Source organism: Eufriesea mexicana, unplaced genomic scaffold (assembly GCF_001483705.2).
Source record: "Eufriesea mexicana isolate 0111107269 unplaced genomic scaffold, ASM148370v2 scaffold745, whole genome shotgun sequence".
NCBI classification, from domain to species: Eukaryota; Metazoa; Arthropoda; class Insecta; order Hymenoptera; family Apidae; genus Eufriesea; species Eufriesea mexicana.
The window spans coordinates 243,097-315,185 of NW_016908908.1; the positions used below are offsets into that span (position 1 = coordinate 243,097).

The 72,089-nt window shown below is 28.6% G+C and overlaps 1 protein-coding gene across 1 annotated transcript; it reads right to left on the bottom strand.

The window, feature by feature from the left end:
- Window positions 1-749: 749 nt before the first annotated feature.
- Window positions 750-39,480, bottom strand: LOC108546669 (uncharacterized). The gene is made up of 3 exons (XM_017898879.1): window positions 39,411-39,480; window positions 24,873-25,054; window positions 750-1,619 (listed from the first exon to the last, which is right to left on the bottom strand). Exons 1-3 carry the CDS (start codon window positions 39,478-39,480, stop codon window positions 750-752), a joined length of 1,122 nt encoding a protein of 373 aa, XP_017754368.1.
- Window positions 39,481-72,089: the final 32,609 nt, after the last annotated feature.

A 72,089-nucleotide genomic window follows, 5' to 3' on the forward strand; every position in this document is an offset into this window, starting at 1 on the left:
ATGCAGTAATTTATAATTATTTATCGTTAAAGGAACGTCGTTAATTTTTACCCTAATTGCATTGTTCATCCACAAAAATTATATGAATCTTTTCCAAAGCCATGTCACGTTTACTTATATGCAATGATTAAAATTCGAAATATTTTATCCTTAATTGGACAAAAAAATTATCACATTTTTGTGTATTATTACATTCATGACTACCCTTTTTCTCTTTTTATTTCACTTCGTATATTTTACCAAATTCCCATTTTCGTGATACTTTTTTAACATAATACAATATTTTCTTTCAACTCAAAACCTTTGGTCAAATTTCATTCAGTTACACCCCAGACTATGGTAGCCATAATTTCTCCGTATAATTATTTAGCAGAACAATTAAGCAACGAATCACATTTTTCACAAATTTAAAAACAAATAAAATCTTTCCGAACAATGCATATTTAATTTACATCTCATCTTCATAAAACTGCAAAAGTGAACTGAACTTATGCATTCTCGTGGAATCAATTGTACCATAATACGTACAACACAACTACACTTGCATCGTACATATAAATAAAAATATCAACCACGAGAGACGAGACTTACGTTCAAAGTAAATACTTGATTCGTTACATACGTATATGAAAAATCCAGAGGAACATCAATCGCACGGTGTGTCAAACATAACTCAAACAAGACTATCCTCCTGACAACCATGGCAACTCCGATGCTTCTTCCTCGATAAGCCACCTAACTTCGTCGAGTTACACGCAGGTAGCCTTGTACCCGAAGACAGGATCCGGGGTCTTGCTGCAAGACGGTTGATCCAGCTGATAATTGGGGTACTTCTTCTCTTTGGGTACACACTTGGCAAATATCTCCTGTCTTCCAGTCTCCACCTCAAACTCCTCGATCGACTCGTCTTTCTCTATCTTTTCGATATTACTACTGCTCAAACGTCGCTCCATTTGACCAGCTCTCGCCGTTTCCTCGTCCTTCTCCAAGAAATTGCACATACTGACACGTCTCTCCCTTAACAGAGACTTGCCAAGAGAGAAGTTAGGCCTGGCCAGAACGTCCATCCTGTCGAAATGGTAGGTACTACCGATACGATCTCTTTGCAGTGGTCTGGCTAACACATCCATCCTGTCGAAGTGGCATATGCTCCCACCACGATCTCTTTGCAGAGGCCTGGCGAGGACCTCCATCCTGTCGAACTGGCAGATGCTCATCCCGCGGTCCCTTTGCCAGGACTTTGGAGAAGCATCGAATTGACAGATGCTCATCCCTCTGTCCCGAAAGATCGGCTTCTCTGGTCTGTCCAACTGGCAGACACTGGTTCTTCGTTCGCGTTGCAGCAGCTTGGTGGACTCGCCAGCTGGCTTCAGGCTTCTCAGAGCGTCTTGCTCGCTGGGCGGGTCCACCGGGTTGTTCTCTGATAGTACCAGGAATTGGAGGTCAAATGCGCTTTTCGTTCGACGAGGTGTACCCTGACCACCTGGCAGCAAGGATGCGCTAGAGCCAATGAACACGCTGTTCTGCCTTGGCCGCATTTGACCCGGGACGCAGCTCAGTTCGTGCCCAGCTGGGTAGTCCCCGCAGAGAATATTGCATTTAGAGAACGTGCGCCGGTTCTGCGAACAAACGAACCAATCATTTGCGAGTCAGTTTCGTTCACTATAGCAGTGGAGAATTTTCGTACGGTTCAACGAGTCCCGCGAGAACTGGCTAATTCGTTTAGCGGAAAGTCGCGAGGAATAAATGGTGAGTGAAGGGACGAAATGCGGTTTTGGTTTGGAGAAGAGGTCTAATTGTTCGAAGCATTTAGAAATGAAGAGGGTCACGTCGTTTTGGCATTTGTACAGGGTGTCTTACGAATACTGTGTATCTGCAATATCTTCGTGATTGTAAATGTTGTAATTAAATCTAAACAGTAAAGTAAACTCTACATCCTAGGGATGTGAGGGATGATCCCTTCCTTTGTGTTTTGTCTTTTGTCTCCTGTATTCTGGAGACGTCCTGTGACCTGCGTGGCCCTAAACAGGCCAGTTCTAACCGTTCGCTCGTTCAATAATGATCTACTAGGTTGGTAACTAAGTGATTGCGGATTTTGTCAATAGATGCCTTTTGCACATTGTTTTGTTTTGTCAACGTGTTCAAGGCTCCTAACTTATATTGTTTTCTTGCTGTTTGGACTTCAGCCTTTAATTTAATTGAAAAATTGTATCGATTAGTTATTTAGTTTCGTTTTTATCCCAATTTCAAAATGGAAAAACGAGACACGCATTTCGGATATATTTTATTGTTTTATTTCCGGAAAGGCAAGAACACATCGCAAGCACGCAAGAAGTTACGTGCCGTAAATGGGAATGAAGCCTTGAAAGAAAGACAATGTCAAAATTGGTTTGCCAAATTTCAATCTGGTGATTTTTCACTGAAAAATGCGCAACAATCTGGCCGTCCAGTTGAAGTTGATGAGACCCATATCAAGGCCATTATCGATTCAGATCGTCATAGCACAACGCGTGAGATTGCAGAGAAGCTCAATGTATCGCATACGTGCATTAAATAAAAAATTAAAACAACTTGGCTATGTCAAGAAACTCGATCAGCTTAAGGAAATTCATTTGACGCAACGCATTAGCATCTGCGATTCGCTTCTGAAACGCAACGCGATTGATCGATTTCTGAAACGACTGATAACTGGAGACGAAAAGTGGATAGTTTATAACTACGTTAATCGGAAAACATCGTGGATGGTGCAAGATGAACCAGCCCAGACGACACCAAAATCTGAGATTCGCTAAAAAATTTAGTATTTTCCTTCTTATTTAAAATCCGCAATCACTTAGTTACCAACCTAATATACAGTTTTTCCACCGTTTCCACTGACTGCTATTCCTTTACGTTATAAACTCTCTAACAGTAAACAGTACGTGAATAAAAATAACTTATAAAAGTTGGGTGATTTATCTAGATCGTAGAGATCTCTTTTTTAATGAAAAGACCAATTTTATTTTGTTACAATAGAATAGGACTTTTTTAAATTCTCTAATTTCTATAAATAACTGTTTGGAATAATGAACACCATATTTCAGGTGAACAGAAATTATGGGACATCTTTGTATGTGAACAATAGGATGCTTTTCCTTCTATATAGTAGTACCTACATTAGAGTTTGCATTTAATGGTAGGAGAGATGGGTCGATTCTAGTTCTTACCAAACATATCGAAATATTGGAGTATATTCCAGAGTTCGTTATCGCTAATTCAATCGCATAAAATGTTTCCTCAACACTAGAACTACCGATCTTTAATAGCTACCTAACTATAACGTGCACAGATTATAGCAATTTCAGCGATACGATGAATATGAGTGAATATATTGATTACAGTTCTTTCTTAATATGAGTTGATACCAATTTTATTCTTAAAGCAGGTATATGTGTTCGGTGATTGCAAAAAGGAAAATTCTGGGACCAGTCATTTTGATTGGGTTGGTAGCTCTAGTATTAACCCTTTGCAATCGAGGGGTGACCTTTAGTCACGATTTTATAAAATTTGGAAGATCGATATTAATTACTATATCAATTTTAATGTAATGTAACAGTGTGCGAGGTATCGAAATCAAATAATTCTACATTTCTATTAGTATACAATTCTTTATTTACTGCTCAAAAAGGTATTGTCAGTTTTTAGCAGAGAATCTTTGAATTTCTACTCTTCTCTAATCAAAAAATCGTCGAGTGCAAAGGCTTAATATAACTAGCCATTATCGTATATAATTGGTCAGATAATGCAACAATTGGAATCAGTATTAGAGGAGACCCTTGTCAACTGACTTGTCTCCTAGTCTGATCTCCAGGGTAGAAGATCACTAAGCAAACTTAAAATCTCGTTTACTTTATCTTTTCTGATAAAGTGGATGTTGGAACTACTCAAACAACTTTTGATGCTATAGGATTATTCCAGAACATAGGATTCGTTGCGGTGATTATCGAATCTGACGAGTAACTCTAAGCTTCAACTTTCATGGGAAAGTTAGACTAAAGAAGTTGAGGTAAATATTGTATCTTATAGAATGTTACAGATTTTTGTACAAACTTCACTGTCATGTTTTATAATCGAATATGAAAAAGATTAATAAATATTCTATTCAAATGTTAGAATAAAAATATACGGCAATAAATAATTGGAGAATAATAGTGAAATATCAATTTTTATTATAGATGGCATTAAAGATGAAATTAGGAAAAATAAATTCTCTTCTTGCGTATTATAGCATTTATTTACTTCTATTGAATAGTTTATTAAATGTTTACCTATCCTGTTAATGATTACATTGTCGAAAAAATTGTAACTTTTCCTCTAAACTATAGTATTCATTAGATAATTCTTGTAGAGTTTACTTTCCCGGAAACGAATTCGTAATCGAAATTCCTCCATCATTCATAGTTTATGAAAAATATGAATTTTCCTAAAAAGGTACAATTTTGGGCTAAAATGAAGTATTACATAAAAAGTAAGAACGTTAGGAGATTCATTCCTGTCTTAAAAATTAGGTAAGAGTATTCCGAATTTATTAATATCCATAATTATAATTATTTGTGCTTCTGGACAATTTTAATTGGTCATCAAAGTTTAAAGATAAGCCTCCGAGCGTACTTTCTACACGTATTCTTGCATTTTTACAGAAAATTCTATATATTACACGAGTTTGCTATACAATAGCGTATTCTATAGACTTTTTTCAAGAAGAAACGGTGGAACAGAATTGTTGAAACAGTTTTCAATTCGATTAGATAAAGAAAACATTCGTCAGTGACGTGTATATGGGGTTTTACCACCACACAGCCATTGCTCGCTTCTCTAGGCTCCACAGTGCCGTAGCTACGAGTAATCCGAATACCAAATAACATAAAACTACGAAAGAAAAAAGTAAAATTTTGCTATAAGCATTCGGGAAAAGTGGCAAAGTTGAAAAAGAACTTTGAAAATTCATAATAAATATCAAATATCATAAACTTGGTGCGTAGCTCTTTACTTGCTACCGTTTCCAAAAAATAATTTTTTGGAAAACAATATCAATTATCAGGTCTTGCTATGCTAAAGTGGTTTATAGGATAGAAACCTACTGTCTTCTGTAATAAAGATACTCCTGTCTAACACGGAACAAAAGCTACTAACAGTATAGTGTTTCATAAAAGAGAATTCAGATCGGTATAATAAATTTTAATACTCTACGTCCGCAACGCTAACATTTTTCATTTCATTTCAAAATTTCAAAAGACTCTAGTGTCTCTATGTTCCCATATAAATTGGGATTCGAGAAAAATATAGAAAATGCGGACTAATAAAAATTGGTATGAAAGTCTCGATAGGAGCGAGAAACTAACGAGTTTGCGATTCGTCCTCGACACAAGTCTAGTCACTGATAACCTGAACACGACATACTCGAGAACAAAGTTCTCCATTTTAGAAAAACTCACATTTTTTGGAAACTGAAAGTGATAGGGCAATTTCGATTATATATTCGTTTTCAGGAACTACCCAATCGATATTACAGATTAAAATTCCTATTAAACAGTGTTATAGATCTGTTCTTTCGAATAATAGATTAATAGCATAGTTCAGAATAGGACTAGTTCGTGTCGATAATAAGAAATTTAAGAATAAAATTCCATTCAACCAAAAGAATTAAAATCTCCAGAATTTTAATCGAATGGGTGGATTAAAAGATGGCAGTATAATTTATTTAACTTGTATATCTTTGTTAATTTGGTATATATAGGGTGGATGCGTTGGTTTTCGATATATGGGCTCACATACTCATGTGAGCTACTCGAGCGTTACAATAACTGTAGCTGTTCGGCTTAGGTTATGTTACTTTCTCTGAAGAAGGAAATACATCTCGTCGCGATCTAGTGGCGCCATATTTACACTGAATGTGTATTTAGCAATTTTCAATGTGTATCTTATCGAAAGTCTCTTCCCTTTTATCTTAACCCTATATCGACTTAAATAATGCCTCCAAGAATTATTTGAAATATTTATATTTTTATTCGCGTGAAATACAATCTTCAAACTTAACAAACTCTACTTTTATACCATAGAAAATATACAGCAAATAATTATATAATAAATATTTCCTTTCGTCGTAAATTGATACAAGATTTAGTAGATTTTTATTGATTTCTACCTATATCAAACTACCACGAAAGTGATTTGAGATTTATGGATATAATCTCTGATACACACGAAACCTAGATTTTAACACGTGACAAACGTAGGCCTGTTTTACATAACGATATTTATATCTACAAACGTGAAAGGGGCTGGTATCTGTACATAGGTATCTGATAAATGTGAAATATCGACGAAACGGTATATTCTCACATAGCTCTTCTGATTTCCGCGATGCATTTCACTGAAATCGTAGTTTCGTATATTAATAGATGGAACGTGCTCCTGATTGAAGAAAAAGAAATGTATTAAGAATTGAATTTCTGGTTATGCGAATTGTATTTTTTTTTTATCTAAAAATGATTGTATATTGCACAAAAGAATATTTTTGATAAATATTTAACAAGATAAATCCTTTGAATGAAATAAAATTCGTTACTCATATGAATAATAATGGCAATTTTATGTTTTTCCATTTATTTATAAATCATTTATATTAATTTGATATTATACAATTGTATATATGAAAGAGTTTTAAATATGGTTATGTGGAAAAACTATACGTGGTCATGGAATAAAGTTTCCTGTATACATGACCAATAAAAATATCACATGCTGTAATTGTGTAATTAATATATTGATACATTGATATATAATATAATTAATTAACGCTGGGTATTTAGATATTTAGTATTTCAGATATTTTTATTTTTATTTAGAAGTCCAAATTTATGAAAAATTAGGAATTAGTATACGCGTTTTTAATATATTATATATTAATTATTCTCTAACTTTTAATTAACGTAATTATTTAATTCACGTAAATATATACAGCTGTAACCTAATAAATTAAAAATTTATTTTTAAATAAATTTTTATTTTTGAGACAGAATAATTTTACATAAAATTTAGAACGGAATTTTAGTAAAATCCCCGCCAATGTTATTCAACGTAATTTGAATAAAATTAATCTGCGATACACGCAAATATGTATTTATAACCTAACTAGAAAATTCTGTGCAGAAAATTCCGGTACAAAAAGCACCTCAGAAATTTTATTTCGATAATCTAATCACAATTTGCAAGATTCAGCCCAAATGAAGCATGTATTTCAAGAACAGTATCAGCTACATGGGACGATATTACATAATTCAAAAGATTTGGGAATACATGTAGAGACCTAACCTCTCAGGCAGCTCACTATAACACACTACGTACGAAGGAATAAAATGAACAGTCGAGAATTTACTAATAATAAAATTATAAAAATTATTCAATTACAGGAACTGAAATTATGATACGAAAAATATTTGTATACATATACATATATATACATTATCTAGTACATTTGTATTATGCAGAAATGTAGTCAAATGTCACGTGAAACGTGATGTGAATATAGGAGCGAAAGAAACGAAGATGCACGGACAAGATGAAACCAGAGAGGAACTTGATAAAGAAATGCAAGGAAACTCGACCAAGTATTATCCTGGAAAAATTTTTACATCTTAGATACAGTAGTGAAAAAGAATAACGACGAAATTTGTTATACAGGGTGGTACAAGAACAAGGGTCAAGATTTAATGATCTATAACAATGGTTATCAATCTTTTCTCTCATTTACGATACAATTGATATTAAGTGAAAGTTAGATCATATACCACTTATTAGATAGTAACATTTCTATTCACTGTAACATTTTCCAGTTTTAATGAGTATCATCTAGATAAGTGACTGATATCCCGTATCAGTGAACTAAAGCTAGAGAGAAAAATTTTTGTAGACGACAGAGTCAAACGATGTTATTTGCACTTTACCAGATCGAATCAATTAAAAGTCAATGATGCTAATTATTCATTATTCAGCTCGTCAACTACTGGCATGAGCTAGTTAGGGGTAGATCGCATGTACATTATGCAGAATGAACCACTGTTCGAACTGTGCATGCAAGCCTTGGGCTGCAGTCAGTAATACTTAACGTGCCCAACTGTACATAATTTGAAAATTTGACATAATTTGTTCCGGTTCGAGTATTACAAATATTCAACATATGTATATATGTATGTATATACTGTAATGTCTACTTTAGTGTCAAATTAGTTCTTGTAACAATTTATCTTCTGTTAAATAATAATAAATGATAGGATTAATGATTTTCAATGAGAACATAATGTTTTGTCATAAGTGGTACATATTATATTTAACTGATTTTTTAATAGCTATATACATTTTATCATGCTATGTGTAACAAAAGTTATGTACATATTTATATATCTATGTCTTTTAATTTTCATTTTATTTATTTATCATTGAACTATTATATTACGATATTATGTTATTGCATTCGTATCGAATAATCTATTTATAGCAATTATTCATTTGCAACTTTTTAATCACAATAAGAGATTATAATCAATTCGAATTTCTCTTTTCTAAGGAAATTAAATTTTGGTTAGAGGTTATGTTATATTTCGTTATGTTTTGTTTGTACTTCAAGCTATTTAAATCCTGTTCTTAAGCACCACAAATACTTCAACGTGGTATATATCTCCTGTTATTTGTACTTTACTATCTTTTTTATTCGTATTTTTATTTATACTTTTACTATCATTTTCCATCTTCCAAAGTATTTTTCATTTCGATTCGAGGAATATCATACATAACCTATTCGATATTATTACATGTAAGGCATTCATGCGCATAATGCTCACTTCATACTACCGTGACAAGAGGATACACCGTTCAGATAAGAGAAGCTTTGAATAGTGGAATATTCGAATAATAAAAGGTTTGTATCGCATTTTAAGTATTATATTCAGGAATATCGATATTGTAAACAGACAGGTTGGGAATACATCGAATTTAAATAAGAGAATTGATTTGAAAGAACTTTAATATTAAATTGTATAATATAACACTCCCTATCGATAAAAATTGTCTGGTAAGACTTTTCAGCTATTTAAAAAAGTAAATTGATTTATTATCTAACCAATAAACTCTTCGGTTACAACATGACATCAGTTTGATACCTAATTTCTACAGGATTTGTCTTCAAAATCATGTTCCAATAATAAATGTTACGTCATATTTTGATTTTACTATAAAATATTGTATTTACCGATATTTGAACACCAAATTTAAATAAAAAATAGATCAAGCCTTAAAATAGGACAATCTTTTGTCTCGCGTATTTGTACAAATCTTGAAATGTTTATGCTGCCAATATATAACATACTTTAGATACTGCATCAAATTTGTTAACGTTTCAGAGACAAGACTTGCACCATCTTGGAAATTTGGCAACGATAAATTTGGCTGATGAAATATAAAAGTCTCGTATAAAGTGATCCTTTTAATACGAGGAAGCTGCAAGACAATTTTTCTTGAAAAGACATAAGAGAGAAAAATTTCGTTATATACTTATAACCAACGTAATAATATACCAGCATTTTACATTAATTAATTTTTATATAAATATATGTATCGATTTCTAAATGTCAATTTGAATAATTTAAAAAATGAATTTTGCTACTTTTACCACTTTGCAAAAATAATTTTACATTGTTATAAACTAAATGAATGCCATGGAAAATAAGTGATTCAATTATTATTAATAAATGACTATTCTCATAAGTATTATGTTATATGTCGTTGAATTGTTTTCCTATTTTATTGTTATATGTGCAATATTATTTCAAAAATTTTAATTTCATTTACATATTTTATTTGCTGAAAGTAGCAAATGTAGACATTCGAATATTTTCGTTGCTGAATATATGTATGATTTATGAATAGATATTTATTGTCACCTAACGGGCCCATATCACTTTTATACGACCTATTAGGTTATGGTATAGACCGATTGACAGATCATACATTATGTATATACAAAGATGGCGTCCCTCCTGCGGCGGTTTTGTGGCGCTACTGACTTCGATCCTCTGGTTTGAGGTTATTCTATACAGAAATGGAAGGAAAACACATTTAACAATTTTTCTAAAACAAATTTTTGCATTTTTTGTCGAAAATACTGACTTTTGTACCTAAGTTAGTTACATATAATTTACTCTTCTTAGTAAGTAACGATAAATTAATAAAGATTTGAAAGTTACTTTTGGAGCACCCTTTATAAACACTATTAGACATGGAAAAATTTCATTTGAAATAAAAATAAAAATAACTATTCGAAACAATTTATTTTAGATTCCTATTTTCCATCCCGTCATTTTTAAATAAAAATACTTTTATTCCATTTCAGATAAAACAATCTCAAATAATGAGTTATTCCGTTATTCTTTCATTTCAAATTAGTAAAAAGAAAAAAAAATAAGCCTAAAAATAGTAATCAATAGAAAAATTTTATTTCAAAAAATTTTTACGACAATTTGCTTCGACCAAAACTAAAATAATTTTTAATTATTCATTCAAATACAATTGTACGAATTATAAATTCTGAATTATAAGTTATATCGAATTATAAACAATTATTTAATATTTTTACGAACTGCGATATTAATACATTTAGTAAAATATTTAATTATTTTACATAAATTCAATAATGTAATCCATCATTTTGTATATTATTATAGATTTTACTTTAACATGATTCTGTGCAAAATTAAATCCAATTATAATAATGCTTTCTATTGTTAAGCTCATATTTTGGAAATACCTCGATGAAATTTTCTTCGAAACAGTTTTGTTGTAATTTTAATACTATTTCAGTTCTCATATCGTAAATACCAAACGAGTGCTTTCACAACCTATCTCTGACTTTAGGCTTGACTTGCTCTAGCTGTAATGGAACTAGAACTTCTTTTCGAATCGGAACGATGAAATGTAAATTATTGAAATTCAGTTTGGACAGAAGGCCCGCTTGATACGACCGAGGAAATTTCCAGATTATACGCCCTATTCGTGTCCCGTGAAGCTTGCATGGTATATTACTCCTGTAGGCAAGTGCCATAAAGTGAGTTACGTAGCATATATCCTCTTTTCAGCTGAATGCTACGTCCAAATGATACCGTAGTTGATGCTCAAGATTTGTCAGCAATTTCTCTTCGCTTTTTTGTCGCTACTTTATACCATGGTGTACGAGATACTGTCGATTTATGTGAAAGCATTTCTGCTGTTTTCGCGTTGCATTATATTTTTAAATCTACAACTTAATCCCAGATCTGTCAGCCCAGTGAAAATTACTAATTTCATCTTTGGGTTTACCAAAACTGCAGAGGTAAAGGTAATATTAACTTTTATTGAGATAAAAACAATTTCTTTTGTAATATCTGTTTTCATTTTTATAATTATAATTTATAATTCGACACTAGAATTATTAAGTTAGACAAAGTGAATAGTTTCAGACTTTTTATTTTTGTAATAACTGAAAATATGCTGAAAATACAAATTAATGTTAACTTTTATTAAGATAAAAACATAATCTTCTATCCAAAATTTTCTTACTTTCGTTTTTATTATTAAATTAGGTTGTCAGATTAACAATGGAAAATGAACAACTAAATTTTGTATAAAAATTAGTGTGAAATAAAATCATGGTTTGAACTCAAAGTAGAACACGAAGCAACAAAGTGTATATTTATTTCAATAATTATAATATAAATAAAATAGTAGTATTTTGAGTTTCTATGAAAGAGAACTAATTATAATAACAGTTTGACAAATTCTTTTGAGATGGATCACAACAGTTGTAGAATTTGTAGAAATGCTAGTTGCAAGTCAGATAATAGTCAATAATCGCTTAAAAAAGAACATTGAGTGGACTAAAATGCTTGATAAATGGATTTTCAATGAACCGACTGAAAGAAAGCATCATCGTCGATGTGATTTACGCTGCACTCTTTTTAAGTAATGAAAGTGATCCATTTCTTCGTTCAATTTTGACGTACGATGAGAAATGGATCATGGTCAGCACAATGGTCAAACCACAATGGAACCTGGTAGCACTTCCCTAAACCAAAGCTGTCCCAACAAAAAGATTATGGTGACAGTTTGGTAAATAGGAGTAGGTGTCATCAGTAATGAATTCATTGTGAAGATAGATAAAGACAGTAGAAAAATATTGTCACAAAATGAAAAAAATATACCAAAACATTAAAAATTAAAACACTGAAATTAAATGATAAAAATTGATCAAACAAATTTTGTGAATTTGGTAAAGTATTCCAATATTATTTACATTAGAACCATAATAGACAAAAATAGGAAATTAAAACAAGAAATTAAACACTGAAAAATTGAAAAATAAAAATTAAACATTGTTTTTATTTAAATATTAAACAATTGATGTTGATGAATTGAAATAATCAGATTGGTATAGTGACAATTATTGATATCCAGATACCAGAATAAAGTAAAAATCTGCAGTTAATTATGAATAAAGAAAATTGTGAAAAATAAAATTCATAAATAAAGAAAAATATTGTTACAGAAGGTTGGCAAACTTATGCTTAAAATTACGAATTTTTGAAAAGTAAAAATCTGTAATTAGTTATAAATAAATGTAATTGTAAAAAATAAAATTTATAAATAAAGAAAAATATTGTTACAGTAGGTTGGCAAACATGCCTAAAATTACAAATTTTTGAAATTCAGTATATCGTGATATAAATTGTTGTACACCGTAAATTGTTATTTTTTAATTTCGTCGCATCATTAGTTTTACTCGAGTTTGTTGATGACAATGAATTCGAGACGCACTGAGGTCAACGCAAAATTAATTAAAGTAAGCCTATTGGAAGTACGCTCGAATGAACTTGACAAGAGTATTTAATTTTAACTTACCCTTTCACTCAACATTTCCTAGTAAATTATATAATTATATAATTCCTATAATTTTCACTATTATGTATTAAAAAAAAGTTTGTGAGTATTCTCAAAAACACGAATAAGAACATAAAATCCTCGTGTAAAAAGTCTTAAAGTTTCCTTGAAAAAAGTTTTTTTAAAAAATCATTCTTTTTGACCTGAATTTATAGAAGACCAATTTAAGACCACTTTTGAGAATATATTTCAGAAAAATAAATATTTTTCTTATTTATCCACATTTTGAGAATATTTGCCATTTTTGAGGTTGGTCAAATCTCATAAACAGGCGAGGCAAAGCAAATTTGTCCATAATTATATACTAAAAAGTAATGTCTCGTTTCATTTCTTCACTTTCATGGCGAAAAATGAAAAAAGTAAACACTGGCTATCTTTATCCCCATATTCATAACCTATCAATCCTACATATGCAGAATACGAGTAATAGGTTTCGCGCACATTGGATTTGTGAGGTTATGGTCGCAGCGAGGTTGCGAGGTTATGGCCGTGTTTAACCTGTGACGGTGATCTCGTTAGTGTGCGTCGAAGGACAGAAAATCATACCGTTGCGACCGTCTCTTTATGTCCAATGCAGACAAGTGAGTTTCGTCGTATGACACGATACAGACATTTCTCATCGGCTATTACCCGCTCGTCGAATGGGTGGCAATGCTCGCGAATGTTTTAGCGACACGTACAGGGCTCGTGGCAATTAATTTTCATCCAAGTGTGCGAGTGATCATGGCTGGTACACCCGCTTGTCTGCCTCTTCTCGTACAATTTGATGAATCGCTGAAACGTGCAAGAAATGAATCTAAACGCGTCGAGGATGGAGCACAACACACAAGTTCTTACACGAATCTTGATAGAAACTCCGCGAGAACTGTCGATATTCGACGAATTGTTCCTTGCAGCCACTCGAATCACATCTGAGAGTTCTATCAGTGACAAATGAAACGAAATTTTTCGACATTCACAGAAAACTAACTCTGATAGGTAATTAGTCCTTAAAAATTTTTGGTTAGAAATTATAGCACTCGACATCCTGATAAATGTTGATAAATTTTGAGATCAGAAAATCTAATATTGGCTAGAGTCAAATACAAGATAGAAATATTGAACGAAAAAATGTCATTTACATCCATTTTTCGGGGTCCTTAAGGCGAAGTCATTTTTATAGTTACTTTATATTAAGATGAATAATGTGGTTTTGTAGATGGATTTTGAAAAGATTTGGTTCCAAACTGGTGTCATGCTGTAAGCAAATTATTTACTGGATACATCGTAGATCGATTTACTTCTTTAGGTATTTTTATAGATTTGATAAAATCGATAAAATATTTGATATTATTTATAATATTATAAAATAGAATATTAAGGTATTTCAAAGTTATATTGTAGAATCTGATATTAAACACTTCCAATTGTTTTGCTTACTATGTTACTGTATTATGGTACTGCAATTACGCTAACAACTGATATAATTATTGGACATTATTTTGTAACTGAGCATTGTTAGGATTTGGTATCAAATTGCTATCATTTTGTACCAAATTATTTATAGGTTATAATGATTTGTAGATCGTAAATATTACCGAAAGGAATATATTGATAAAAAGGGACTTGAAAAAGTAAATTTATGTATGTATGTGATTACTGATAAGAACATGGTTTCTTATTTACTACGTTTTCGTTCATTTCAATGCCAGTAGAGGCGCTACGTGTCGCGCATGCTACACAAAGCACGTTTACATAGTATCGAAAAACGCATCCATCATGAATATTTCGAATTTCTTGGCAACTGGGTTATCTCCTGAGAAATGAAAACATCAATCGAGATGTACAGGTACAAGGTGTTTCTGTAGTTGTAGTAAAAATGAAAAAGTAAGCAGTTCTTTATTTAAAAGTATGTAGAAACAGAAGAAGAATATTTTTGCATTATATATAATAATATAAGGCACCGTTTAAAAAAAATATATTTTTAAAAATCGAGTAAAATAAATTCAAAATCTACAATATATTTTTGTTGAATCATTGTATATTGGTATGTTACAGAAAGTTAATAATTAAGAATGAAAAATAGATAATGAGCACAAATTTATTTATAAAATCAGGATAAATAATATTCCTTTTTTGTAAGTGCGGTCAGATAAAATTAGTAGATAAATTTATAATAAAAATTTAAAAATTACTATTTTATTGCAACAAAAAGAGTACCATAGATCATGGAGAGGATTTTACTTATGATCAACTGTCTTTACCCTAAGATATCAAGATTGAAGAAATGTAAAAGATTGAGCGATGCTATGAAAGGAAAGCATTGAGATTGGAAGCTAGAAAAGACGTTACTCTTTTAGGTGATAACATTGGTCGATTGTTCGATTTTAAAACCTTAACTTTCCCAAACATTTTTGCAATCCTTGAACTCGATTCTCTAAACTTCAAACATTGATCTAAGTACTAAATATTGAACATAAGTATAATATTAAATGCTAAATATCAAATATAATATTAAATATAATTATTAAATATTAAATACTAAATATAACAAAAGATACTAACCCAAATACAGTTAAAGCAACATTTTTTTTTAGGAATTAATAACTAATTTAATATGTATAAAATGTAATTGATTTGAGAAATTAAGAAATTAATTAATTTAAATAATAATCAAACGTTCTTATTAAACAAGCGATATATTGTAATAAATTATTAATAGAGATTAATAGTAAATAGGTATTCGTAAAATTTGTTAAAAATGCAAATATTTGATTCCTCGGTTAATCTCATTTTATGTCGCAATTCGCTTAATTTTACTTTGAAAAATCACCTAAACCACTTATAAGTTAAAAACTAATATTCCAAGGATGTAAATTATATTTTATATGCAAAAATAGTTATACTTATGCAAAATATTGTACATATTGTTAACGCAATTTACGAAGAACATAAAGTTTGCAATAAACAATTTAATAACTATCATAAACGATACATGAATCTTTGAAAAATCGGTAAAAGTTTTGAATTTCCGTTTGACTCTCAGCAAGATTCCCGCCGTCTATATAAGACCAACGCGGTTCCAGCAGCAGGTTATTTGTTCCTTTATCTTCGTAACGTGGACATCGATAATTTAACAGTTTTAATTAATTTAAACTAATTTGAAGTAAACAAACACTTTAAATAATTAAATTTAAAATTAAATAAACATTTTCTACGGTTTATTGATTATTTATTGTGTAATTATTCGTTAAATAATTTTTTTCATTAATTACTATTTTAAAGATAAATTTATTAATTATTATATTAAGTATTCATTCATTTTTCATTCATTATTTTTAAAAAATATATATATTAATTATTTTATTATTCTATTAAATTTTAATTAACGTTTCATTAATTATTTTTTTAAATAAATTTATTAATTATTTCATTATTTCATTAGTTTCTCATTAATTACTTTCTTAATCATTTCATTCATAACTTAATCGTTATTTAATTAAGTAGTTATATAATTATGTAGTTTTAAATACTTTTCTAAACTATTATGTGTAATAATTGTTAATAAACATGGACTATGTTCATAAAATTTAAATTATAACTTCAAATCTACCAATTTTTCATTCATATCAATTGTGAAAATTTTTTCAAAAATCTAATAAATCCTAACGACTTACTCGTTCGTGCACACGATTTCTCGCGTGTCTATTTACTCGACATCGGCGAATATAAGTACATTTGCGTATCTACGATTTCGCGAGTGTCTTCAAGAAGCATCAAGTGATGCGATAATCAATGTTCACACTGAAGCCAAAGTTAGAGAAGAACCTCCGCAACGCCGATGTCAGGACGAGATCAACATCAATCCTAAGCTACTCTGATACGGGTGTCTACGGTCGGTGAGTCGCATGCTTTATGGTTCCTCCGGTCACCCATCATGTCGTTGGATAAATGGTCCGAAACGACACGGACGACTGGGTTGTAACGTATTATTGTACAGCGAGCATAGCGACCACGTGTGTTAAGGTACTAATGGACAGTAACACTCGGGAAAAATATATTTCTATTGTACATTTATTAGCTCAGGCTAGGTCTTGCTTGTACATCGCGTATCACGATGTTATTTAGCTTAAGGTTATTCTGTTTTTAACAACATTACTAATTCAACTGCAGAATTGTGTCTTCTGAACTAGCTATTTATGTTGTGGCCCTAGGACCACACGTTCCAGGTTAAGTGGAGAACTATGTTATATCCTTATTGCCAGCGTCCCTTGATTTGTATACACTTGTCGTTACCTAGCCATCACTTGGGTAAATCTTAGCAAGGACCAATATGTCACCCTTAAGACGATAGGCACAAGGACAAAATTATTTAAACATCCACCACCACAGGAAGACGTCGAAGCTATCACGCACCTCCAATATTATTCACAATCAATAGGAAGACACACACCCACTACTTACATTTCACACCAACCAATCAGTAGACACACGAAACTTGGAAAACCACCGAGACAGCAGTCACGTGGGAGTTCTCCTAAAAATCTCACGAAAACAGAACAAGGATCATGACCAGACTATCAGCCAAGACCCACAACGATCGACTCAGCGTGAGAGACAGTAGCAAATCGGAACTCCGTAGTTCAACCCTAACTACTATGCGTGGCTGAAAAGAAGTCATCCGAGAAACTTATAGGACCGAATCCCCACTAACCCAACCATTCTAACGTCATGGCAGAAGTAGAGTAAAGCGCTTCCCTTATTGGTAAAACTGATCCCTTCCTATTAACCCGGTCATAGAACACCATGTGACAAAGAAAGCAAACGAAGCAACGAGACAAAGTGAGACAGACGCAACAAATAGACGCAACAGCGTAGACTCATCCCAAAAGCATATTAACTTCAGATTCTTCTGCTGAACACATGATTATTTGCAATTACTAATTACTAATTAGCATCTTGAGTAACTTTTCATTGCATTACGCAGCAAACGTGCTGTACTATACACATATCTTTTATATTTATGTTGTATCGTATGATTTTATTAAACGGTTATCTAGTACGATGCAATTACATAATTAATTTATCATAAAAAGTACATCTTAAATTTTAAATCAATTTTCATAAATGATGTTAATTATTATTACTTTTGTACTCCTTTACCTTATAAATATTCTGAGCTATTGTCATCTGATTCCTTATCCGACTCGCTGCTTTGCATTTCCAATCCTAGGTCTTCAATTGCGTCTTCTATTATTCGAGTGTAAGAATTTTGTGGATATCCTACGCCTATGTTAACGTATCACGTTACCGAACTTGGAAGTAGTAGTTTTGGGAGTATCATAGAAGAGTGGGTATTACTAGTGGAATACCCTTCTTGCCTCGCAGCCGAACGAGATGACTTCTTTTCAGCCACGCATAATAGGTATAGCTCTATTAATTTAGAGTAGGCTGCATCCCAGCAATATTGTCGCATCTGCGTAAACGGGCCTTACAACCCCGCGAAACTCCCACCATGTGGGTTGCAGTGTTCGGGACGCAACAACTTAGATTTCGTATTATTGAAATAATGGAAAACTATTGTAGAGGTAGATTTTGGGTAATGGTATATATATTTATTTAATAATAAATTGACAGTGATAGAGTATGTGAGTAACGATAAAGATACGAATTATTATGAGTTATCACAATGTTCAATCTACACTTCTGTAGCAACTCTCCTATTACAACTCACAACTAGCAACAACAATATCTCTAGCAACTAACTTCGATAACTCTCAACTCGACAACAACCCTCGAATCCACAACTTCGATATTGACAACTCTTTAATCGACAACTCTCTCTGACTTAGCAACTCTTTACTGGACAACTCTTCTCTAACTCAGAAAATCCTTGTTCTTTTATATTCTTCTTCCCACCATGCACACCCTGCACGCGTTTTCCAATGCCTCCCCAACATGACCAATATGGTCGTACTAAGGGCCTGACGAATCGCCCAGGGTTCTTCCGACTGACCTGGCCTTTGAACCCTCGGTGACTTTCGTAAAGCTACGTGTACATGCAGTGGAAAACTTGGGATACTACACTATATATATAGGGATATTGTTCTGATCAGCAATATACGGAATAAAAAGGATGTTGTTGATTCCAATGTATATAGCACTCGCGCTCTTCCAATTACCCGACTCTTTTTCAAACTTCTTGTATATGCTCACCAACAGGACTGTCTCAAGACAGCCCTTGCACCCTCATTTAAACCTTGCACTCCATCTTCTTTCATACTCAAGCTTTCTTCCTTAACCACGCATTTCCCATAGCCTCGCTCTCGAGGTGGGCCACGCACCCTAAACATTCAGGCACCTTTCGCTCTTCACTTGCATTCCATACAGTCGTAAATATCCCGTTCATCCGATCCTTGCAAGCGGTCACTCGTCCTTCCACGCGTACTTCATACAAAGTTTGAACTTTCAGTCTGAACCCTAGAATACTGTCTATTGCTCGTCGCCAGCTAGACGGGTCCAAGGGTTCCTCCGTACTGACTCTCAATCTACTATTCCCAAATATATTCGAAAGAAAAGAGACGATTCAGATAAATAGACGTTCTTGACGAGTTGGTGAGAAACTCGCGCGATAAAAGAATACAGACTGCCAGATCGACTGAATCTTATCCATGCTTCGATCGCGTACATCTGCTTTTCTTTACTGACTTGTCTCGCTGGACCGGCTATAAAAGATTCGTCTAGCGTCCAAATGTGACTCCTGGGTATTCAAACCACTTCATGCGTCTTTTGCGTGTCTTTTTCTATAGTAGGTGGAATGAGCCGACGATGGAAGATCCGTGGAAGGTTTCGCGGCAACGTGGTAGAATTTCTTTCGGATCTGACCCTCACTTCACGTACCCTATGTATCTTTTGTGGTTGACCCTTCGTAAATGCTGGGTTTGTGACGCATCTTTGGCTAGCTATCAAGCCCGAAGGCAACGAAGGATTCTGAACGTTTTTGCAAAAAATATTGGATGGTCAATATTTTTTGGAAGATAGATTGACGTATTGATTTAGAAGTAATTTTTTATTTTGAGGAGAGAGAGTGAATTTTTACTGTCTTCTAGAATTGTTGATGAAAATTGTTAGATAATTGATAATATATATTATTGCTATTTTTTGCAACAATTTTTGTATTTGTAAATATATATTTGAGATTAATTACTGAGAAGAAGAAATTTTTAAATAACGAAGAACTACAAATTTTTTAAAGATATAGAAAAATTACTAATTTCAACAAAGCTTACAAATCGCTTAAATAAAAAACCAATATATATATATAGAGAGAGAGAGAAAGGAAATATAATTACATTGTTAGAAATTACAAATATTGTATAAAATTATTTGAATATCATTGTCTATTACTTTTATATAGAAACTAAGAGGGAAAAATGCGAGACAGATCTATTTTTATCGACTTTTTAATCTTGATGACATTTGATTAGCAAGGAGTTCTGTCATGTGATATATGCAGTAGTAATTGGAGATAAATAAAAATAATGCTTAGGTTCTTTCAAAATAGATAAGGAATAAACGTATTGTTTTTAGAAAAATTTTATAGTATAAATAATGTTACGACAATTAAAATTATTTGATGTTTAACTCTTTGTGATGCTATGTATATGGCCAGATGTCATTTTTATTCTATATTTAATCTACTTACGATTTTATTTTGCATAATTTTTATTTAAACAATTGAATTAGAATAACATCGTTTCTTTCTTAATATTCTTTCATATTTTGTACATATATATTAGGCAGCTAATATTTATATATTTAAGTGCAAAAAAACAAATATTTGATCAATACTTTGAAATTTATTATAAATCACAAACAGTTTAGATGATGCCAAATAATTTCGCTAAAATTTGGAACGTTTCGATTTTTCGGTGGTCACGCATATCAAGATTACACTGGACCGTCATAAATCGAACTTGCACATAAATCAATCATAGCGAGATAATCAAATGATCAATTTCATTGTTATCTGAGACTCTCATTAATCACTGTTGAAGTTTATAACAGCAACCGATAATGTTTAAATGGTACTGACACTCCTTGAAAACCTACTAATTAAATGCATAGATTTACACATAAGTGGTAACACTATCAAAACAATTACTTCTGAAATTTGCGTATTAAAAATACACAAAAATGAAAAATAATATAACAGTACAATAATATAATAACATAATTATATAATATATGCCTACAATATTAATACACAAAATGATAAAATTAATAGAAAATGTAGGTATTTATAGTAATCATTTATTTAAAATATTTAAAATTATTTCTAACAATTTTTAACATTTTGCTATTAACTTTACTATGATTAAAAGTTAGTAAAATAAATTAGCTTAAAATATTTCCAATAAATAAACAAAAATTTATATGTATTGTAAATAATAATTTAAAATAATTATAAAGCTATAAAATATCATAGTATAGGAACATAATACTACCTCTAAACCAGAAGCTTCTTTCATCCCAAAACTAGCAATAAATAAAAAAGAAATCAATTATAGTCAAATCAATTTTCACTCTTCCAAATATAAATATACTTATATACATTATATCACTATAATACACCACTGAAACCAAACAATCCCAGAATAAACGACCAATTGATTCGAAGAAACAAGCAAGTGAAACGACAGGTTATCACCTTTCACCTTCTCACTGATTGAATAAAACTTCGAAATCGTATCAAAAGCAACTCGTTTGAAAATTCGTTCCCAGACGAGCATCGATACAATCGTGTTGCCGAAAACGCCTGTACCAAAGAGCAAGGTACGAACACGGAGAAAGAAAATCCAATTGTACGAATGTACGTTCCCGTTTGCCTCGACGTGTGTCATCGAAAACCGTGGTATCCGGATTCCTGGGTCCGCCAATTCCAGAAACAGCCCACGAATCTTCTATCCGGGGTCATATTGGAAAAGCCTGCCACGAACCCCTGATTGGAGATTGCACAGGTCACGAGGAACTGACCTCCCTATATAATTCCTCGGCTACTTGCCGATTGAACCAAGAGCTCACGTCTTTCGTGGCTAGTAAGATCGAATAGGACGATTTCCGTTTCCCCTGTCTTTCTACGTAACCTTCGTATCTTCGATGCTAGCCAGGATAGATAACGAAGATATCCGGGTAACATAGATCCTTTGGAAATAAAATGTATAGCGAAAAGAGGGTTGAATTTGAAGATTTTATTAACCCTTTGCACTCGACGACTTTTTCGTTGCAGAAAAATAGTAATTCGAAGACTTCCTGTCATAGAGTAGACGATATTTTTAAAATGGTAAATGGGAAGTCATATGCAAATTAAGACGTAAAATTATTTTTCTTCGACATTCCACACATCGTTAGGTAATTTTAAATTTGATATATTAATTAACGTCGATCTTTAGAATCTGATTAAATGGCGACTGAGAGTCGCCTCTCGAGTGCAAAGGGTTAAAATACGATACAACTACGTGAGTTTCTTGGAGTCAAAGGTTAAGAATGATCAATTTCTTTCTGAAAATTTGGAAAATTTTATAGAAATTTTGATTGGGATTTAATTTAGTAAATTTAGATCAATTTAGATTTAAATTTGGTTTGTTAAACTTAATTTTTATGAGAATATATAATTTTTATATGGGAGAGCAGATCCTGAAAGATAGGTGTGTGTGTGTGTGTGCGTGTGTATGTATATATAAAATGTATAGCGAAAGGAGAGTTGAATTTGGAGAATATTTTATTAAAACACGATGCAACTACGTAGATTTTACTCGAGGGTGGAGAATGATCAATTTCTTTCTGAAAATTTGGAAAATTTTATAGAAATTTTGATTGAGATTTAATTTAGTAAATTTAGATCAATTCAGGTTTAATTTGGTTTATTAAACTTTATTTTTATGAGGATATACAATTTTTATATGGGACAGCATATAGTGTTGCAGATCCTGAAAGATGGGTGTTTGTATAGGTATGTATATGTAAAATATAAAAGTAATACAAAAGTACAAATCAAATTTAAAGATTAAAAAGTCGAGAAAATATTACGTTTAGTTTAAAATTATACTGAATTTATTTTTTACTGAATTTATTTTATTATATGAAGGTGAATCAAGAACATACTCTTTTGTGCACTATAGAGTGAAAGTGTGAATATTTAATTATGTTGGGGATTCTACTCTCCCGGCTAGCATAATGAATATTTTTCATTTTCTATCGTTTCAAACTCGACAAGAATTCTCTGTGGGGAGATATATTATTCAAAAGTATTTCGCATTCCATTTTGTTTATATATGGGGTATTAAAAAAATTTCGTAAAATTTGGTTAAAAATTGTAAATGAAATGTTTATTACCTGAAGCGGATTTTGTTCAAGCGTCGTACAGCTTTGCCTGTGCTGCTGCTGAAATTTCGGCTGATATGGCTCCAACATTCTGATCTTCCCCCATCGATTGAAGAATAACGCAATTGCTGCGGCCCAAAGGAGGAGGACCAAAATAACTATCAAAGCCTCTTCGGCTCTGACTATAACTTCACCTGGTCCCGGGATGCCTGTTACAACATTACTTCGTATTATTTTATGTTTATTATTTAAACAATTGTAAATGAATAAACTCATTAAATATCAATAGTTCAAATAGAGAATATTTAATAGTTACAGAAAAAATGATGAATTTTCATAAAAGAAAAATTAAAATGACTTTTTAAATATAATATTTTGATTTCTTGAACAGCAAATGTTTAATTTCCTTAATACTATAATTTACAAATAAAAATATCTTTTTTCCTAATTAGATGTTTTACCTTGCTAACATTTGAAGTAAGAAATTTTCTAATTTTTTAAATTAAATGATTAATATTTTTTACTTTTTATATTACGAAACCTTTTTATATTTAGTCTATGATGTTAAAGGAACTAAACAATCAATTAAGAAACTTAGAAAATTATGTTTAAAATACGATACAACTACGTGAGTTTCTTGGAGTCAAAGGTTAAGAATGATCAATTTCTTTCTGAAAATTTGGAAAATTTTATAGAAATTTTGATTGGGATTTAATTTAGTAAATTTAGATCAATTTAGATTTAAATTTGGTTTGTTAAACTTAATTTTTATGAGAATATATAATTTTTATATGGGAGAGCAGATCCTGAAAGATAGGTGTGTGTGTGTGTGTGCGTGTGTATGTATATATAAAATGTATAGCGAAAGGAGAGTTGAATTTGGAGAATATTTTATTAAAACACGATGCAACTACGTAGATTTTACTCGAGGGTGGAGAATGATCAATTTCTTTCTGAAAATTTGGAAAATTTTATAGAAATTTTGATTGAGATTTAATTTAGTAAATTTAGATCAATTCAGGTTTAATTTGGTTTATTAAACTTTATTTTTATGAGGATATACAATTTTTATATGGGACAGCATATAGTGTTGCAGATCCTGAAAGATGGGTGTTTGTATAGGTATGTATATGTAAAATATAAAAGTAATACAAAAGTACAAATCAAATTTAAAGATTAAAAAGTCGAGAAAATATTACGTTTAGTTTAAAATTATACTGAATTTATTTTTTACTGAATTTATTTTATTATATGAAGGTGAATCAAGAACATACTCTTTTGTGCACTATAGAGTGAAAGTGTGAATATTTAATTATGTTGGGGATTCTACTCTCCCGGCTAGCATAATGAATATTTTTCATTTTCTATCGTTTCAAACTCGACAAGAATTCTCTGTGGGGAGATATATTATTCAAAAGTATTTCGCATTCCATTTTGTTTATATATGGGGTATTAAAAAAATTTCGTAAAATTTGGTTAAAAATTGTAAATGAAATGTTTATTACCTGAAGCGGATTTTGTTCAAGCGTCGTACAGCTTTGCCTGTGCTGCTGCTGAAATTTCGGCTGATATGGCTCCAACATTCTGATCTTCCCCCATCGATTGAAGAATAACGCAATTGCTGCGGCCCAAAGGAGGAGGACCAAAATAACTATCAAAGCCTCTTCGGCTCTGACTATAACTTCACCTGGTCCCGGGATGCCTGTTACAACATTACTTCGTATTATTTTATGTTTATTATTTAAACAATTGTAAATGAATAAACTCATTAAATATCAATAGTTCAAATAGAGAATATTTAATAGTTACAGAAAAAATGATGAATTTTCATAAAAGAAAAATTAAAATGACTTTTTAAATATAATATTTTGATTTCTTGAACAGCAAATGTTTAATTTCCTTAATACTATAATTTACAAATAAAAATATCTTTTTTCCTAATTAGATGTTTTACCTTGCTAACATTTGAAGTAAGAAATTTTCTAATTTTTTAAATTAAATGATTAATATTTTTTACTTTTTATATTACGAAACCTTTTTATATTTAGTCTATGATGTTAAAGGAACTAAACAATCAATTAAGAAACTTAGAAAATTATGTTTAAGAAGATTTCTTTCATTTATGAATCAGGATATTGGGGAGATTAAACATTTGATTAAGTATATTAGGAAAAAGTATGTATTTAAAAAGACTTTTGTTTATGACATGAAATGTTAAGAATATAAAACATTTAATTTAAAATATTCGAAAATTTCTGAATTAAAAAGTAAAGAATATTAATCATTTAATTTAAAAAATTGGAAAATTTCTTACTTCAAATGTCAGTAAGGTAAAATATCTTTTTTCCTAATTAGATATTTTACCTTGCTAATATTTGAAATAAAAAATTTTCTAATTTTTTTAATTAAATTAATATTCTTTACTTTTTAATTCAGAAATTTTCAAATATTTTAAATTAAATGTTTTATGTTCTTAATATTTCATTTCATAAATAAAAGTCTTTTTTTTTACTTTTTTCTATTATACTTAATTAAATGTTTAATCTCCCCAATATTCTGATTCATAAATGAAAGAAATCTTCTTAAACATAATTTTCTACGTTTCTTAACCAATTGTTTAGTTTCTCTAATATCACAGATTAAATGTAAAAAAGTTTCGTAGTATGCACAATTTTCTAATTTTCTTAATCAAATGTTTTATCAAAATATTATTTCCTGTATATACGATTTATCAAAAAATTCTGATACGAACAAAGTATTTACACGTACATTCATAGTTAGGGATACCATTAGTCTGAAATGTCATTAAGACGTTACTAAAATCTTTAAGAACTATTATCTCGTTTGACGGGGCGCTCGAGTCGTAGCTCCCAAGAGTATGCAATACACAGACCCTAATCTATACTTCAAAATCTGCCACGTCTGCCTTTCAGCTTGCAATTACCAAAGTACAACAAGATAAATTGCACTGTCATCTTTAATTCCTTCATTCGGACAAGACACTGAAGGCAATTTTAATTTAAACCTCTTTATTTTTGAAACAGATGCCTTTCATCCATTTAATGAAATATTAGATCATCTAGAACTTATATACTTATTAATATATAAATTATAATAAATAAAAATTAAAATCTAGTTTAGATTATAAAGAACTTGCAAACATAATTTTTATCACATCGATATTTGTAAATATAGCTGTCATTAATACGAGTGCAATATTTAAATTAAAATATTTCTTAAATTCATAACTTTTTGATATAAGTACATGGTTTAACCATTTTTACAGAGGACACCAAGTAGTATTGATCTATATATTACAATTTATATACTTCTATAATATTTTTTAAAAATTGTGACTTTCATGTGCCTTTTACACATCTACGTACAAAAACATTTAACAATATGAATATTTATACAATATGAATAATTAACATATTTCTTTATTTTTTTTTTTTATCTTTATTTTATCTTTATTTAACTCAACACTTAATTCAACCTATGATTCATAATATATTTAATATTATAGGAAATATCTAGACTACAAAGACCTTGTATATTAATATAATAAAAGTCTGTACTATAAAGAATTTATATATTCGTCACTATACTGTTAGTCTAATGATCATTACAAACACTTCATGCTTCTTGAAACACCAAAATCACAAAAATCCCTTGAAATACCAGAAATTTTCGAGTTTCAAAAATTATAAATATTTCACCTTTTTCATGGTTCAAAGTTCTCGAAACACGATGTAAATTTCCGAAATTAATCTCTAAAAGAGTATCAGTACATCCAATATCTTTACTAAAAAAAAAATAAATTAGATTTGGAAAAATTTCGAATATTAATATCTCTCTGAACAAGAATCTTAGTTAAATATTTTTTTATATGATATTTTTGCTTGTATTTTATCCAACTGGTCAATAAGGACAGATGTGAAAGACAAGAAGAAATTTCTCTTACAAAACAAAGACAGTATCTCGAGTTTCAATAGCTTCAACTATCAAAAATTTCAGAAGTTTCGAAATCTTTCAATGTCTCGAGAATCGAGAGTTAGGTTCGAAGCCACCCTTAATTTCATGGATACTCTGATGTGTGTGATTTGGGTTAAACGAGTGCTGGTAGTCTTGGAGGCTTGATTCGAATGCAAAGTGTAGACACGAAGCAGCATACTGCTTTCATAACGATCTGTGTCACGATAAAAATATGTACGCAGCTTGATGAAGGTATTTCATGCATCACTTAAGCACTCATTAACATTTCAAGGATCTGTTAATCCTTCGTATTTCAAAATGTAAACAGTATTAGTACTAGCAAAATATTGGACATAGTAACGAGGAAATGTAAGAATTTTTGTTAGGTGTGTTATCTTTATTTTAAAAAATATTATCCTACTAAAAATCTTCATAACAAATGTGACTAAAACCTCTGTATATTAATTTTTGCATGGTTTTCTTTTAGAGTAAAATTAATTTAAATGTCTGATCTATTTTCATTAAGAATAGTGCTCTAAAGAAGCAATAATTTTTTAGAAAAATTGATGTTTTTAAGCATAGTATCAAAAAAAAAAATATATAGTATCCAAACATAAATGAAATAAATCATGTCGAATATAAATATACATTAAGTATAGTATAAGTATATAAAAGTGTAATATTAATATATTTGTACGTGGTATAGTACAAATTTTATTATAACGTAATAAGTATATGTTATAGTGTAACAACATTACTATACTTATGTATATGCATAGTATAATACAGCTTCTGTTACAGTATAATAAACTATCATATTTTTATATAATAAACTAAAAATATCGTATATGATAAAGTACAATATTGCTATATAATATAGTATAGTACTTATAATATATTATATGGCAAGATTATTATATAGTATATAATAATACAAATATAACTGTATTTTATGCAAATATAATATATAATAATTACAGCAGTATTACATAGTATAGCATATATACATTTAGCAGTATTATATAGTGTAATATGCATTAGTAAATACTATATATACTATACTATATAATAGTATAATGCTAAAAGTATATATGCTATCGTATATAGTATGTACAAATATAGTACGTAAATAATATACAAATAGTACATACTATATATGCACAAGAAATTTTGAGAAGTATAGTTAAAGCTTTTGTAATGTAATGAAATACACTATACATGTTGAAGCATTGATAATTATTTAGAACGAAATATTAAAAGAATTATCTTGTGATATAGTTAGGTTTGTGGGTTATAGTCAGAAGAAATTAGCATAGTAATACAAAACAAAATCCAAATTTTGATAACAACCGCTGTTAAACGCTAACTATGAAATTAGTTCGTGACACGGGTAATAGTAACGCATAAACTTCACTATAACAGCAGTCATGAACTGTAGCCTATTACCAACCTCTAGAACACTATACAACGAGACATACTGCGTTATACTCGTCCAAACATGCTGACCTAGGAAGATCCAAAATAAGTTCTATTACTGTGCTAAAAATAGTGTCGAAATGTTTTTCCAGTCAACCCACCAAATGAAAATGACTTGACGAAAGCTATACTTCCAACATCTGTAAACTAACATTGACAGATATATAGGGTGTCTCATAACATATGGGACCTGCTTCACAGAATTTTGCTGATTATTTCGTCATCTTTACTACAAATAGCAAGTTCTGTGTTCTGTTAATGTAAATATAATAAATTATTGTAACGTAAACGAATAAAACACAGAATAAATAATAAACTCGTTTCTTTGAAATTTTTTACTTCGATCACTTACATATACAAGGTGTCACGGTAAAAACTACTATCTCGATTATCTTTTCAATTATATTTGCACCCTGACTGACCTAACATATATTAAATTATACATATTTGTGTTCGTCTTGAGAGCTGCTACCAAATAATAAATTAAAAAATAGGCTGCTATTAAAAAGAACAAAAATGACTTTCACATCTTTTACATAACTTCATCTACAAAAAGGTCTATGTGAATATATAATGATCCTTTGGAACTAAATATTATTTGTTTGAGCAATGTATTTATTGTTCTTACAGTATAAAAGATAATCAAGGTACTAACGTCCATTGAGACACCCTGAATAATTGTTAGTACATGCAAGAAACAGGTTATAAAGTAAATTCGACCATTGGCCTGATTATAAGTGTATGTTTGTCACTGTAAGAGCTATACTGAATAGGATATTCCTGAATCGATGGACAGGACGTGGTAGACCAATTTAGGTTATCTCGTTTACGTACTCCATGCTGTATACTCAAGCCTAATACCGTTTTAGATCATAATAGATACATCGGTGACACAGAGTAAGTCAATCGAATTGACCACGAGTATTGGTCCAAATTTAAAAATATAGAATGTCATGGAAAATATTTTATACATTTTATTGATACCACGATACGTAATCCTTTTATGACATAAAACTATTTATATGGAAAACCATTTCTTTTTTATTTTTAATAATAAAATATTTATAATAATTTATAGCTACTGCTGGAAAAATTTTAATGACTTCATATACAATTGTTTTTAATAGCAAAACAATCATACATATAATACATTTCACTTCATGGGATATAAAATTGTTTAAAGGGAAAGAACATATTTTTAGAACAAGACTAATTTATATCTTATCTCTGGGAAATGATTTTTACAACGACACTAAAACTATTCAGATATCCAAAATAATTTTTAATAATTTTCTTGTTTTTCAGATTTCACATTCTTTCAGATAATTTTTACAGTTACTGAAAATGTACAGCTGCTTTAGACCAAATTCTGATCTCTTTTTAAATATAGGAACGTAATTATATTGTTTTTATTTAGTTTCATCACAGTTTCATCAAGTTTTATTATTATTACGTATATACAGCACATAAGCTGTTACAGCTTTGTTGGAACCCGGATTTCAATATACAATACGGGTTCTAGCAACAAGGCTATATTGGAAAAATACAAGTCGACGGAGAGGAAAAAATTAAAACTGAAACTGGCCTTTCGCAAATTTTGTAGGTGCTTATATAATGTTAGTTTTTGGTGGGACAAAGATGACCATTGACCCTTAGTGGAAGTAGGAATGAGTCAATTGTTTTTGGACTCTGAAATTGGTCTGCGTTTATCAGCCAGGCCTTTCTAGTGACTAAGGGCCAACGAATCGTTAGTCATTCAACAGCTTATTCCATCCGGAATGTTCTTTCTTCATAGAAATGATTAAGATACTTGAAAGCCGAGTGTACGATGAGAAAATTCCAGCTTATTCCATCCGAAATGTTCTTTCTTCATAGAAATGATTAAGATACTTGAAAGCCGAGTGTACGATGAGAAAATTCCTTTCTGTATAAATTCAAAGGTTAAGAGCAATTTATTCAATATAACGAAATGTTATTTTATTTATAACTAAATTCAACTAAATAAAATTAAAAATTCGCGATTTCTCTTAGTCTCGCTCGATCATTTTTTGAGTAACTGTAGCATCATAAACTCTCAACCATGCAGTAGGTATCAGTAATCATCTGATCGATATTAAGTCAATATCAGTATGCAAATTGTGATACAGAATCGAATAGTATTAAAAACTTAGGTATCAAAAGTATCGATAACTATTTAGTATTTTTATGAAGGTATCGATATTCACTTGATGCTTCTATGTATAGTTTCTCAATAAATGCAACACAGGCCATTTTCTCTCTGAACTCATTCCAAATATTAACTTGTAATGTGTACCTAAATTAATCGATAATTTTAACGTTAACTAAAGTTCAGCCATAGTTTGTTTATTTATCCGAGTAATTTATTTTAACAGTATTAAGCTTCTAAAAGTATAAAGTACTAGTGAATTTATAATGCTTCTGTATGCTTGATATTTATGGACCTGTTGCACAGTCATTTTGGGCCATATTACCATTTATACGAAACCTATACTTCCTGCAATTTACAGATTGTTCTATCACAAAGCCACTAATCATGATAAGGATTCTGTGCTCAATTAGGTATTAGTTGTAAATACTTGGATTAATAAAGTATACTAAAATAAGCAGAAGTAAAAATAAAAAAACATGAATTAATATAACATTGGTAAATTAAAAAATATAACAATAAATTAATTCAATTAATTAATGATAAATCAAATACTAAATAATAAATTAAAAATTAATTCATTTTAATTGATGACTATCGTAATTAATTTTTGATCGAATTAATTAATATTAGCTAAATATAACATTTTTCTGTGAAATATAAGTAATAGAATGGAATTGGATTTTATGTAAATGTTATATTAGTTAAAACATGTGTATCAAAAATAATTTAAGTAAGCATTTGTTAAAGTTAATTATATGCAAACTTCTTTCTCGTTATCCGAACGTTGAAACTACTCTTCCGCTCTGAATTATAAAATATCTTATTTATTACGTGCACAGCATGTTCATAAAGATAATAAACCAGCTTTTAGATGCTATCAAAATCTAACTTTGTCAATTTGCAACTTTATAGTTCAAAATTTAATTAACGTCTTTCTATCCAGATTATCGCTTTGGATTATGTTTCCATACTGTAGAAACATACTATACAGTGTTTATAACTTTCAGTATTCGAATTATTAAAGAGATTTGATAAGAATAAAATAATTAATAATTAAAAAATAAACTAAGCTAAATAATTAATGAGAATAAACACATTTTTTGATACAAAGGTAATCGTCTCTTATTATAATGACTGTTGTATAATATAGGTGGAATAGTATTAGTGACAGTAGTAAAATAATAAAATATAATATTAGAGTAAAATTTCTTTAATTACTAACACTTATTTTTAATTCATTTACTAAAATTATTTAATAAGTAAATTTTTCAAATTAATTTTTCCTGTATTAATTATTTTATACTATAGGGGAAATAGTATTAGTGACAATAGCAAAAAATAAAGTACAATACAAGAGTAAAATTTCTTTAATTATTTGTGAACCTCATACTTCTTTTTTTAAAATACTCAAATTTTTGAATACGTTGAGTTGTTTGTGATAAAATCCTGACTATACTTATAACTATCTAAATATTTTTTTCGTAATATTTTAAATATTTATAATGTAAGAGATACACATAATAACTGTAAATGTAAAAAAGCGTATTTATATTAATACACATTTTTTAAAAACATTATTACATTTATTTCATTTAATTTTATACATACAACAGGTCTACGTATAATACGAGAGGTTTTGTGTTAAAGGGATTTTACATTATACGAAATTAAGAATGAAAAAGATTAGAAATAAATAAATAAGACTTTTTATAATATAACAGAATATAATAATGAATTTTATTTATTTTTTAAACAACAGAAATATAAAATTAACATGTTGCAGGAGTACCATCTTATAAGAACACCTACTGCGAATATCTACTTGCTCAAAATGGCGGGCATGTACCCTTAATGGATATGTCTCTACAGCAACAGACCAAATATTCACCATGTTTGTGATCACCATGTCATTTGACACCAAATATGTTAGACTCTATCTCCTATTTGGTTTCGACAATTGACGCTCTTTTTGGTGTGCCTTTTAACTTAGTACAAACAAAATATTTACACTCTTCGCGCCAATTTTATTGTAATTTTATTATAACATCATGAACTACCACAAATGTAAAAAACTCGTGTATGAAATTAACAAACAAAATTGATTTTATTTAGAAAGAAAGAAACATAAAAATGCAGGAAAGCATGATAAAAAGAAATATATTATTCTAAATAGTGGACAATTTAAATAGTGAAAAATTGCATTTACATGATAGTAATGCTATCATGTTTCATCTTAGTCGTTACAAATTATAGGTTATCCTAACAGTGAATAATCCTCAAAGCACTAAATTTCAGCCAAGCACCGAAACATAAATAAAGAATTCCATGTGAGATCGGTAGTTTGATCGCAGTTTGCACGATACTAGTGATTCTCTCAAAGCCAAAGCTAACGTTTCGATGAAATACGAACGATAGATAGGAAATGGATCAGTAGTGAGGTAGACAAAGGGTAACGTCAGACGTGTAACAAGGCAGATATGGTATGACAAGAACAGGAATAATAAAGTAAACTCTTGGGAATTGATTGTTGTCTTTTAGGAACGTTGAAAAAGATTGAGGTTAGAAATTGGATAAAAAGCTGAAGAGTGAAAAACAGTGTAAATAGTGAAATAGTGAAAATATGAATATCTGAGGAGGGAATTTGAATGAATACATTACATAAAACGTTTGTAATATTAATATATGGTATTGAGGTTAGGAATTGTGGATATACCAATTTGTAAGATATGAGCTAACAAACTATTTAACTTTAAATTTTTTAATTAAATACAGTTTGAAATATAAGTAATAAGAAAAAATATTTCAGATGAATGTTAGGATTTCGAAAATTATCTTAATCTTTAAAATATATTCATATATATTACATACTAAATATAAAACATAAATATATCATACTTCTTCTAATTTCTCTAACATTTCATTTATTCGGGTATTAATTAACAAAGCAACATCTTTACTTGCCTAATAAAAATTTCCGTTCTATTGCAAAATACCTTATATGGTGCTTATTAATTTATACAATATACTTCTTTGCTCTCTATTTAAAATAATTATATAGTTACCAGTTTTAAAAATATTTTATAACCGATAATTTAAATTTTATTTATGCAAAGTCGAACTTCGAAAATTACTCACCAACTTACTTGTTCTCATCACAATCGTTAATTAGATTAATTAATGTACACCACAAGGGAAGTATTACAATTTCTCAGAAAAATAGATGGCCATTAGTGGCTAGTATTTTAAAATTTGGTTATGCAAACTGGCCCAGAAACTTTAAATACAATTTCAATCAGAAAGCGCTCATCCAGGCCACGACGTCCCCTTGTTAGCCTCAATTCCCATCTGGTCTTCGCATTACAGAGCCAGGTATTGCATTACCAAACTGGTCAGAATTGTTGTGCAACTTGAAGAATGACCTCAAAGTCTAAGATAGTTACTAATTTGTTAGCCACGACATGATCTAATTTACGAATTTCCAATTATATTTAACCTACTATTTAGTACGAATCCACTAAGTTAGCAATTAGAAGGAACATTGACCACAGTATAATAAGTCCAGTTTCCCTAACATCGAACATAATCCTACAGACTAACCACTCGAATTTTCATTATTGGCTAGAAGTATCACACCTGCGAATAAAATTATATTGCATCGTGTGACAAAGAAAATGATAAAAGAATAAAAGAACAAAGCACTGACGTTAACATAGGATAGGTATTAATTATTTAACATAAGACAAATATACTGCTATATCAGAATATGCCATTGAAATTCAAAGTATGGACTTGAAGAGCATCAAAGATAGAAGCAATACAGCTGAAACGTAACCATGTGAAATAACAGTACTCCATGGAGAGTTAGATTGTACTTGGAAGCACCGGTTGTCTTCGATTCAAGTTCCTGACGCTACCTCAGCGCGTTGAAGATGGCTACCGTGGGGATTTTAGTGAGCAAAAATCTCACATAACTTTGGTTTCTTCTCCAGGAAGTCAAAGTATCTCTGAAGATTTCCTCCACGTAAGAAAAATAGAAAAATATTAAAAATAAACGGGTCTTATTGTACATGGATAGTACCTAAATTTGATATAGCTTCATATTCATTATTAGTAATAGTAGTAGGTTTCTTGAGATTAGATTCGTAGCGTTGGATTACACGTGGTATTTCGGATAATCCAAATTAATTAGTACGCTGTGTGAGCGTAGAAGCGACTTGAAACTGAAATGTCAAAGACCTCTGTGTAATTATAGAGGTAACTGGAATGAGTGAATGAAGAGGGAAGGGAAAACGAGAGTGTTTTGGGATGAAAAGCAAAAAGGGAAAGCGTATGTAAGTCGAAGTGTAAACTGCTTTGGGAATTTCTGACAATATTTGCCCTCTCGTAATTAATATTTAACAGATATTTCCCGCCACTCGAGTACTACCTCTTATGTAAATTTCTAGTTTGGTTGCTGAGGGCCATGTCGCTTTCGAGTATAGCAAAAAGATAATCCTGAACCAAAAAATTTTCATGTCAAAGTGGAAGGAGTGGAAATAAGAGTAAGAACATTTTTTTGATTTATAAATAATACAATATTTCCATTATTATTTAAATACTATATTATTAAAACATTAATAAAAGTTAATAAATAGTAATAAATATAATAAAAATATAATATGTAAGTGACTGCATACTATGCAATGAATAATTTCTAACATTACTTAATAATCAGAAATAAGTGCACTAGAAAACGTTATTTATTTCCATATATAAAATTAAGAACTATAATTGATTATGACTATTGGATACTGTTGTAACTATAGCATTTCACTTAATTATATTGTACGTAATTACTGTTTATTAAAAGTCACTAAACCTTGTTTATTAAAATAATTATTAAAATAATAATTATTATATTTTGCATATTAAAGGCAATTACATTTTGTTTGTAAAAATTTTGTTTGTAAATATTTTGTAATATTCTAATATAAAAATCAAATCTAAGTTGATATATAACATTGATTAGTATAGTCACAGAAATAATAATAATAAATTATGATAAATGATAATAAAATAATGAAAAATCTGAGAGTAGGATAATTAAACAAATCGATATCAACAGCCAACTATTAACAACGATAATTGAATTCTATTATCTTTATAATTCTATTAAGCTTCATTTTTTTTTTCATTATAATATTCGAGGTAAATAAAAATTAATTCCAGAAATTCCACGTAAAACGTAAACGAATTGTGAGTATAGCTATGTTCATGTGCAATATGCCGCGGCATCTGCAAAAGAAAATCAGATCATACCAGGCCAGGCGCTATATGCTGCCAAAACTCGTTTACGTAGTTAATATGCAAACCAAGCTTTCGCTTTAAAGGGAAGAAACCTAATGTCATAATCAGCAATAGTCACTGTCTCGTTCACTTCGTTCATTAACATACTGATCACAAAAACGTTCGAAACCCTAATGGATTTACAAGTTCCATAGTTCCGTTATTATACCATTATTGACCTACACATGCAATAGACAAGCAGCATGTATGAACTAAGTGGACATTAACGTAATTATAATCTTAAACGCTAAATAGCTATCATGAGAATATTTTGCATTATTTTTAGGTCTCCTATCTGTAATTATACTCTTTCGCTAATCGCAAGTTAAGAAAATAATATTTGAGACACTTCTCGCGACCATTTTATTTTTTGAAAAGAATGTAAAACTCGCTAAAAAGTTATTAAATTTGAGAATATAAAAAATTAGTGTATTTTGACATTCGTGTATTTATTTTCCTCTTGGTAATATATTTTGAAGTTGAATATTGTATGTTACTAATTTGAATTTGTTTAATTTATGAAGTGTAAGTGCATATACTAATAAAAGTAGAGGAACAAAATAATAATTTGTAAATTTTTGTGTATTCTTTATCATTTATGATACATAGGTTAAAATCAAAAATGAAATTAAGTGAATAACATCTTATGCATCAATAAACAATAAGTTTGTTTCCAGTACCTTGTACAAAACGTATTTTTAATTTAAATCTATGTATATAACTATGGAGATAAGAAGTAAACAAAAATTAACAAATGATTGTTTTGTTCCTTAACTTCTTTTTGTAGATGGAAATAAATTAGTCTTTTTCAAATTATAAATATTTTCCGAAACGAATATAGTAACAATAAAAAAAATAGAAGGAACTATTTCATTAAATTTCGCATCCTTCTTATAACATTTTCATAAATAGTAATAAAAAAGATACGAGTATTTATTTGAAGATAATGAGACCATAGAAATCATGATGAAGAATTTTTTAATAAAACACAGAAATTTTAAAATGTAATAGAGGAAACATTTCGTAAAAGAAGGTAGAAAATGGAAGTTATGAATCGCAGCTGTAGCTTGAAAAATATACAAATTTAACTAACAACCTAATAATGAATTATTAAAAAATATATATACTATAATATACTGTATATTTATTATAATATATACGATATAAATTATAATATAAATCGCATAGAAGTTATTTTGAAGAAATGTATTATATTTTATTTGGGAAAAGTTAAAAAATATATATAATTTAACGAGCTAACAGTGAATTATGGAGAAAGACGTACATAAAATTAAATAGAAATTATTTTGACTAAATGTATTTCATTTGGAAAAAGTTAAATTAAATGTACTTTAGTTTTATTCGAAAAACCTAATAGATATATATATCGTCGTTTATTTTAAGGAACGATTGTAAAACGAACTTTACGAATGGTAATTCAAGGATTAACAAGGATTTTAGCTGTGCATACGTTAAATAGACCCGTAAACCTTTAAAGCCATTAATTTTGATTGCAGTTTTATTACTCGAACCGAATTTTCTAATTGGCAAAGCCTTCTCGATATTATGTACTTTATTTACCCAATTTTATTTGAAACTGAATTTGTCTGTTTGTTATTGTTCCTTAAATTTAAGAAACTTCAGTAAAGTCAACAAATAATGCATTGATCTTGATTTATATCTAAAGATAATAAGATTTTCGAAATATATTGTATTTGTAAGTACATGCTTCAATTATGTTTGCAGATATTATTTATAAATATCAGTTCAAATAAAACTAATTATGTTGTTATTAATCATTAATTTATTTGCATATCTGACTATTGCTTGTTGAAAGCAATCGAATTCATTTTGCACGAGTGCAACGATCGGATGAACGACAGATGGCATTAGTGTTGATCTAGTTGGAGGGATTCTATAACCTCGTAAACAGAATAATTTGAGAGTACGATGGCAGAGTGACGATAGCTAATCAAATTTATGTACTAATTTTCTACCGAAAAAAGAATATTTTCTTTTTCGTTCAGGTATTCCTATTATACCTGTCTTAAATAAGAAATTCCAGTTAGTTAAACATAACCTCAATTCACGTAAGACAAGCATTGTTTTTCTATGATTAATATTCTTTAAATTGAATGTAGACTGAATTTTTCATGTAATATTGCATTTATGTAAGAAAATACTACAATAATTTTGAGAAAGTAATAACAAAATTACTTTTAATTCCTTAATTTCTATCATTAAAAAATAAATGCAATATCATTCAGAATTTTTAATACACGACATTATTTTAATGCGAGACCCTTCGAATGGTAATGTTAAATAAAATTAAATAATCATTTACATTATATTTTAAACCTGTAATCCTAATAAATAAATGCAATAATAAATACATCTATTTTCATTAACCCTTTACACTCGAGAGGCGCCCTTCAGTCGCTATTTAATAAAATTTCGAAGCTCGATATTAATTAATATATCAAATTTAAGATTATGTAACAGTGTGCGAGGTATCGAAATTAAATAATTCTACCTGTTAGTTATTATACGATGTCTTACTTATTACTAGAAAAATATCATCAGCCTTATAGCAGAAAATTTTTCAACTTGTACACCTGTAAAGGGTTAGTCTTTAATAAGGCTATGTGCATGATATCATTTTAACGCAATAAAATTTCAAAATAGTCACTAAAGATAAGAACTGAAACAGTCACCTGCATTTAATTCGCCAATTTAAATTTCTATGTAATAAATCCAATAACAAACGCGTCAATCTCCATTAACCCTTAATCTGTTTCACGTGTTGAAATTAGGTTTCAATTTCTAACGAAACGATCCTTAGAATCACCCATACAATGTGCATCAGATCGAGCATGGATATGCAAATTGAAGCACGTTCGTTTAATTAAACGCGGTGGCACGATGAATGAGGAAAAAATCGATCGCAGCGCCGCGACCGTAAAGTTTAAAAGGTTCAGCAAATCTTCCGGGATCTCCCGATTCAAAATGGTTAGACGTACCGTAGCTCACGCGTGACTTTCGAATTAGCAGCAACGAGGGTCAGCGTCTCTTGGGTTTTGCGAGATTTTCAACTCACCGTCCGGATAGGTCGAATTGATTTCACCGGTGACGTCCAATTCGGATGGCATCGATCCAACGAGGATCATGTCGTCCGGAGCTTCCTCCAGCTCCAGTTCGATCTTTGTCACGAGCCCTACACAGATGAGTATAAAAAGAAAACTGATAATTACTGTTAAGTGTCTAACTTAAATAAAGGAATAGTAAAATTTAAAGTAAATAAATTTAGTAATGTTGTTACTAATTTTTACTAAATTTATATAGTAATGTTATTAACGTCTATTAATGTAGTAACTTTGTTAAGTAAATTTAAAAAGATCTTAATTTAATTTCCGACTGGTAAACCACCACCTATATTAGCAGCTGTTAATGCACTTACCACTGCGATTGACGTTCTGATGTTTGTCCGATGATACTGTGCCATGGTATCTTCTAGATCGATTTCTTCCCTCCACACTGACAGTCAAAAAGCTTCTACGCTGCTCTGGAATCACAAAAATATAATATCCTTAAAAAATATGTTCGCTTTTATATTGTCACAGGAAATTGAATTTTATACAATATTCTATAAATCAAATAACACACACACAAAATATATATTCAATACAATTTTTAATACAGTGACAATGTTTACATTAAAAAGAAATAAAATGCATAACATTATTCTCCTTCTTAAATTATAAAAAAATTGAAATATTCTTTTGCAATTAAGTTTTTCATGTGAAATATAAAAATATGCTTGCAGTTAGGGATTACTAAAAAGATTAAAGAAATTATTTCCTCTTATTTCTCAAAAGAACTACATTAGTTACATATCAATATCAATATTTCTATATTCAATATCAATTACTTTATTATAAATATAAATATGAATTATTATATTTTATAAATATTAATTATTTATAAAATATTTCTAATACATTAAATTTTTGCAATGAAAAAATATCGTGGAATAATTAACATATTGTTTAATAGCAAGGGAAAATCCACGAATTATAATTTCATAATTTATTAAATTTTCAAACAAATTATTTTACAACTATATTAAAATCAGAATTTATGATCCTATCGAACTACACCATCTCTAAAATGTTTTCAAAACATTCATTACACCTAAAATAGGATTAAATATCCGTTAAAAGATACAACGTAACACATTATTAAATAATAAAATTTATTAAATAAATAAATTTCACTATTAATAATATATACAATAATTATAATAAATTTCACTAAACAGTTTTACTAAGAAATGCTTCCAATTTACAGTTTATAATCTATCCCGAATTCTGAGGCTTTATTAAAAGTGAACCAATCCCTTTAGAAACTTTTGATAAAATATGTGTAATTTATTTAAATTTATTTATTTATTACATTTGTCTATTAAATTTATTAATTTGTTATAAATGTTATTCAAAAGTTGCCTCGTTTGTGTTTAAGTCTGCCACTTAATCAGTAGCGACATCTGGCGAGTTAAATGATAAACCAATTAGCGAAAATTGGCACGCGACCATATCTCGTTTTTCTTGTTTCGACTGTATCGAACACGTACGTTGGATTCATGTAATTTATCGTGTACAATGCAATCTTGTTAATGTACAAAGTTTTTTTTGTATTAAAAAAATTCAACGCGTTAAAGCTCATATTATAATTGTAGCGATATACTTCAAATATTCAAACAATTGTTCGTTATTTGTATATAATATTATGCTTCAGGATTTCTTTTTAAATCCGTTAATATGATATTGTATACGTCATATCTTGCTCACTGGAATTTACTCATTTTCATAAAAGTGCGTAATCGAGATATCAAATGTGAGCTTCAGTTCTTTTGATGTTGAATTTTATTATTGTACGCATGATTACGAAAGTTTCATTCGACACAAATTTTCGAGGAAAGTTACCTTTGTCGATTAAAGCATGAAAGTTTCATTTGGCGAAATTATACAGGATGTTCATCATAAAAATTTTTACGATTTTTCAGCTATTTATGCTAATCTGACAAAGAATATTTTGAATAAAAGTTATTCAATATTTCGAATGAGAATAAATTTTGGTTATCAAAATTTTTAACAAACTTTTTGTTCGATGAAAAATTTAGTGTTATTGTGTCTAAAATTATTACATTTATCTAATTTATTAAGAATTATTTATTTAATATAATCTTTAATATAATCTTAACGTAATCGTTCAACGTAGTTTTCAACAAAACTTAATTTAATAATTTTAATAATTTTTAATAATTATTTTATTATTAATAATTGTAATTATTAACAGTTTTTAAATAATTATATATTTTTGATGTCGTAGCACTATCAGTAATCATAAAACAAGTGCAGTGACCTACTACATGTTGACCTTTAAATAACCTTGAGCTTAGAAACCTATAATAATTTATTAAGGAATTAAGTTTCTTTCTTCACACATAATTGAAACATCAAAATAAGGAAGATACATATTAAATAATACAAAATAAAAAGTAGAGTAATTCATAATTATGCATATAATGTTATAAATCTATTTTCAAATTACCACACAAATATGAAATAAAAAATATTCTGTAATAAAGAGTATTTATTTTACCTCTTACTTCTGTATATACCATTACACAAAGCTACTATATTTCACTGCTTACCATTTCACTATTTTGCCATCTTCAGACGATACAATATTATTGAAATAAAATAAACAATTTTTATTTCACAGTTAAAACTTTATAAATAATAACCAAACGTGAGAACTCTAGTTGGCTGAAAATAAGATAACTAGGAAGATTTCACAAGAAACCATCTGCAGTTTGCTGACGTAAAGGCATAGATTTGTCACTATCAGACACACATTGGCGCATAAGTAGACCGTAATAAAAATACAGTGTCGAAGGAAAACGAAATTTCGTCGCCAGCAAAAAGCGTCCTTCGCTGACATTTCGTGGTTTTCATCAATTATTCAACAACCACAGTTGGTTGCAATTGATATAAATATGTATACACGCATACGTCCACATGACACCAGATGCACTTCAGTTTTACATAAAATAATTCGATGAATTATTTGAATATTGCATACGATTTTCAATAAAATCCTGAACACGTGATACGATCTATTCTTAATTATTACTTTAACAATTAACAAGTATTGGGTTAAAAGTGTTAAAAAGTAAATTCGCGATGATTTTTAAGTTGTCAATCGTTAACGACAATTGGCAGGATAGTTGTTAAAAACTAATCGTTAATCCAGCAATAATAATGATTAAGTTGACAAACATAAAGGAATCGTAGTAAAATAAAATTATGTTTCATGTAAAAAATATCGCATTGCTGCGAAAAAAATACCTCTCCAGGATTATGTCAGTGGTCATGAAAATATTCGTACCATTTTATACTTATTAATTACGAATAATAGCTACTCTTACGATATAAATTTCCAAGTTCTTATTAATAAGAATATGTATTCTATTTTATATTAATACTTACATCCACGAGAAATATTTCCATTCATAATTAACATTTATAAAATAATAATAATAATGAGATAATAATAAATATTACAGGAATGCACAGATTGCAATTTATTGAAATTAGGATGAATAAATTATAACCTTTTAGTAGCATACTTTACATATAAAATTAAATAATTAAATAGTAAATAAGAATAGGCAAAATAATAATAAAGTAATAATAAATAAGAATAAATAAGATAATAATAGGATAATAAGAAATACTGACAAACAAAAAATAAAAATTAATAAAAATTATAAAAATTATATAATATAATTTCAATATAAAATTATAAAATATTAATGAAATATTAAATTTCGTAAAAAGATTTCATATTGTAAAATGATAAAAATTGTTTGAAAAATATGCAAGGTACTTATGTGAATATTTCCATGTAAATGAGTTTTAGCCAAAATCTAGTAACAATAATTTTTAGTGACTTGTAGACAAAAGTTTTCACTATACTTATCTATACTTTTGCAAGATATATATTACATCACGTTGATAATTTTTTCAAATATTTATTATCCTTCATTTCAATATTTCTTTCGATATTATAACTTTTGTTATAGAAATGATGTTAAGAGAAACATATCGAAGATCTAATTAGTCTTTTGTTCATCGAATAAATATATTATACTCATGAACCCAGTAGAAGTGATATTTTGTGTGAAACTATATTTGATTAATTACTGTCTTTACGCACAGGCAATTTCGCGTTTATTTTGGATGCGACCAAATAAAACAGGTCATCGCTGCTATAGTACAAATACCAGTTTCAAGTTTCTGACAATTAAATTTCGAATTAACGTAAATAATAATAATCAAGTTGAACAAGACGTATAAAATAAATTTTTCTCGGTAATATAATTACATTATCTTACATATGCCATAACATAAAATAAAATAATAATCAAAATCATCGTTTTGTATCTTCTATTGAATTTGAATAAAATTTAAATATTTAATTTAAAGAGAATATAAAAATACGTATAATAATTAATTTTATTAACAAATTTAATTTATACCATTGTATTTCAATTATTACGAAGTCCATAAGTGTTATTAATATTTATTGATTGATAAAATTATTTTTGTCTACCTCCTCATTATTATTCATCGCAAAAAATGTCATGTCTTTAATTTATAGATATATATATACGAAATAATAAATTATTAATTAATAAATTAACATTAGAAAATTAAGCGATTGAAGATTATTATTCTACGTAATTAATAAATTAATACACGTATTAGTAATTATCGTTTAAACTAGATTTTATTATTCGTCATAAATTACTGGTGCAATAAAACTTCGCCTTTCAAAAAAATTTCAAAGTTCAATAGGTGAAAATAAACGTCGATTGAATTTAAATTTCTATATACGATAAATGAGTAAACAAGAGCACAGATTAATTTCGAACTTAATAAAAGACTAAACTTTTTCCAATATTTTCATTCATATTTAGGGAACCGAAGTTGAAAATGCATAAAACAATATTTCTTCCTTTTCCGTTTCAATAAAACTAATGAACTTAAATATGACTGAAAATATAATTCTTATATTATGATTATTAACCTTTGCATTTCCTGTAAATAAATTAAACATTTTTATGTTATGAATTGTTAGTATATCTTCATTTAATTGTATACGGAGTTAAACTTTGATCTTAATTATTCTCCAAATTTTAATTAACAATGTATATCATAAATTATTATAATCATAACGTACAAAGTTTTTGTTACTAATACTTATACTAATACTAATACTATACTAATACTTTGTTACTATACTCCTTTGAAAGTATTTTATTAAAGATACATCCTTGAAAGTGTTTTATTAGAAACATATCCTTGAAAGTATTTTATTGGAAAACATTATTTTATTAAATTTTATTAAATATTTATACTATTTTTATTATACTATTTACTATTATACTTATACTATTTTTATTAATATTTAATATTTTCAATATTTATTCTATAAAAATATTTTATCATTTACATTTCTAACGTTTATTCCCATCATGTAATTCTAATAGTAATTAATACCAATATCTCAACGTGACTGTTCTCTCTTTAACAAGCTGTCATCCCCTCATTGTATAGACACTCGGAAGCACCACGCAATTGTTCATTTGAAAAAAGCAAAACACCTTTCCTCGACATCCTATAACAACTCTTTGTTGCTATAAAGATTGTATGTCTTTGTTTCGATAAGGGCTGAGACAACCCACTTAGTCGTGAGAAAGGAAACGTCTAGTGAATCCCGAAGTCTCGTATTTCCAGGATGAAGGCCTGCTTGCCACTAAAAGCTCGATAGACAGAGGATAAAGAGTGGGAAATTTTCACGGAAGAAGGATGAAGCGAAGATAATTACATCAAGACATCGTCAGCTTCCCCTGTCTCCCTACAACCCCCTTTATTCCTCGGAATGGGAACGTCTTTTTGTGACTTGACATTTTTTTCTAGACGAGGAATAGCGCACTCAATTTACAAAATTGAAGAGTACACATTAAAAACGACCATCGTTAATCTTATCAATTTTCCAGAAGAGAAAGAAATATTACAATTCTAATGGGATTTGACTGAAAAATTCAATTATATTGACATTTTCGACTAATATCGTGGTGAGCTAATTTTTTTTCATAAATAAGAGAGGAAAATCCTATTGAATTGTTATAGCCATTGCAATTTTAATGGAATTAAATTAAAAATATATAAATAAGCTAAATTAAGCTTGTAGATTCATAATCTACTGATATATTTTTTAATATTTTATGTAATATGAAATTATAAAATTCTATAGGTTTAATAACCAATTGAATAGATCTAGTTGTAATATTGCATCTCTATCATCTTCAATTTATTTACCTGGAATCGGTAAATTTTTCTTGAATAATATTATAATTCAGTATTTGGTGTTATAATCTCGTATTATAAGCCCTACTCCTAATTATTATAACGCGTTATTATCGTAGTTAAATGTCACTAAAATTATCTAAAATTATTATTACTATTATTAATTATTATTTTTCAAAACATTTACACGTTTCAAAATTGAACGAACATATGAATAAATTTCCCTTAGAATTTGATTTTTGCTTTAAAAAGAATGTAAAGGGAATTTAGAACCACAAATGGTAATCCTCAGCCAAACCACTAACAACAAAACACGAATTCTTCAAGAACATAGCTCGTACTCTGTCAAAACCATCCAGTCGTAATCTCAAAATTTATTATAGGTCACATGAAACACGTTCACCTATATCTCTTGAACAAAGAAGAGTCTTCAATCTGTGGATTGTGCAAACTTTTTCTCACAGTCGTCTTATATTCATCAGCTTATATACATCACCTAAAATACATTATAAATAAACAGTAATATACGAATAATAATGCAAATAGTAATGTATGTACAATATAATATAAAATCTATATTGCAAAACGATTTAATGACCAATAAATCCACACAAAGCCTAATATATTATATATTAAAAACATATATAAAACGTAATATATTATATTATTGTATTATAAACGTAGTATGTTAAAAATATATTAAAAACACATCAAATCGTACAAAAAATTATAAACCTCGTTTTTAAGTCATTGATAAATCATCCAGTAGTGTGCACAATACTTAAGGGTTGCAAGAAAAGAAAATGAAAAGGAAGAGAAGGAGACAAAAGAAAAATATGATAGTAAATGTAATTACTATTGAATTAGGCAATACTCTATTTAAGGTATTTGTTATTTCTCGCAATAATAGATAGGTTATGATCCAAAATGAAAATTATTCAATAAAATTTATTTAAATTTTGTTTAAGTTTAGTAGATATATTATTAATTATCCCGATGAGACCATTACAATTATTCATACCTGTTTGATACACTCTATCCTTCAAAGTTCCCCAGATAAAGAAGTTTATTGTTTGGGTGATCCTGAAGATTAAAGAAACATAGTAGTCACGAAGTCCATTACCGCTTCCCTTGTATTTCGAATTCTCGTATTTTCATAACTTTCTAAAAAAGTTTCAAACGACCCATATTTTTCTTTTTTCTATCTTCTTATTCTACGGAATATACTGACAAAATTTAGCCGGAAAAACTGGGACACACTGTATATTACACTCTGTATAGTGGTTAATATCACTACATGAACGAAAGAACGTTATAAAGAGAAAAAATGTAAATAATATTAAAAGAATTATTGTTTATATTAATAGAATATTATAAAAATTGAAAGTATCTATATTAAAAGGACGTAATAATAGATTAAAAGAAGCATTATTCAAATTAAAAATATGTGTATAATAAAAATTGAAAGAGTTATTATTTATATTTATAAAATATAATGAAAATTGAAAGAATTATTATTTAAATTAAAAGAATATAATAAGAATGATTAAAGCAGATATCAAAAGCCAGTGAACAAAATGTAAAATTCTGTTTAAGGAAGCAAAAATATATTAATAATTATTATTATTGCACATAAAATACAAAATTGTGTAATTTTCGTAAGAAATATGTTTATATAATTTTAAATAAAATTTTTCTCATGATAAAATACAAAATAGACTGCTAATTGATTTCATCTTTAGTTAGAAACATTTTTTATATACATTTCTTTGTGCTCTTTCTTTTAATATTACCTTGATAAAAATATGTACAACTAAGACAAAAATATTAAAGTAAAATAAAAATTAAAGATAAAAGAAATTAAATTACAATTTAACTAGTTTTTTTTTAAATAACACGTACGTACAAAATTTAAATATTTATAGAACGCTAAATAGAGATACAGAAGAATGCCTTCGAATACTCAATTTTCCTAGATTAGTCTCTCGAAGTATTAATCGGTGTATCGATACACTCTTCGAGAGTGTTAGTAATAAAAGAAGATTCGGTGGAAAACCAATCCATTTGTCAGTCTTCAGCAGCCTTGTTATCTCGCTATCGACGTCTGAATCAAAATCAATTATTAAAATTAAACTCTTCCTTCTTTCTTTTAATGAATTAGCTGCTAAGTTTCCGCGATAATTAGATTCATGAGAAATCAAGCGAGCTTGAGAAACAGATAAGGAATATATGTGTAATAAAAGAATATTTATTACAATTTACTTCTAGTATAACGAAGCTAACAATCTAAGTATAGTATAGTATAGTATAATATATAATACAAAATATATTTTTAGTATAACTCAATTATTAATCTGTAGTATAGTATAGTATAGTATAATATAGTATAGTATAATATAGAGTATAGATTCTAGTTTTAGTATAAGAATTAATAATCTGTAGTATAGTATAGTATAATAAATAATACAAAATATATTTTTAGTATAACTCAATTAATAATCTATAATATAATATAGTATAGTATAGTACAGAGTATAGATTCTAGTTTCAGTATAACAATTAATAATCTGTAGTATAGTATAGTATAGTATAATATATAGTACAAAATATATTTTTAGTATAACACAATTAATAATCTATGGTATAGTATAATATAGTACAGAGTATAGCTTCTAATTTTAGTATAATACAATTTAATAATTTGTAGTGTAGTATAGTATAGTATAGTATAGTATAGTATAATACTCCAATCTACTTTTACTAACAACTAATAATCATAGTAGTAATATAACTTGATACACATTGTACACTCTCCTTAGCATCTTCGAATTTGGCAGAGAAAAGTCATAAATATCTTCCAAGCAATGCTAGAGTCGAGCAAAACTGACTCTTCCAAGTCACTGAATATAGCATAAACTGCGCCATCTATAACAACTTGGAGGATCACCAAACTGATATGCAGACGTACTTAACTATAGTCAGAAGCTTAATTGCTCAATGATCCTACTAACATCGATCTGTTCCAAAGTCTCATTGACTTTTTCGCCATTTTCTCATTCTATTCAGAGGCCTGTATCACTCTGGCCTTGAATATCTAGACTCTGACCAGGTCCACATCGGAGAATCCTATCTCACCACACTTGCATTTGAACTCGTTCAGCTGGAACAGGGGCGTAACAAAGCTGTCATTGTCCTTCGAGGCACAATTGGCGCCATGGTGAAATTTATGAGAGCTTATTTTCTGAACAGACCCATAGTCTTGGCGAAAGGCGATGTATCCTTTGAGAAAGAATTTCACGATGAGAATTCGTATACTATCCGTGCTCCATTGTCGCAAACAAACCCTAGAGAGATCTCAGAGACTTATCCTGTAGACACCAATGAGTAGTAAAACAATAAAATAAAACACGTATATGAACGCTGACCCATTTCTCGTGAACCTTCTTGTCTAATTGTAAAAGGTGGAGAAAAGTTTTCGAATGGAAAACACAAAGTCCAAGGATCGACCAATGAACGACTGCAAGAAGTCATATACTCTGAGAGAAAGTTAGCTTTCTTCATGGAGTCCTGAAAAACCCCTGCTATCACTTAGATGCTTTTTTGAAAAGAAACATAGTGAGATTCTGTTAAAAAAGTTTGAGCAGGAACAATGGGTCTCTATCTAAAACCTTCTAAAATCATCTTTTAAAGGTCTATAGTAATCTGTACACTAGGCATATGAGACTAGTTTGGTGAGTAGTGTGAATAGAAATAGACATCAATATCTTCTATGCGTTTTAACATTTAACACATTAGTATATTTAGATAAAAATATTTAAATAATGAAAAATTCATTGACACTTTCCAGAAAATTCTTCTCTCTCTTTCTCTCTCTCTCTCTCTCTTATTAACCGTTACATACCCATGTTTCCTCTTTGACGATTCTCACATAACTGTTTTATTCTATTCTTCTAAACACTTTTTCAAACATTCATACTAGATTGCACTCGCACATATTATATTTATATTATTGCAAATGAGTTTCACTTATCAACCTTATTTGCATTCACACATATAAAACCAACACTCACAATAGGTTATAGAATGTACTATCATTTTGTCCTACCCCTGAAACGATATATTGAAACAAATATTCATACTTATATCGTAATTTCTTTTCTCCATTTGTTAGTTTCTTCTCTCAATTTGTCGAAATAGTAATTTATACCCGTAATTAATTTTTTTACTTGCAAACGAAATAGCGTTGGTGGTAAGGCAGTATTGGTTTACGATGAACTCTAAAACAGAATGCAGCTTATGGTCCTAAATGTCGCTACCGCTCCTTGGTAATTTAATTTATGACTTCGTTATACGTATTGTTGCCCGTACTATAACAAAAGTTCGTTTAAATGATTATGAGTCTTCTTTTACTCAAAGAAAACTGGAGTCCTTGTTATGGCCGGTTTTAGTGCGATTAAATTCAAAATTGAAGTGTCTGAATCATGTAGACAACTCATTACCATAAATATTTTATTACGAATATGAAAACTATATTACATAATTTACTAATTATAATAAATTTGTATTAATTATGATAGTGTTTTATAACTATAATTTTATGATTAAATACAGTTAATATTTACACATCTATATGTATAAACTTAATTATTTAAAAACGTGTTTTATATACTTATTTTAATTTACATTTTATTTTGTAATAATTTATGATCATTTTTTAACGTAATTTAATTTTGATTAAATTCAACAATTATTACTTCCATATTTTTAATACAAAATAAATAACATTATTGAAGGATAAATATATGCCTTGTAACACATCTATTATATAATATGTAATAAATGTGTATAATATAGTATATAATATAGCGTAGGAATGTACTTGTATAATGTATAATAATAATAAAATACCTAATAAATATAACATTAATTTATATAATATTCAAAGACTCACTTTTACAGTTCCAATACAGAATAAACGCACATTCGTATCCAACACAGAAGACTCAGTTACAGTAATTCCACTTCTTGTCCCTTAAAACTCTAGATATACACGCAAAATAAACATTTTCCGAGCGGATCGTCTCACCAGCATAAATTTCCATACGAATACCTTCCTACCTTTGTGCAATCTTACTCAGTGCCTGTTATCACACTTAGCGTTATCAGGTCAACGCAAGAATGAAAATTGCAAATGGTGGACGCTATAAAATCTCAACCAAATTGTACCGACGACAAGCGACGAAATATTAAACGCGAAACATTAACCATGAAATAGATTTGTCAAAAACTGGACTTTAGGATAAATGCAAATTTCATTTGTGAATTGTGATGTTCAAACATAAAACTTTTATTTAATAAAACAATAAAACAAAATAATTGAATTTTTCATTTTTGATTAAGGTTTTAAAAATATATTGTAGCTAATAATTAAATTCACAGATTTCATTTTACTGCTTTCAATGACTATTAATGAATCCATTGCAATTGATGAAAATTGATAACGAAGATCTAAACAAAATTTAAAATTTGAAAATCTTAACTTTTATATTAGTAAAAAGAATTACTTTTTGTGAGGTGAATCTTCAAGTTTGCATTTTTAGTTTTAGTTTGATTCTATTGTTCTGAAATTCCTTTGATAAATTTTAGTTCAAGGGTTGAACCGAGGTATCAGATTAATACCGTATTGTGTACATTGAAACTGCTGACTTACTTTCCATCGATTATATAAAGCATAATTGAAACTTGTTAGAGTATTAGAATTCTTTATCGATCAAACATGACATAACTCACAAGAAATGGTGGTTTTATGTATTAAAGATGATCAAAAATTTAGTAGATTAATCTATATGGATATTTGCGAAATTAAGGGTAGAAATATTCTTCCAAGTTTGTACTTTTAGACCGAGTATAGTCAAATTGAAGTTTCATTCCATTTTTGATAATTAATATCTTCTTTATGTCATGAAAATTATAAAATTATGACACATAGAAGAAATATAAATATAAATAATCATATAAATATATAATGTTATAAACGTATATTACCATATCACTATATATATTATTACTATATATTATATTAATATATTACTAAGAGCATTTATCAGTTCTTTTCAACAAATTTTAAATAAATAGATTAAATAATCAAAGATAACATAGATAATATTATGAACATATATTAATATATTTCTTGTATTACATAAATTTTTGTATTTCTATTAAAAGTTAATAATATTTGATTCGTATAATTAAATATGATATATGTTAATTATAGAACTGTTATTATTTTGTATTATATTGTATAGTGCAAAATATACAGTCCTATGTCATAAGTTAAGGTTTAGTATGGAACGGTAAATCTAAAACTAATGCAGCAACGTTTCTTAACGTGATAGATTTTACAAGCTCTGATGTTACAACGCAGTAAAAGAAAAATGGGTTTTAAAATATGCTGTCACATCTGCAAAATATGGCACACATGGAGGTTGTTCAGAGGTGGTTATAAAAAAAAGTAAACTAATTTGAAAAAATATGTTCCTTTTTTCTCATCTATTAAGATTATTTTAATTATTTTTTATTACCTAATACCTAAGCTCATTTTTAAATTTCTGTCTTTTTTATCATGTATGTAATTATTGTTTACTAAATTCATTTTCTTAGTTCAACAAATCGATAAATGTTTAATAAAGTATAAAAAGAAGAGAATAGAAATTTAATTCCTTATCCTAAATATAATGTAAGAGATTAGGTATATGAAAATATAAATTACATTTATTGTCACTAAAGCAGACTTTCACTACATTTCTGGTTACCTTCAATTTTTTACCCAGCTTCTACAAAAAATTTCATTAAGATTAAGATGCTGTGCAATTTGTTTAAAAATACTCTTCAACTTATTCACTTAAGCATGCAAAATGCAAATGAATTGTTTAATTACAACCATACAACTTTTAAACACTGTTTAGTAAATTTCTAAATCATTTACATTGTAATGACATTAATTTACATATCTTTATGAGAAATGCATTTCACATACTACAAATTAGCTTCAAATTTATGCAGATAAATAATTAGACAATTTAAGTATGACTTTTTAAGATATAAATAAAATGGGGAAACTCACAAAATAATTAACATGAAAGAATCGAATTATTTCTACGTTACTTCTAAACATTAGAAATTAGAAACTTACAATTAATTAACAATTCGTTTATAATCAACTCATAATTGTAAAAATTATTTAGCATTTAACTGATTCGGAATTGCTTTCTAAGTTAATTGTACATTTGATCCGGGATGTTATTTTGAATCCACTTGAATTTTAAATCACTAGCCAAGGAACAGATGCTGCGTTAATTTTGGAGCATTTCCTAACGCTTAATGCCGTTCTTGGAACAGGTAACTGAAGCTTTCATTTAGGGTATCATTAGTACCTCTAGAATCCAAAGACGCTTTTAAAGTAATTGACAAAATGTATATTACAATACAAAGTGCAATCGCTTTTAAAGCAATTGACAAAACATCTACTTCAACTTAATACATCTTTTACAGAAACTGATTAGTACTCGTTCTATACGAACGTAATCAAGTCCACCATGGAATGGTAGTGTATCTACAGGGTGTCCTCAAACTAGCGATGCAATGAAAATGTAAGTAAATCTGAAGATGGAAGATGGAAGACAAATTTAAATAAAATAATATAAAGTAATATACCATATAGTATAATAATATACTATAATAAATTATATAATATGATAACAGGACAATACACTATACATCAACCGTAATGTAATTAATTAATAAGATAATGTAGTGTGATATATAAGAACAAAATATTTAAAAATATTAATTTAACATTAACCTATCGATAATTTACATATGTATAATAATTAATTGGGGACCAAGGACGTTTATGCAAATCACTTGTCTACTCACCACTAATCATCACATTATTTGAATTAAGAATAAACATTGTAGATTATTGAGAAAATAGTGAAAATGTTAAAACTATACAAATTATAATTAAAGTAAGAGAGGAGAATATAAAAAATTAATATTATGTATATGCAGCTTAATATTTACTTAATTATAGATATTACATAACAAATATTTAGTAGATATTAACTAATAAATATATCGAATAACTATTTATTAAATATTTTATAATAAATATGAATATTGCAATAAGTATTTAATAAATATTTATTAAATATTGAATAATAAATTATTTCTTCAATAATAAATATAAATATATGCATAAACATTGCTATTAGAGATCATTGCAATTTCTAAACTTTTCCACTTCGTATTTAATAACTGTTAAACAATAAATATTCGTTGAATGTTTAATAATAAATATAAATATTCCTATATTTATTAAATATCTAATAACAAGGGAAAATACTTATTCAATAATAAATATAATTACTATTTCTTTCGTTATAAATATAAATATAGATATTTAACAAATGTAACAACTTAATATTTAATAAACTTTGTAATTCGATATCATTCAAACCTTTCATTTGCACCAAAAAGGACAACACATTTTGGAAATTTTTCATGGTTCTAATTCGGTAACCAGAGACAGTAAACATACATTTCTAGCTTTCTGGATCACTTAAGACACGTGGTAGAACCATAAATCAGTCCAATTATCGCCACCCTACGTTAACAACAGATACATCTGCACACCCAATTCTCTCCCAGAATCCATCCCAATCCAACAGCCAAAAACTCCTAGTCAATCAACTCACACTCAATTTTCAGATTGCATCCTGTATACGTGCTGTAATTTACTGCTTAATTTGACATTTGCACATGCGCCCACTTTTAACAAGCAAGCGTATTTGACAACGAGCAATCGAATTACTGGCTATAAACTATTTATGATCCTTTGTATTTGGTTCAATCATCATAATTGACATTATGTGTATCATATGTCACTTTGAATTTACCTCGATAATCATTTCAGGTTTCAAATAAATATATCTGATAACCAACCATTATGTACTATGTATAGTTCATATATAATTATATTTACTTCATGTGTCTTTGTGATAATGACTGTACTTCGTTATTTATACCTTTCGAAAATTTAAATTAAACATTAGTCAGATGGCAGTCATGACGAAAGCGTTGAATTTTTTAAGGTGGTAGGATCAAATTCCTATTGTAATACAAAGTGGAATGGAAGTACAGGAAGAAAGAAAGCAAATAGAGACCACCACTGCTATACATACAAATAGGATACGTGATTTTATATTACAGATAATGATCAAGATGAAGTTCAGATCCTTTTTATTCTACGTACCTAGGTACTGCTGTAACACCACAGAACTGTGTATACACTTGAGTAGTACAATTAAATTTCTATTTAACCTAACCTAACCCTTTAAGACACAAACGTGTGTTTTAAAATTTAGTTTCCTTAAATTTATTTTAGCTTTTTAATTTAATTTATATTGAGTTATACATTATTCTTTATTTAGCTTGTATTTTTGTTACATTAACACAAATAATAAATTATAACCTAACCTAACCTTACTCTCTCAAGACATAGAATTGTATTTTACAGTTTAATTTTCTCAAATTTATATTAGCCTCATAATTTAATTTATATTGAGTTATACATTATTTCCTATTTAGCTCATATTTTTATTGCACTAACATAAATAATAAATTATAACCTATAATTTATATTGAGTTATACATTATTTTCTATTTAGCTTATATTTTTATTGCACTAACATAAATAATAAATTATAACCTAACCTAATCTAACTCTTTTAAGACATAGAATTGTATTTTAAAATTGAATTTTCTTAAATTTATATTAGCCTTTTAATTCAATTTATATTGAGTTCATCAAAAGTATCATTCATAATTATGGCTTTTTGTCCCACATAAATAAATTACAAACAAAATCAGATTTAATTAAGAACAAAAACAAAGTATATCACTGCCTTTGAAAAATATACTTTCTTTAAACTGTATACGACTTTTTAAACGAAAGCATGATATGTATAGAACTTCATGAAACGTGAATATAGGATTAAAAAGTCACGAAAAATCGATAAACGTTTAATAAAAATGACAGATATATGAAACGCGAAGTAAACATTGTATCAATGTTTGCGTTTTGAAATATCTGTTTCGATACGTGTTTGTCGATATCAGTGTGCTATTCAATTTACAGTAGAGCGACTTTCATTGTGGTTTTGTCCAATTTCTTGGTGTGAAATGTTGTTGCAATTAATTCATTTAGAACAGATATTTACGTATTGCACTCATAAGACAGAAATAATATCAACATACTCTACATGTTTCATATTTCTGTTATGTTTTTATCATTTTCATGAAAGAATCATGTATACGTAATTTTGAATATTAGCAGTTAGAGATCATAATCATAGATCAATAGATAATAATAACAGACAAAATATTTATTATTTATTTACAATTATTTATATATACTTATAAATGATAATTTAAAAAACGAATCACATTATTATAGTAATCGTAATATAATATATCAAATAAATAAAATAAAGTTTGCTATTGAATTTATTTCTTTGTAGTTTAGAAAGTAATGTAGTAATAATAAACAACAAATAATAGACAAACGTAGTAATAAACATATGTAAAGAGATATCTACATAAGTATAGTGCTATTGTTGCTCTTTTCTTTATAAGAAAATGATGTTTTAGAACATTTTTGACCTACTATGAATTCTTCATTTACAATTAGTATCGACACTCTTTTATTTAAAATATTTATTTATTAAACTGTTAGAAATAACTCAAATATGCAGTTATAATAGTCAAATATGAAATACTCTGCACATACATGCCAGTTAATAAAAATATTTATCAATGACAAAATCTTTTTAAGGGCACAATTATTTATATAATAATAATTTTAATAATTATAATAAAAAATATGTTTTTTACTACGATTGGTGCAATCTAAATGACCGTCAAATATCCTCATGAATGTGAAAATTAAATACACGAAACGCCCACCATAAGAGTGTTAATAAAACATACATGAAATATTCTTTTATCTGATAATTATTTCTGTTACAATTTGATTATTATTTTTACTTACAAGATGCAGGTAAAGTACATATATATGGAATATTCCAGGACATCCTGTATGTGAATCTTTCATGACAAGAATATTAAGCATTCTGCTTGCACGGTAAGTATATATGTATATTTGTAAGTATATGGAGAATACATCTTCCGATTCTAAACTTGGTATATACTCTATTGCATACAAAGTTGGTAATCCTTCTCCTTACAAATTAAAGTGACAAAAAAAGGGTAATCTTAGACAACGCTGTCTTTCAAGAAGTAATTTCATGCACGAGAAGTCTGAATTATGCATTATAAGCATAAAGCATGGAAAATGTACGATAAAAACGAAATATTTATCACTCTTGAAAATTCGAATACCTAGAATTAATTATTGTCATTAGTTAATATAACGTAATATAATTAATTTAAAACTATTTGCAGAAGTGCCATAAATTAGAACACCCATCGAAGCATCTTTGGTAACCTAACAATTAATGCGTCGAAAAATTTATAATAAAAAAAAATTATAATTTATCAACATGAAGCATAAAAGATCACCCTAAATTTAATATAATTTAATACATTCGATTTATAAATTAATAATTTATAAATATAATGTTAAATATAGTATAATTTAATATAATCGATTAATTAAATTAGTTAATAATATCTACAGTTATCAATTTATTATAAATTGGAAGTTTTAATAATTATTTTAACCGTTTGTCACGGATTATTGGAAAAATCTTATCGAAAATTGTCAAACGGTACAATCGCAGTTGTTTCAATCGATGCTGAAAAATGCTAAGCGACGCAATCGCACTTGTTTCAATTTGTACTGAAAAGTGCTAAGCGACGCAATCGCACTTGTTTCGATTTACACCGAAAAATGCCAAGCGATACGATCACATTTTGTTCGATTCAAATTGATTCAGATGGCGCTGCGGTAGAAATCCTAACCTCATTTGTTGTCGCTTTTCGACATAATATCTGAATATTGTGATCACACTGCGTGGCGCTTAAACTATTTGATCTTTCATTTATTTATTTTCGAATTTATTTATCTCGAATTAAGGAAGTATTTCCTAGTAAACTTTTCCAGTGAACTACATAGTTTATCAATTGGTATAATTTTTAGTAGTATATTTAATACTATAGTTTACTATTTACTATTTAATCATTTAGTTTACTATTAATATTATTAATATTTATATTTAGTTTACTATTAATATTTAATATTTAGTTTACTATTTAATCATTTGAATACCAGATAAGATTGGGAAAATATTATTCCAAAATTTCGCGGGTTATTCTATATGATTATCCTTTATTCGTCGTAAGTATCTCTAAAAGCGAAATGGCGCTGCAGTAGCCCGTACATTCTGTAGCATTAGTACCTTTTGATAAATCTAAAATCTGAATAGCCTGACCATGACACTCAAACTGGTTAAATCTATCTGCTGAATACCAAATGACGTGTCGTAATCATATTGTTTGGATTAATGACTACACGTACTTACACGTGCAGTACAATACACACGTGGACTAATGGATCTGTTAATTGCTGTTGACTCACACACAGACGCTCAGTATACCTAAGTTGTTAGAGGGTCAGACGATCTTATAGAGAGTTGAGGATATTATTAAGAGATACTCACGAAAATTCCTAAACTTTCTTCGATTGGATAAAGTGTTCTTCCATTTAATGTTAGTTAAGTTTCAGTAAAGATATAGCTGAAGACAAATGGACAAAGTACATAAGGTTAAGAGAGTTGGAGGGAAAAAGTTGAAAATTGTACTTGAGAGAAAAATATTTGGGCAAAATAATCACTCGAAGAAATTGTCATTGGCTTGCTATAGTTCTTTTTATATTATATAAACTTGGCCAGTAAGGTACTTTCGAGTATATCTGTAAAAACAACGGAGATAATTAAAGTAATCAAAGTTATTGATCCACCCTGTATAATTAAAACTTCGAGATTTAATGGAAGGTCTTAAATCAATGTTATCGAAAATCGAGTAATTAATCAGTCACGTTGGCAAATAATGAGGGTAATAATTAAACAAAAGTTTTAAAGTGCAGATAAGTGTATTACAAATTAAATGGAAAATAAAAATAAAGGCACAGTAAGATAATCAATTATGTTAAAATGGATGAAAATAATGTTTTCCAATTTCAATATACGGTGACACGAGAATTTTCAATTTCAATTAATTAAGAGATGCATTAATTAATTATAATATTTATTTTTACTAAATTTACTGAATAAAAGCTTTAGTAAAAGCTGCACCAAATTTATGCTATTAACCAGTACAATGGTGTCATTAACATCTTATCTACGGGATCATAACGTTGGTTTGCTATAACAGTGTTCAATTTCACACCAAATGGCGTTATCCATAGATAAAATGTTAAATATACCTGTGGAAAGTCGAAGAAGCATAAGCAACACGTGTAACTGGAAATATCATAAGAAGAATCACATTTAGATGAAATATAGTTTCGACTGAAAAATTTCAATATCAGAACTGTATTACGAGTTGGTAAAATTTCAAGAGGTAAAGTTATTTTCAGCAACCAAACAAAAGTCAAACAACGCTACTAGACTAATTTACATGTGCCTCTTGTTCAGTCGCGGAACAAAGACAGGCCTGGATGACCTCGTTGCGGTCTTCCAATCCTAAGTGCCCAAATGACAAGACCATTCGGTTTTACTAGCATGCTGTATCGTTGTTGTGTATCATTACAAAATTTCCTGTTTATTGTTTCGACTGGTCCCAGGTACACGAAGCAATACGACCCTCGTTCAACAGAGTTAGGCGACGGCACTTGGAATTCGGCTAACAAAGGGCCTGCAGGGAGTCAGCAAAAGTTCGCATACGTGGTACAATCAAATCTCGGCAAGTTAATGGGCTATAAATGGATATATTCCAGAAGTGGTCATTTTCGATAGAGTCGCCAACGTGCGGGTGATCTTCATACACGTCACCTTGAGGGAAGGGGTTCCTCCATCACAGTCTTTGGAGAGGGAATTTTCCTTTCAACCGGTTAACCGGTTGAGTCCCAAGCAGCGCTTGAGGCTTTCGGAAGAACACGGTCGACAAACTCTGAACAGCGCGATAACGCTTGCCTTAAGCCCTTGGCTACTGTGGGCGCCTATATGCGCTTAGAAATTTTGCGTTTGGGACACGGAGGGCGCCCATAGGCGCTTAGAAATTTTGCGTTTGTGACACGGAGGGCGCCTATAGCCGCTCAGCGTAGTTTAGCTTTCTGACACGGAGGGCGCTTGTTTTCACAAAAATGACGCACATCGTAACTCAATTCCTGCCGTATGGTACGGCTGTTGCGTATCAAAATCTGCCGTAGTCAAGGGGTTAATGGAGTGCGAAGAAGTCCAAACGGCGCGATAGCGCTTATTTAATTTTATGTCGAAAAATCCCAATCGTCGCAATAGCGCTTGGGACTCAAACGGTTAAGATGACCGATTCGCGGACCAAGAAAGCAGGGTCTCTACAGACCCCGTCGCCGTTTTACGAGGGTTAAACAATCAAGGCATCATTAGCCCTTTAGCGAACCGCCGATTTTCCTCAGTGTGATCACTCGGAAAATCGTTCTTTCATCTTTCGACTTTAACATTTACGTCATTCGACCTAGAATCCTTCTTACGTCTTTTAGCTCTTATGTTGTTTGACTATCTAGCGTTCGACTATTTTCAAATTTGTGTGTCCGACTCAGTTGCAATCTAGCATTAGCAATAAAGACACATCTTAGCTCTAATTAAATATTGTATAGGGTTAAATTAAGATTTTTGTCAGTGTTGAAAATTTTCGTTATCTTATGTTTTGCTGGTATGAGAAGTTTAAGAGACATCGAATTTCATTTTAATTTCCCTATTTCTTACATACAGGATTGAACATCTAAATTATTTCTAGTAAATTACTGTCTAAATTATTATTAACTTTTTAATTTATTTAATAAAATATAATTAATTACTAATAAATTACTATTTAAATTATAAAAAGTTCTCTCAGGGCCATCTTGAAGGTCGTTTCAAGGTCTCTATCATTTCTTTGCATATTGACATCCAGTTTTTATGATACGATGTTATAATTAACTTCAAGATGAAGTGAATAATCTAAAGACTATGATCTTTAGATGAGCTTGAATATTAATTACATTTAATAATATTAATATCATTCTTCTCTAATTATTTTCATATACCTTCAATAGCAACGGAAATAATTTAGACGTTCAATTTAAATTGACACCGTGTATATTATACATCTTTTACATGTGTTATTATATTTTTGTATATGTCTATACATTATATTTTCTTATTTGCATATTTTAATACATCTTATTCAGAACAAATAAATAAACAAATAACAATTCAGAATAAATAAATAATTATAAATAAATAATAAAAGAAACAAAGAAATAAATATTTATAACAGGACATTAGATGATCCTCGTCATTAAAAATTTGCCTTAATTTCGCTGTAAAAGTGTCATAACTCTGAAACTTATCTAATTTCCCATGAATTTTAAGATTGTAATTGTCCCAAAAACGTTGCACTGTAACCGCACGAATTTGCGAGATTGAATCGTAAATATCAGTTAACCAAGTCGTAAAATAATCCCGATTATATCAGAACTATAAATTAAGTGTACCTCTCATAAATTCTAAATAGGTTACAATTCGTTTAACAAGTTACGATTTATTGCACCACTCTTTGTAATTGCACTGTATACTGGACACTGGATATTGCATTGCAATCAGTTCAGTGCGCAATTCGGTGAAAAATGTTTCTATTTATCTGTCTACGATAATTAATGTAATTGTCGTTATTGATTTTCACTTGCTATAAAAAGCACTCCAAAAATATAAGAAAGTTAACCCTTTGCACTGGACGATTTTTTGGCTAGAGAAGAGTAGAAATTCAAAGATTCTCTACTAAGAAACTGAAGACACTTTTTGAGAAGTAAATAAAGAATTGTGTAATAATAGAATTGTAGGATTATTTGACTTCGATACCTCGCACACTGTTACATTACATTAAATTTGATATATTAATTAATATCGATTTTCCAAATTTTATGAAATGGTGACTGAAACTCACCTTAGGGTTAATAATGAACCAACCCAAAGGGTTAATAATATTTGAATACAAAAATTTACCTGTATAATCTATAATAGAGAATATAGGAATGAAAAATATGCGTTCTACTGAACCAGCAATTTATTTGCCTTTCCACGTAGTCTTTTTCTACTGTCAAAAATGACAAAGATTAGAAAAATAGGCAATAAATGAATAAAAGTATTCAGTATAATTAGATATTATAATCAATATGACTCAAAAAAATATTCCTTATTACCGTTGATAATATTGAATACTAGTTATATTAATATTGTTATATTTTTATTATATATTATATTTGATTTTCTAAATTATTATATTATTTAAATTTCAAAGAGAATTTTACAGAATTGAAACATTTAATAAAACAGTTGATGAAACATAAGTATAGAAAAAATATCAAATACTTTAACAAATAAAATAATCAATGATAAAATGAAATAAATAAAGAAAAATAATGAATAAATCAGTTTTAAAAAAGTTATAGAGGAAATAAAATCCACAATTTTTCTCATCATTTCTCTTCTTTTCATACTTCTTTATTAGCAACTTCCTTTTCACCCTCTTTATATCTGTGGCTTTTCATTAATTATTATTACAGATTCATATAATTTAAAAAATTCATTACACCCAATCTACACAGGATACTAATTGTAAGCTTCCTCCTCCCAACTTTCATCAAAATTCATAGGAAAATTATCTCGAAAGGCTGGTTTAGCGAAATATCTTTCTGGCACTGAACGAAATCCCCTCAATTTGCGAATATTCGGGAGCGAGCTTCCATTGTTCAGTATTCTTACTAAACGCACGAGTATTTCAGTAATTAACTGCTTTTCATCGTAAGCAAATTATCCCAGTACGTAGTTTTCAAAACTTCATAAGCTACTTTATAATTAAATCGGGAATTTATCATTATTTAATGAGAAATATGAAATATTCGTGAAGACATCGAATATGCGTTCTCCTCGTTAGATATTGGAATTAATCCTTAATACATTTCCTGGTAATTTACCAGGAAATCTATACGAACACGTTACCGGATGGATTATTTACGTACGTATGAAGCTCATAATGGGATCGCGTAAATATCTTCGCTGTATTTGGAAACATTATTCATGAAAGTTGTAGGAAAGTTATGTTATGCAAAGGATTGAACACCATGACAGTAACAATCCTGGTATCAAAATTTGGCAAATTTTTAATGATTGATAAATCTTATGGAGTAAGATTACTCCAAAATTTCAAGTAATTAATAAAGCTTTTGGTATAATATTTTTTGGAGATTTTGAGTAATTGACAAAGCTTTTGGTGTACGTCTTTGACGCAATGTTTGTAGAAAATTTTGAGTAATTGAATGAAGCTTTTGTACTATTTTTGAAGTAATGTTTATGAAAAATTTCTAACGCAGTACTAGATTAACTTGTTAAATAATAATTAATAAAGCTTTTGATATAATATTTTTTGGAGATTTTGAGTAATTGATAAAGCTTTTGGTGTAAGTCTTTGATGCAATGTTTGTAGAAAATTTTGAGTAATTAATAAAGTATTTGTACTATTTTTGAAGTAATGTTTATGAAAAATTTCTAACGCAATACTAGATTGACTTGTTAAATAATTGGTAAATAACAATTATTATTAATTGTCAATAAATGTATACTCTCCTACAAAAGATAATAAGTATATTTGACAATATATCATAGAAATGTATACTATGAACATACATAGATTAATAAATTAGACTAATAATAAATAATACTAATAGTAATAGTGTTAATAGCAAATACTACTAATATTAGTAATATTAATAATAAATTGATAATAAATGAATATCATTGATAATAAATTTCACAGAGAATAAATTTACAATAATAATATATATTATGAATGTCCCTATATTAATAATTTATGCTAATAATAAATAATACTAATACTAATAGTATTAATAACAAATATTACTATTATTAATAATATTAAGAATAAATTGATAATAAATGAATATCATTGACAATAAATTTTTATATAATAAAATTTAGTTATTATACAAAAAAAGTAATTTTATTGTTTCTGAAATCAATGAATTTGTAGTAGAATCGGAAAATAAAAGAGATAAGAATTTTTCTTCCAGATCTCGAAAGATACTCTACTGAACTGTAGCAGGAATCGACATAGATGAAAATCTTTTTCATTATAACAGTTTCGACACTATATATAATTTTTATAATATATATTTACTTATATTAACTACTTTAATTTTGATTTTTTATTTATTTTTCATTTATCAATTTCTCTATTACAAGAAGCAATGTATTTGGAAGAAAAGTCATAAATTTATCGATATAAATTATTAATATAGTTTTCTATTTTATTATGTATGTCATATAATAAATAAATATAATTTGCATTCAAGTTACTATATAAAATAAAGATCAGATATAATCAGTATTATATTTTATAGTAATATATAATATTTAATCACAATGATATTTATTATAATAATATTATTACAATATTAGTATTTACCGTAATAATCAGATTATTATTATAATACTAATATCTATTATAATTACATAAGTAATATAATTTTAACAATGTACCTGTTGAAACGAATTGATTAATTCATCGAGCAATTACGAAATTTTAAGATTGATACTGAAAGTAAAGGAAGAAAAGAACAGGCATTAATGACACGATAAAAACGGTAATTAATTCCACGAAATATATTAAGTTTTAAGCTCTTGACTTAGGACGTTAAAAAACCCATGGACGTTGTCAGTAATAAATATCCTATTTAACGAATTATTAACGACTTCGTAGTCTTGAAAAAGATGAACATAAAAAGGAAGTAGCCTCAGTTTACTGTTTTCGAGTGACTAGGTCAGAATAGGGACCATCAGCTTCACAGATGAGGGTAGATTTATTTTCGCTTGTCTTGACGCGCGCTCTTCACAACTCCTCGATATTCGTGAAAGAAAGGACTTTTATAACAAGTGAAGATAGAAATAAAAAAAAAATCATGAAAAAATATAAATAGTTTACTGAGGAAAGCTAGAAACTTTACCTAACAGATTAATCGAACTTAATTGAGTACATAAATGATTTTCTTATTAATTGTAAATAAATAATAATATATTTTTCTATATTTCATTGCTTGCTGATTAATTATCTTCGATATTTAGTACCCATTAATTTTATTCAAAACCTAATCATTCATTGCATTTGTTGTATGCAGTACACAGACAATAAATGAAAAAGGAAAGTAGAGGACGAATACACAGGCACATAATAAGCGTTTTATTGTATTTGTATATGCTTTTAGAATAATGCAAACAGTTGGTTACCTAAATTCAATTTAACTTTTAGTCCTAAAGGAAACGAAAACCTCACATCCAAGTAAAGGAGAGTAGTTTAGAACTTGAAATAGTTCTTTACATCCTAACTATTATTCATCTGTACCTTAACAGAAACTTTTGAATATCTTTCTCGCACAATATATACCAAAAGAATCTTAACTTTAAAACCACTCTGTAACGTGTATCCAGATAACACTATAACAGACTATAACAATTAATATCATATCATGTTTTTACCTGTAGAAAAATCACTATTAATTTTGACAAACGAGCAACTACATGTCTTCAATAATCGCATAGATAGAATTATCTAAAATACTGCTAAAAAATATTTACTGTATTTAAAAATATATTTTACGTCTTTTACTAAAATACAAAAATTAAGAAATATTGAACGAACATAAAGCAATCACATAAATAAAAATCATATCAGATATAAAACAAAATCGAGAAAATAAAATACTTGAAATATTATATTTTACATTTTTCACTCGAATACAAAATAATAAAAAGTATAATATAATCATACGAATAAAAATCATAGATAAAAAATGAAATTCTTTTATGTTAATTTATTATTATTTATTAATTCTTGAAATTAATTTATTTCAATCATAAAGTTCCTATGGTATATATTATACTATTAAGAGGTATTAAAAACCATTTCTTAACCTACTTGTATCGCCAAGAGATCAGAAATTCGTAAAAATCCACGTCACCGAATTTCCTTTTCTTTATATCGACATCAAATACGAGAAAACGGATAAGAAAACACATGATGCTTGCCATTCAATTCATCTTCAATAAGAAATAGCGATTTGGGAAATCCTGCTTTGCACTTTGAGTCTCCTCACTGTAACAATACACAATGAAGGAAGTTTATGCAATCTTAATGCAACGAAAAATATTTTCAAGATGGCCGACGTGTAGTTGGAGGTTAAGGTGAATCTCTATGTCGAGCTATCCTTGACTCTATGAGGATACATCCGCTTCCGTAGCAGTGGTCAGACGGAATGGACGGGTATATCCGTTCCTGATGCAAATGGGTCAGCCATTCGAACAATAAGAGGGTGGAAAATGCACGAACCACGATCACACTACTTTAGCTTCATCCACCTAAGGCTTAGATCCTAAGCGTTCCCTCCATCTCCCTATTTCTCTGTCCCCATGACCCAGAGCTATCACGAGTCTGTTCTAGATTTTGAAATAAATTGGTTCAATGGTTTGATTTAAAATGAGAACAATTAAGTTTTGAATTTGAAATTCTTTGATGACACGTACAATTTTTGAAGTATTGGTCATTATTGTTGATGATAATGATGTATTCCTTATTATTAGATACATGTACATTCTACGAGCATGTGCAAATTCCTGATCTTTATAAACGAGCAGTATAGATACTGTATAGACTTTTCCAAACATAGAACATTCATCATTTATACACAAATATTCTTAACACGTTAAATGCCATGCCAGTCACCAAGAACCGGTGCTACACTTTCCATTTGGGCCCAGCCGGTCCTCAGGAACCGGCCCAAACTAGGACCAAAAGGTGTTAATTTTTGGTGTTAAATTCTTCGCCATCTTTGGACCTAACATTTGGGAATTCCTGCTATAACAATTGATACAATATCTCCGAGTTCTATAAACACTTCGTCCGCCGCCGGTGGCCAACTTGACAGCCGAGTCTGGGCCTGAACGGAATGGCAAGCAAAACGGACTGGGCACATAACGTGTTAAACAATGTAATTCGAGAATTAAAATATATATTTAGAGCCATGAAAACATTCATTAACTCTTTTACGAATGAGCGTTTAGGCAATCTTAAGACGATTTGCCATTTAACTCACTAGCGCCACCACAGCTCATATCTCCAACAAATGTCTAATGTAAATTTCATTGTTGAAGTTATTTTTTAACTTTACAAACATGATCGCATTATTTTCACAAATTTTTCGATCATATATGTACTCGTGAAAGATACATAGAATCTACTTGACAGATTTGAAATGAATTAGTTTAAAATTATATTGCAATCGTGAACAGTGGCAGTCAATGCCAGGCAACCGTCACAAAAATGTAATCTACCAATGCTATGGTGCGAAAACTCCAATCAACAGTGTTGATACGATAAATATAGTGTGCCAAATAAATATACGATGACTATCTTCAAACTTTCCACAAACATGTACCCCTATATGACTGACAGATGAAACACTCTCTGTGGACCGTGAATTTATACATCTATGCAATATTGATGTCACGTTATTAGTTTAGTTTCGATGTTATTAACACTAGAACTGTCAAATAAATCAATACGACTGGTTTCAGAGTTTCTGTTTTTAAAAATGTTGGAGATGTACAACTTCTTTTAGTAAAATTAATGTTGACTTTTATTTTAAAGTAGAAACTAATTTTATTATTATATCCGTCATACCATTTTAATTATTGTTATGTATGTAAAGTAATTCTCGTGTCAGAGAACAAATATTTTATTTAATTTTTTAATATTATTTTAAAATTGTTCAGTGCGTAAAATTTCATACAAAAATCATACATTCTTTTATGACACAAACAATTTTTCAAAATATTGAACTATTTTAAAAAATATAATAAAAGTAATATAAAAATAAAATAAAAATCTTTTTATTCATTTATTTAATTCTTTTCATCCCCCAAATATGAACAATTTCCAATAAAAATAGGAAAAGAGATACCTAACAAATATTTTTCTGAAAAAGATATCCTCGTTGAATTTTATCAAAATTTCATCAAAGTAATTACTAACATTTATGAAACTTCCCTCGTTCATTAAACCACCTATACCATTAATTAAACCATGCGCTTACTAAATTAATTAGTTCCAGAAAATATAACATATAATAGAATTTTATTTTGAATATAAGAAGTTAGGTATGAATCAAGTATTTTGGCACCAAAATTTAAAAGATTTCAAAAAGTGGACCTATGAACGATTCACCCATAACGCTCGTGTCTTCCAGTCCTACACGTCCGAATATTTTCCTCGATTTCCATAAACGATACATTTATTTATTTTATTTAATATCCTATTGATTCTATATCTGTCGTCGAAATTTTTTTAAAATTTTACTTTACACTTTTCTAAAATTGTATATATATTATTTTTGAAAATTTAAGTCCAATGTACATTTTTCATTTGTTTAAATTTCTGGAAAGCATCCGAATACTTTCGTGAACAACTGTATGTTAAAAACTATGTATACGTGGTAAAAATACATTCCCTACATCGTAAAAATAATATAGTAAAGCTTTCAAGACACTTTAACGCAATGATCGTGACACATGAAAGCACATAATATAGTAACGTGCTTCGAAAGCCTGATCGACTGCAAGTTCTATGAAGTCCAATCATTTCTAAATTGCAAGTGATTTTGCAATTTTTCTGTCGTCATTTGAAACTTATTGCATAATGTATCCTCTTGTGTTTATAATGAATGTGGTATATGAAATTTCGGATATATTACACTTCCTTGATTAAAATTTGTATTTGTATTTTAATCCAGCATTATTTTATCACTTCATACAGAATATCTCAGTAATTGTAATTAAAGCTTGATTGGAAAATTTTGAATGGGGATTAAATCGGTCAAAATAATTAACGACTAATTCCTATAAATAAAAATTAATTATTAATTCCTTCGATAAAAATTATATTCACAAATTGGTAAATGTAATTTATCCAGAAATTTCATTTGAAAGTTAACGATTAATGCAAAAAATAAAAAAATACGTAATTATTAAAATATTATTTAAAATTATTTTATTAAAAACTTATTGATATTGCTTCTATTCTAAAATTTGGTAAATAATATTGTATATTTATAATTTTGTAAACAATAAATTAAAACAATTTTGTACATATATTAGTATGACTAAATATTTTATAATGAACTAAAAATAATTAAAGAATTAAATTACTTTTGTATACAAATTTTTAAAAATTATGATTCAAAATCAAACGAAATATAAAGAAAGACTGATTATTTATAGAGAAAAGTATAGCGTAAAATTATATTTAAGTGAACAATTACTATTTCAATAGTATATTTGCATACAATCTTTAAAAATTGTTTAGTTATTAAACTTCATAATCTAGAATACAAATCTACCTATAATAATGCAATATAAATTAATCTGATTATTAAAAAAATTTAATTCATTCGAAATATTGTAAAAAAAATTATTGTAAAGAAAAATTTATCTGTATATAATAATAAATGCAAAAATCAAAAATTGATATATTATCTGCTACAGAAAAATATCCACGATCTGTGTAAAAAATATGGTAATTATTAAAAATACTTTATAACTGACAAAACCTTCATAGTATTATTTTATAACGCGATATGTATGACGTTTATTATACGTTTATTACATACACTGTTTCACTTTCAAACTTTATAGGTACACTTCCTAAAAAATATTGGTTTCATTCATACCCTTTTTTCTCGTTAAGAGGAACTGATTTTATGAATCATAATAGCAGTAAATTGAACTTATAGTGCTGTGTAAAGGTCTTGACCATCGATATTATAATACAAGTTTTTACTGATAAAGGTAGTACTTATAGAACTTTAAATACAATTTATTTATTTTATTTTAATAAAAATGTATTAGAAATATTAAAAATGTTTGCACTGTATTTGAAAAATATTAAAAATATTAAATACCACATTATTCGATATTAAAGTGTTAAATATTAGATTTTTAAATTATTGAATTATTAAATTAATATATTGGCAGCATCAATTCTCATTATCTTATTTTTAAAAATTTAAACAGTTTTGCATTTCTTGGTTACATGTTCCTCTTCTTTTCTTTCCTCATTACAAATTAAAAGTCATATCCAACGTCTGTGTTCTCAGAATTTTTATTTGCTTTCCATATTTTTCGTCCCCAATATTTATTTAATTGCTTCATTACAAATATTTTATTATTTAAATCTATTTCTATACATTTTCTCATATATAAAGTCACTTGATAATATCACAGCTCAAAGTATTAGTCTTGACTTCAGCTATTAAATTATAATGATACATATTAAGTATCATAAAACCTAAAAAGAATATGAGGAAAATGTTTGATAATAATATATGCCTCTCAGAAATAAATAACATTTTCCTATGATATTTTTTCTTATCATAAAATGCAAGTGAGATATTTTACTTAGATACCTCAACTCAGTCTCTACTCATTGTCAGATAGGATCGGAGCTTTGACACTACACAAGATTGGGTACAATTTCCTCTCGACACAATCTGATATATAGCTTCGTACCTATATAACCTAATTAAACATTTCTGCCCAAGACTACCTCCATATCTTCCAGAATCAAGGCGCAAAGTTTAGAAAAATATTTTCACCTGGAAAAGGCTTAAACTTTGGTTATTAAACGACTTATCGCATTCTCGATTTGACAAAAGATACCTTTTGCTGAGTTTGGTTCGTATAATTCGTTTTAAACCCCCACGCTGAAACTTCTTAATAGCCGAATTAATGAGTATTCCACAACGCTAGAATAACAGATTACGTGGTTCACCACCTATAAAGCTTCCAATAATCCTGTGACACAAATTTATTCCGGATAAATTCTTTAGCTCCCGCTCATATCTGTACATTGTACCATTACAGTGCAATTTTACCATAGAAATAAATCAAAAGTCTCGACGGTAACAAATTTTCGATTATGAAAGCGAAAATTTGATCTGAACGTGTTGCAATGAAAACTACCCTTTAGGTTCCTTCGCCCAAGGCCTTTGAAGATGGCAACACATTCATCTGAAAACACGCTATATAGTCTACTTTGATTGTCTGTTTAGTGTGTTTTCTGTGTGTTTAGTGAAAAAATCTGAGAAGAGTGTTTTGTGTCGATAGTATAATTAAAGTATGGAGTATAGTAAGAAAAAAAAATAAATTATATTTTATTTAAAATAATTTTGAATTTTATATAAAATTGAATCTGTCTAACGTGTCATTCGGTAAATATAACAGAATACTTATTGGAAATAAGTTTTGTGTGTAGAGATAGAATGAAAGAATCGATTACTCGAGATTAGAGTGTGAAGAAAGAATGTATTGCTGCCCAGGGCTTCGGGTGGTCATGAATGTGCCTTGGGATAGCTGTCCATAATAATAGTTTATCTGAATGAAACGAAAGATAACGTAAAATGGAAAAGGAATTTTTATGTAAAATGCTAAGTCAGAATCCTTTTGTTATATTATATTGTATTCACTCGTTTAATTAATAGCTATTTTAATATTTTATTCTGGCAATTTACTGTTATAAACTAATTATAATTTACTATTGCAAACTTAGTTTCATAAGTATAAATTAATTTATAATTAGTTTCAGTTTCGGTTGATGTTTAATTGTGTTTTAAATCCACCTTCCTATTGTTCAGAGATAATATAGTAAAGATTACCTATATTATGAGGTATATTATGGGTATAGCTATGATCTTAATATTCAAGATACTCAATTTTTATATTTCTATAATTATTCAATTATTGCATATTTATATATAATTATTATTCAACAAATAAAATTGATTAAAAATGAAGATACTTAATTTTTATAATTCTATATTACATTTTAATTATTCTATACTATGTATCATAAATTTATTTTCTATGAATTTGTATTCTATATTATAATTCTATACTATAAATTGTATTTAAAATATAATGTTATTTTTGACTTCTCAGAGTCAACTTTGATTATTGCAT

Coding starts and splice junctions, on each gene's coding strand:
- LOC108546669 (XM_017898879.1), bottom strand. CDS start 39,480: ATGATCCTCGTTGGATCGATGCCATCCGAATTGGACGTCACCGGTGAA. Junction 25,055..39,410: donor CAATTCGACCTATCCGGACG/GTGAGTTGAAAA, acceptor TCCCGGGACCAG/GTGAAGTTATAGTCAGAGCC. Junction 1,620..24,872: donor TTGAACAAAATCCGCTTCAG/GTAATAAACATT, acceptor GTTTGTTCGCAG/AACCGGCGCACGTTCTCTAA.